Here is a 66129-nt window from a genome sequence, read left to right on the forward strand (position 1 = left end):
CGCAGCGGCGAGGCGGAGTTATATATCCCGTGGGTCGGCGCAGTGACGTCACGGCTTAGCTCCGTATCTGTGCAGCCGCGGTAACCACTGCGCACGGCGCAGTGACGTCATGGCTCACACAGTTGTGGCGAGGTTCGGCGCAGCTGGGGCGAAGCGTTGTTAGGCGACGCATGGTGATGCTATCGCCAGGCGGAGGTTTTGCGGCGTACACTCGACGGACCATCCTCGAGCTTAAACAGCTTCGCTAGTTCGCAGGGGTATGTGCCATTGCACTTGGACCCTTTCTGCACTACCTCCAGGATCGGCCCAAAGTTTTTGTTCGCACTACGCGGCCTAACCAAGACCTTAAACAGCTCCGCTGTTAATAAAAATTCTCTCAGCATGTTATAAGAAGTTTGCCCCGTACATTGCAGCCAGCGATAATAGCCACCACAGTGTTCCTCGAGTAAGCAAGAGACAAATGCGTAGTCGACCGTGTCTTGTACTTTAGACGGTAACACGCGACTCTAAAAAAAAAAAAAAAAAAAAAAAAGAACCCAGCTTACGCAACAATTTCTGAAGAATGCGAACCGACTCTACATGGTAAGCGTATTTCGCGCACTCTGCTTTGTGTGTTTAAAAAAGCGTTCGTGTCAGTCTTTCATATATTTAAGCACTTGTGTTTTTTAACACACTTTAAATGCGAAGCATTTCTTGGCGAACATTTGCTACTTTGACCGTATCTATCTATCTAGCCGCCTACGACTTTGTGCTCTCATGGTCATTTCGTTAACTTGGCATGTACCAAATCTGACATACTATGACAAGAGTATATGACGAACATAAATGATATGTCATGACATGAATATCATGACATGCGTGTCATGTAGGTCATGACATTGACCCATCGAAAAAGTTTAACACTCAAAGACCACTAAAATGGGTTCGGACGTGGGTACTAAGTGAAGGAAACACTACAGGATGCTGATAGAAGTAATAGTGATTAGCATGACTCAGCAAAAATGACAATGACTGAGCAAAAAATATAGCACTCAAAAAAACGCTGAAATGGGTTCGAACGTGGGTACTAAGGGAAGCAAACACTAAAGGATACTGGTAGAAGTCATAGTCATGAGCATGACTCAGCAAAATGACAATGACTCAGCGAAAAAAGATTAACACTCAAACACCACTGAAATGGGTTCGGACGTGGGTACAAAGTGAAGAAAACGCTAAAGGTTGATGGTCGTAGTCATAGTCATGAGCGTGACTAAGGCGTTCGCCTTAAGGTCTCTTAGGTCTAGCTAAAGGGACTCCAGAGGACTCATTACATGAATGTCATGGCATGCGTGTCATGTAGGTCGTAAAAGAGCCGCGTACGTCTTCGTGCTCGCATGTTCGTTTCGTTAACTTGGTCGGCTATCCGCCCTCTGCTTCCCTTAACATCGATTCCCACAGGGCGTGGGATCTGCCGGCTTTTTTTTTTCGATTAATCTCCATTCGGTACACAAAGTAGCGTGCATGAGAAAGTCGGATATTTCAGAGCCAACACATGAGACCAGCTTGTATGCGGTTAAGACTAACAGAGTTTTCTAGTCAATATGCTCGACTCTCTAAAACAAATACTGGCTGCAAAACCCAGCATTTCATTACAGTGGAATTTCAAGCGTAATGAACGAAGCTACAGAAGAAACCATGTTTCGTCACGTTATCTAAGTGGCAAAAAAAAAAAGAAACAATATTTTCTTTCTTTTCCTTATACCATTTTTTATCATTTATAATTATAGCTTGTATCATTTTCTTGCAGTTACACAAAGTTTACAGTTTGTCGCCGGTACTTCGGCTAGTCCAGAAAAGAACTGCACTACAACGAAATAGAGCATGTAACTGAAGCTGCACTTCCGTGTGAAAAGCAGACACGTGTGTTAAATATCCGCTTTGCTCTCCAGGAATGTTGTTTTCACTGTAAGGTCGTAGCGGTAGCGGCCGAAATGAAACAAGCGGAAACATACGGGAAAAAAATAATGGTGTGCAGTAGAGAGGAACATGCTATAGACTTGCAGCGAATGTGTATTTAGAGTTTCCTTTTAAAGGACATATATCTGCGCAGCGCGATTGAACAGCTGCAGCACTAGGTCCACTGAAGAACTCGATTGCACATTTATCGCTACACGTCGCTGTGCACCACTCACCACTTACGCTTCTGCTTCACATTCGCACCAATACTAAGCCTGCCTACTATTGCATACTATTGCGTACTATTGCGTACTATTAGCGTGTCTACTATGCGTACTATACTGACCAACCTAGGTGGTTCATAGTGGCTATGGCGTCGGGCTGCTATGTGTGAGGTCGGGGGTTCCATTTCCGGCCCCGGCGGCCAGATTTTGGTGGGGACAGAATGCGAAAAGCGCTCGTGTACCATGCATTGAATGCACGTTAAAGCACCCCAAGTGGGTCAAAATTAATCCAGAGTGCCCCACTACGGCGTGCCTTATAATCAGATGGTTGTTCGGGACGAAAAAAGAAACTCAGAATTAGATCTTTTACAGCGACGCTGTGTATGCCTAAAATCCAGGGTTTCATGGCGTCTGTGTGTAAATACTATCATCATCAGCAATAGCTCGAGCCGTCTTCTTCCACAGCTAGCTCGTTGGCGCCCCTCGGCGCGAACGCGCTCATGCCACTGCTCCCGCGTTCGTCATCGTCGTCTTCTTTCACAGATGGCTCCGTTGCCGCTCATCATTCCAGTGTAGAACTTTTCACTTCTGTCGTCGTAATGGGAAGGCCTCGTTTACGGGGGTATGATCCATTGCTCAAGGGGGTATGAGCCGTCAATTGTTTTACGTAACGGACGCATTTATTAACAGAGGCGATACGCGAATGTGTGTGCGTGCCTATCGTCACGATGACCACCGATCAGGACAATAAATATGCTCGTACCTTAGTTCAAAATTATGTGTCACCTCTGTGTCATGTGCTAGACAGCTTCGCTGATCATCCACCTGCACGGAGTGGAATGGCTCATGAACTTTTTTTTTGCTACCCAATGACGCGACTGCTCCAGTGGACAGTTTACTGGAATTTCTTCAGCTGCTTTTGTTCAGCTTTAGACAGGGCTACGCAGCTTTTTATCGGTGCGCGAGAGCACGTGACCTCTGGGGTGGAAGTGAGACTCCTTGGGGAAGCAACACCTCAGTCGTACTGATGGTACGGCGTGCATAGACGCAAAGCATGCGCTGACGTTCCCCCTCGAGCAAGTTTCTCATACGCCCTCACAAAAAAAAAAAGAGAGAAAAAAATTAAATTATGTGGTTTGTACGTCTCAAAACCACCCCGATATGATTATGAGGCACGCCGTAGTGGGGGACTCTGGATTAATTTCGACCGCTTGGGTCGTCTCACTAACGTGCTCCCAATGCAGGGGACACAGGCGTTTTTGCATTTCGCCCCCATCGAAATGCGCCCACCGCGACCGGGATTTGATCCCGCGACCTCGTACTTAGCAACGCAACACTATAGCCGCTAATCCACCGCGGCGGATGCTCTCACATTAGCCCAGAGGGGATCACAAGGTCTCCCAGGCTGGCTCAGCGAGTTCTTCTTGGAAAGGCGTATGTACGGTATACGCATACCGCGCGGCAGTTTACGTTTCATATAGAAAGTAAACACAGTCGCGAGCTCACGTGCGACGACCGCTAAGCAGGTGCTGTATTGACGTCAATCTAAAGGTTGCTATTTTGTTTTCAGTTGTCACCGTTTTCATGGAAGAGGTGGAAGCACTTCCGACAACGCATATTTCTGGCAACACAGATGTTCAACTGCTGGCTCTGGGGAAAGGTATGAGTAATGTAAACAGTTGAAAGGGATTTATCAGGGAACAAGGCCGGAGGTCGAAAGGCTCGTTCATAATTTTCTTGCTGTTTTCAGTTTCACCAGGATTCTGTCCGGTTGACAATATAAAATCGCGACCAAGCACCACCACTTCTGTACTCCCTGCTGCGCAATAGAGCGCAACGAGCATCGGGTGTTTTTGGCTTAAAACAGAAAAAAATGTCAAGAAAGGGGTGCCGAGTTTATTTCGATAGATTCTGTCTGAACCGAAGGACGTCCGTGTTTCAGAAGAATTTAACGCAACAGTAAAGAAAAAAGCATATAATTACGCGATTGTATGAACTTTACCTGTTAGAACGTGAGCACTTGTGCATCCTTTAAATGTATGCTTAATCCTTATAGTTTATGTTGATATTTCACTCTGATGATAGCAAGAAGATAACACTGACAATACGTATCGTAATAGATTGCTGCTTTCCGTTCACATAAACTTGTGTCTGCGCATACAGATTTTTTTTGCAGCCACTGAGAAATGGAATGCTTTGAAGGAGCCGCATATAGTAGCTGCGACCTAGTTGTCAGTTCACTTGCAATCAAATGTTGCTATACAGTTGTTATGACTTCCGTCGAGAATTTCCGCGCGTACTACAATCAAGGAGTGTACATTTATTTTATACACTTAACTCAGCTAAGCAACCAGAGATGCATAATATCACATTGAAAGCAATATTTTGTAATCGATAACATTCCTGACTTCATAGCCATAGTATAGCAGCACGTCAAAGGAGAAACTCTCAGCCTGTAATTCACAGCACTTACGATTATCCTGCAATTCAGCGTCACTACAGTATACATTCAAAGCCTAGAACAAAGCAACATAATGGATGTCAACGCAATCAGGGGCGCACTTACGTTCCACAATAGGTCAATGTGGTCTGGAGGCTATCTTACTATGGACAGACAGCGCCAGATGTCATGCGGCGCTTTAATGACAGGTCACTGCTTCCTCCAGAGCGTAAATTGCACCGTTTTGTAGCAAGGCAGTCATAAAGATTTCTGTACGTTGCACGCTGTCTTGTAATGTGTTTTTTTCCGTGCAGAAACCAGAGAAATGGTTAGCCATGCGGTGATCCTTTTCAATACATGAAACGAATGACCCATCAATGTGGGTCATGCGTAAGCGCAAGTCGTTGTTTTTCAAGGATCAGCGCTGTAGGTCACTACGCAAGTTCGAGGTTCAGGAAAAAAAAATAAAACACAGTTAAGATCAATTACGGCGAATACACCCCAGTAATTTTCGCAGGTAAGTTAGCAACAATTCTACGCGCAGTCTATACGACTCCCGTCGGCCAGACGGGGCCACAGGCAACACTCGTCTTTAACGAGTTCTCCAAGGCCTTACTGCAACGTGCAATTTGCGTCCGACTATTGTGCGATAGGCGGCAACGGTTACACAGACGACCTTTGTGGCCTGCGCCGAGAAACAGTTGTCGGCTGAAGTTGCCTTAAGCTATATACCAACGGATGCCACATGGAGCGGTTAAGAACACAAGCTGTTATTAGTTCTTGCGTCGCGTCGTTGTCCTGAAGCATGACCTCAAATGGGCGCGTACAGACCTCAGAACTATACGCAACAAGACGCCTTCACTGCTTGCTGTGTCGTCTTATAGTCGCCACTGAAGCAATTGTCTGCAGCCGTTGCATAAAGTAGCCGTTGAATAACTACCAAATGCCACCAAGACCAAAATTCCAAACTTAGCAGCACTAGGCGGACTACTATGGAAAACTTGCGTGCAAAGTTAAGTGGGCGTAGATCAAACATAAATTTTGCAGAAAAATTATTTAAGAAGTATTTCAAAATGTTACGCTGCCGTTATCATCTACGTTTCCCAATGCCCGGGAAGAACTCTGCGTTAAACAATCTTCACATTTAACAGAAATAAGGCGCATCTTATGTACAATATCTTTCGAAATTGTAACGTTACTGGCTTAATTAAGAGCCTTCTCTTTCCGTCTATTCCTCCTCTCTTCCTTCCTTACAAAAATTTCATGAAACTTCGCTTTTACGGTATTTTTATGCGTGATACGACGTTCGACCGTTGTCCTCGGTGAACTATAGCAGATACATTGTCTCTGCTTGGTGAAAATAAGGGTAAAGTGAAGGGTAACGGGTAGGCAATGTTAGAAGTGGGTGATTTTTTTGTGGCTTTTACAATAAATTACGTATGCCAGCACTCCGGAGCGTTATGAGAATTTTACGAGCGCACAGAATTTAGCCTGTTTTCCGGGCAGAACGAAAACCACCACCAAAATAAAATTAGGCGAAAATGAGGGAAATGCTATCGCAAATATTTGGGCCTAGTTCAATGCGTGTGAAATAAATACTACCTTCGCTAAATTTTTCAGCATGGTTTGAAAGTGTCACGTCACCGTTATCAGTTATGCTTTCCAATAATCCGCGATAACTCTATTTTACACCAAGGTTATGTTTATTGGAAACGGGGCTCGTATTCAGTGCAATGTGCGGCGAAACTTTAACTGGCCAGATTAGGAGCGTTGCAAATAATTACTGAACTGTCCTTTTTCCCGGCTTATTTCTCCAAAGGAGGTTCGTAGTAGGCTTCCGCAGTGCCCTCGATGAACTACAAGATGCACATTGTTTATATTTGTTGAAAAGTAGAGGTAGGTTATACAGAATGTGTAAACAAACTTGAGGTATAGCTGAAGAGGGCGCGCAGGGCGACAGAGCAGACGAAGACACAGCGCAAGACACAGCTCCTCTGTCGTCCTGCGTGCCCTTTTGCGTTATACTTCAAGTTATGCAGTACTAGTTAAATCACCAGTCGGTTCTTTTGTGTAAACAAAGTTCATATGTGTGGACGAATTACAGGCCTTGGCAGTAAATCACGTATGCAGGTTACCCGGACCTTCATAACTGCGCTTTAGGATGGGCTCAGAACTTAACATGCTGCCTGTGGGGACGCTGTAAAGTGCAACAAAGTGACATCTAATGAAAATGGGGAGCGGGGGGGGGGGGGGGGGTTATATTATGACCAATATTTTCACAAAGTAAAATGCGTGGGGATGAATTGTGCATTTGTAAAATTTCTTTACCAAGAGCCCGAATGGGTTATACGCTGACAGATTTCAACAGGACCAGTCATGCAGGGGCAGCGTGGTAAAGTGTGGGGTTTAATCACAGGCAACAGAAATTTTATCGCAACTTCTCGAAAGAAGCAGCTTTGCTAGAAATTGGGTTGTGATTATTCAGGGTCACATAGGTCTGCAGTTTTTTTAACGTGCACTCAATGCACGGTGCACAAGCATTTTCAGTTTTTTCTTCTTCTTTTTCTTTTTTTTATTCAGTCTCCAGCAGAGCACGGCCGCCGCAGCCGATATCGTGCCCTAGACCTCGAGCTCAGCCGCGCTATGCCACATAGCGACTGAGCTATAACCACAGCAGGTAAGGAAAGAACATAGTGTTCAAGCGTTTTTCAAGCGCTAATACTACCGTGATTCTTTCAATCAACCCGCCACTCGTACAGAAGCATTAGCTACGGGCAACTGCCAAAACACGCAGTCAATTTTCGTCTCTGATTGGCTGACGTGACATGCAGCTATGACTTCTAAGCGTGGTGCTGGCGCAACACAATGTATAGTAGTCATGTAGCCGCCACAGAAATCAGGCGGGGTGCTCAAGCGGTTCAAGAACTAGCTTCGACAATTTCCCCTTGAAGCCTCACAGTGGTGACACACGTACAAACCAGCACCTGCTTTGCCTCTGGTAAGCTGTGAGTGAAGCAATTGTGATTTTCGCTTGGTAGTGCTTCAAAAAGTATATTCGAAGCGTGCAGTTATGCAGGGCTGTGAGGTCCGCACATTGCTTCCGCGCGACGGGAGGTTGTAGAAACTGCAATAAATCATCCTGTGTAAGGGAAGGATACGAGGAACGCGGAAAATATCCGTGCCCTCGAAGCGTATGTCCAGCAGCCCGAACGCCGACTGCTGTGCTGCTCTCTCGAGCGTGGTACAAACCCCACGTGAGCGCAGTCGCAAGCCATATCTGCTCCAAGCGCAGCTGAAAACAGCGGGAGCACAACTGCTGGCGCGAGACGGAAACAACTATGCGTCCGTGTAGTGCGCAGCCTTGCTCGTTTTCTCTCGTGCCTGTGACCCGTTGCCATATGCAGCCGAGTCTTTTAAGCGAAGCTGTTATTATTATCATTATTATTGTTATTATCATAATACTACAAATTGCCCGAAGGCATTGCGGTAGGGGGGATGTTACAGAGGAAAAAAAAAAACGCGAATAATGGTTGCAAGGTGAACACACCAAGAGCGTAGTTTCTGCAAGTCAAGATAAGCGCTAGGCGCTATCACAAATGTGCCGTTTTAGCACATGCACAAAACGTCTGACATTTGTCGACACCGCAGCCTGAGGTAGTTTGTTCCATTCTTTAATGCTGCGGGGAATGAAAGACGACTGAAATACTTTTGTTCCGCAAGAAATCTCGCGTATTTTTTGGTTATGGTCACGTCCTTGTGATGCGTGGATAGGTGGTGTTATGAAAACCCCGCGGTTGAAGGCGGTATTATTCCGATCAATTTTATTTAATCGTGAACTAGATACGGTACGGCGGTTATCAAGCGTGTCACAATTGAGCTTCTAGTGAGAATAGAAGCTCTCGAAAACGTTATAGGCCTGTTTTCGCGGTGTCCTAACTAGCAAATTCACGGCGTTTATATTTAGAGGGAAGTGTGGTGCTTATTAAAGATGATGTGTATGAAAAACTCGAAATGCGTGAGTAATTGGGGCTAAATGAAAATGACTAAAGCCTAGTTTTAAAGGCTAGTTATATGAAACGCTTACAAAGTTTATCTGCTGCTCTATGAGAACCAAAGGTGATAGCAATTCTATATTTGCGAAAAAGGGGGGCCATGTTATGGGTGACGCGTACCGAAAGCTTGAAGCGTGTATGTTTAATTATAGCCGTTGTAGAAAATTACCTACACAAGCATTCCACTGCTTAACAAGCGTATTTTACGAACCACGCGAGAAGTTTGCCCAATAAAAAAGAACTCAACGTGCCAAAAAATTGTCATTTTCAGGGAATAGGGAACAACGTATGCGTGATACCTGAGCAGTGTTTCAAGAGCGTCAGATAATGACAGCCATTGCCAAAAATTCTTAAGCAACAGCTCGAAAGTGTCTGGTGTCAGCTATACTTCCCCAGTATCGCGAGAGAACTGTACGTCACATCGAGTTTAGGTTTGGTGAACATGTGGGACATGTTGTGGTAATGCGTGGCGAGACTTTGACGTTTCTGGCTTAATTAGGAGTTTTGAAAGTAATCGCTGAATTCTCGTTTTCTTCCTGTTTTCACGCTTTAATACGACGTTCGTAGTATACGCTTCCTCGGTGTCATCGTTGAACTAGACCAGTCACCTTGCTTATATTTGGTAAAAATAAAGGGCAGGTTAAGGGTGATGTGTAAACAAAGTCCGAAGTGTGAGAGTTAACTACAGCCATTGGTGTACATTGTGTATGCAAGTGGAGAATTTAGCTCAATGACCTGGCAGAAATACAATTCTACAGCGTCCCAGGAGTAAGGGTACTTGACACCGAACTCAAGTTCAGTGAAAACGACAGCCATGTTAGGGGTGATGCGTGGTGAATATTCAACGTTCGTGGGCTATTTATTATCGCTGCAAACATTTACTGAACCTTCGATTTTTTTCTTATATTCATGGATTATACGAGGCGCCCGCGGTGTCCTCGGCGAACTAAACGAGCCACCTTGTTTATATTTCATGGATAAGGACAGGTTATTAGAGATATTTTAGCAAATTTTGGTGTGTGTGGTTCAATTATGGCGCAAAATTTGCATAGCTGTCCTGGTAGAACTGTAGCAACGACCGAGATAAAATGAGATGGAAAGGAGGGGAACATTATCGCTGATATGCATGCGAAAGAAAAAAATGTGTGGGTTAACTGAGGCTTTTGCTAAAAGATTCCCTTATGATGTGCTCGAAAGCATTATATGCTGGTAACGTTATACGAACAGGCGAGCCATATGTGGGCCTGATTTTAGAGTGCGTGGTATGATTCCAAAGAACTAAAGTTACTAATGTAACTGCTCGAAAGGAAAAGCTTCGCAGCAAATTCGGCCGGGGATCCTACAAGGTCGCACAAGTCCGCGGCATTTTATGAGAATATACGAATGAGAACATCGCCTGAGTGCCCGTGCCGGGTTAATGCAGCTGTAGCTTGCACGAACATACGCGCTTCATTCCCGCCTTTGTTTGCACCGATTTACGGCTGATTCACAATAGGCCAACCCGACACAGATATTGGTCTGCCGACTGATGGCGACAGCGTTTTCCTTCCTTTAAACCGTTGGCCACAGCGTTTTCCGTCCTATAAACTGCTGTCGCCAACAGTCGGTAGACCAAAATCGGTGTCGTGTCGACCTAATGTGAATGAGCCTTTACCCACCATTTAGTATTCCGTGAAGTTTTCAGGACCTGTGAGGTTCTGAACGGACGTTGCTGTCAGTCACCAAAACAAATGACTTGTACCTTATGGGGGAAAAGAAAGAATGAAAGAAAGAAAGGCAGGCAGGAAGGAAAGAAGGACGGGGAAGGAAGGAATGAAGGCAGAAAGGAATCCGTAGTTGCTTCGGATACCTTCGTAAGAGCTGTTTGATTGTTTCTTTAACACTAACAAACCAAAATAGAATTGTTTATACGAGCTTACTTCTTTTAACCTTACATCGCCGTTATCACTCAACTGGGTTCAATGTTTGATTTTGGAATCACAGTCATCGCGGTAAACGCTATTCGCAAGAAGTACGCACGGGTCCCCTAAGGGTAACCTGCCCAGCGGAAAACTCCGAGGTGTTGGAACGAATATTTGTGACAACGATCTGGTTAATTGACTTTGAGATGGCATTCCCACCCCGCTTTAAAGTTTCCTGGTATAGGAAAACTTCTGCTTGAAGTGCAAGTGCTGTATCATATTTCACAAGCGCGTACAATTAAAAGAGCTTAGCTTAATATGTTTTTTTTGTATCCTTACCCGGGAATTGAAGTCATAAAGTCCATTAGATAACCATCATATCATCTCTACAGGGTTCTTATGCGCGCAGAATGTGTTCATGAAAAATTGCGTATGTTGTGTGGATTGACAAGTTTATTTCATAGCGCATTAAGCGCGGTTAGACGGTTATTTTCTTATCTACCACGTTTATTGTTTCATAAAGCAATGACTAGAGGCTCAGAGCACGTTAGAAAGCACTGGAGAACACAATTGGTATTGTGTGCTTTTGTACATCGAACAGCTGCTATTGCCGCATTGCGGACCAAAGCTCTCCAGCTGTGTCCCGTCCCCAACAAGAAATGATCGTCGTCACGACAACGTTAAAATGAAATATAGATGTTCGAGGAAAAGACTGCACCGAAGTGTGTATCAGACCTGGCCCGTTGCCTAATGAAAACTAACCTTCCAGCCTAATGCGCCATGACAGCTCACAAAACGCGACTGCTAAAGGCAACAGTGTGGTTCCCATCACAATGAACGAGCCAGTCTAATCCCTTTATTCTCAGACGATCCTCGACTCAAAGCTCTTCTTCCCCTCCACTGACTTGAGAACTGCGCCGCCTATCGACTAAAGATGTCGCTACGCTTCTTAAGAATTGCCGTGGAGGGTCAATGAAGTGCAGTGACCGCGTCTGTAGAGAAACGGCGCTGCCAACCACTTCCTTGAGTCGGGGTGGAGTGTTAGCGAAGGAAAGTTCTAGAATACAGGGGTAAGACTCATGTTCTGCAACGCACCTCGACTGAATGATGATGATGATTTATTGGCATCCCCTTCAAAGAAAGGCGGCGACAAATAATCACCTAACCTGCCGCTTGAGCTAATCGACTAATTCATACATGTTCATCAGTCTAGCATTTTGTCTGTCTCAAGCATTTCTCTTTTCCTTAAAATGCCTCCTGTAACGAATCAGGTCCTATCAATTTCTGCCCTGCTTTTTTTAAACCAATGCTCTAAACATCTCTTGCTTATCTCAACTGCTGATCGGTTAATGTTTCCATTCGCTTTATATTCCAGCGCTTCTGGAAGGTGAGCGTTTCCAACGGGTCTCGCTGGTTGAATACCTTCGCATTCCATTAGGATGTGGTGAGTTGTTCCCGGATTTTTGCTGCAGCACACACATGCCTCATCCTGCTGCGAATATGTGCTCCCGTATGTTTCACACAAAAGGCGCTGTCTTTTGTGTTATAGATTTCCCCTTCTAATTTCTTTTTTGCCATTCTTGCAAATCTCCATGGTCTTCTTTGTTTCCATCGTTTACATCAAATTTACTGTCTCTGTTTCTCTAACTTTCTTTTTGATGACTCCTGGTTGTCTATTCAACTTCCAATTACTCTGTACCTGGTAACCAACTTTCTTGACCTCTTCCTTCATTTTGTGTGCACGCTTTTGAGGTGCAGATATTTGCCCACTTTACCCACCCACTCATTTTCATCCATGTTCCTGAGTATTTCTTCAAAACTAATTTTGCTCTGCGCTCCTCAGACTTCAAACGAGGCCCAATGCATTTCTCCCTGCCCAGCCTCGTCTGTGGTTTTACCGTGTGCCCCTAAGGCCAACCGGTATACCGACCTTTGGTTAACTTCGAACCCGATGAGATGTCTGATTTTAAGCACAAAATGCATTTCCGGACGTTAACCTTGGCACCATTACTTCTTTCAAGATTTCTCGCACAATCTCATATTTTTTCCCTTCAAATAAAGTGGATGACAACGCTTCCCCACGACAGAAGTGGTCACTGCGCTTCAATGGCATTTCGCGGCAATTCTTGAGAAGCGTAGTGCCTTGTTTGGTCGAAGGATGGCGCTGTGCTCAACTTCATGGAGTGAAGGAAAAAGCTTCCAGTCCAGGATCGTTTGAAAATTTGATGACGTTTAAGCTTCGCCTTTAAGAGTGGAACGCGATAGCGTTATCGGGCCTCGTTCGCATCACATTTTTCCTTCAGTAGGCTTCACTCCAACACAAAACGTGGGAAAGCCAGCTTACAAAGACCAAGCTTACACCGAATCTCCTTAAAGTTGGCTTCACTGTTAAACAGAAATGCATTACTGGGAAGACGTTTTTAGGGGCAATATAAGTCGTCTTATATTAAAATGTACAGGTTCTAGCACCTTTTTGATTAATTTTTTCATTGTTTGCTATTGCCCCGACGCGCGCGCGTGTCCAAAACGCATTAGGCAGGCGAAGTCCTAATCTGACCCGCCGAGGATGCGAGCGCCATCTGGATATAAATTTCGCAACTAACCTATCCGAGCGCGCCGCTGTTGGTATGGTAAAAATGCTGGAAAAGCGGTTTGTGCTTGAGTTTCCTCGTAAGAGAATTATGTTTTCTCGTCCATTTAAATTACAATCCGATGCCACCATGTCTGTAGGTTGTGGTTAAGTCGTATTTACCATTTTTCTGACGGATTTCACTGTGAGAAATTCTAACACCTTGCGCCACGCGGAGAGCCTGCGCGGTCGCAGTGGTTCAGGCTGATTTTCTCCGCCGCGGACGCCGAGATCCACGCCGACACCGGCGCGGACGTTGAATTTTCTGCGACACGGGGCCCTTAACGCTATCGCGTTCAAATACGGGGAAGAGGCTAGCAACGAGGTGATAGCAAGCAAGTGAAACAGAAAATGCCGTATCACCGCAGTTGCTGTGGAAGAAGTGCCCGAAAGTGTCGGCCCAAGAAACTCCGCCTGCAGCCCCTCGCGATAAAAGTTACTAGCAATCTCTTCTGCCCAGAACTATTCAGCGTCGATGTAATCCCCAAAGTGTCATCAATGTGGCTTGTGGTATAAAAGCTGTTCGCTGTATGCGATGAGTAGCCAGTGAGAACTGCACAGATCTCCGCATTTTCATTTCACTTTGGCTCGGTAAACGCGCCTGAAAGAATATTTCCAGAGTATTGTTTTCACAAAATTGAGTGGTGAAGAGATTGAGTTTCCTTTCCTGCGAGTGCAACGACGACAATGCTACAAAAGGTTGTTCTTTCGTGGACACGTATGCAAAATAAAAGGCACTTGGTGCCTCGTTTTATGTGAATATTAAACATTCTAAATAACCGCTAAAAACTTTCTCACTGTACAAATCTTCTTTGGAAAAGTCCTTGGCTGACATGTTGACAAGATCTGTTCGATTTCTACGTCTAATAAAAGGCAAATAATGTGGTGTAAACATTCGTTCACTCCACATCCAGCCTTATGGCGAGGCAGTTCGTACCTTTAGAACGCGCGGAATTATCACATCACAAACACATGCAAAGTACGTAACGCATGCTGCTGTGGCCGACCACTACGACTCCGTCGGGCGACGCGCCTGGCCCGCATCCCACACGCAACAGTCGCAGCAGAACATGTAACGGAGAATGGCGTTCAGCCTTCGCACGTCGAACACACTGCACTTTCGGTCCGGATGAAACAGCGTATCGGAAGGCGGCACGGGTGACGGCTGTTGCGCCACCACGCGGGTTTCACCATTGCTAACACTGGTGCAAACAGTTGCAGGAGCGCTGTTCTGGAACGAAGACTTTGGACTTCCCGTTGCGTCGAAGCACGGATTGTCGTACGCGCGGCACCACACGGCGCCATTGTGGGTGTCGCGAGCATCGTTGCACAGCCTCCTCGGCCGCGTCACCTTCTCGCTCACAGACGCGCTGATTGTGGCCACGCTCACACGTGATCCTTCGTGGCTGACGGGCTGAGAGTAGGCGTGGTGTTGGTGTCCAAAAGGCAGCACCTCCCCGGACCCGGTCTCTTCTTGGGCGTAAAGCACCAACCGCTTCCGGTTGAAGCACTCGTCACCACCACCAGAAGACCAAGAGGCCCGCTGGCCCACGCCAGATGAGTGCGAAGGGGAGTAGGACAGCTGTTGCCGAGAGGAGAGTATCACGTCTAACGTCGAGTTGCTCTCTTGCCGAGGAAGGGCGCGGATGTTGTCCTGCGCCTCCTGGAAGAGGTCCAGGAAGCGGATTTCCGAGCTCGCGCTGCGTGTGGTGCTTAGCAGGTAGTAGAGGTACGTCTTGTATCGTTCCTCCTCGTCCTCATCGCTGATGCTCTGACCCGAAGGGCTCGTGCCGACGTAGAAGCGCACGCTGGGATTCGGCGTGCTCAGTGCCTGCGGCGACGGATTGACCACCTCGGGACAGCTGGCCCAGCGGTTCGGGTTCCAAGTGTCATCTTTGAGAGAAAAGTCGTGAGGAATTTAAAGTAAGGGTTCATTTCTTAAACAGTCACTTGCAGTGTAGCTATTAAAAAATGCCAGATGCAAATGGACATCGTCTCGGATTACAAAGCAGGCAACCGGTGAAGAGCAGAAGACGAGAACAAAAATGAAAAAAAAAAATGTGTTGAGCATGATCACGAAGGTGACTAGAAAGGTGCGAGGAAGAAAAAAGGCCGGAAGAGAAAGTGGAAAATACAGAAGAATAAAAGCGAACGAATAAGTTGCACAAAAAGAAGGAAACACCGGCCTATTTTGTAACTGTTTATCTAAGAGTGTGATGTGATTTAAAACGGCGCTTGACCTGTTCACAATGCGCTATGTTGATGTAAAGCCTCCCGCATTTTTTACTATATCGCGCGAGGACATTATAATATGGTCGTACGTCGTCCTGAAGGGAAGATCGCATTAGACGACTCTTGCACAGGAGAGTGCTTAGTGCACTTGAAAGTACTTCTGCCAGTCTAGCAGATTATCGCCGGTTAAAGGCGCTAATATGACGCGTGATGTACGCTCGCGCGATGTAGTTGAAATGGGAGAGGCTCAGCCTTCGCACGTTGAACACACTCAACAAATATATGAAGTAAAGTAGTAATCCTATGAGCCATTTACGTTGAACTTCTGCTGGGCAGTGCTGCCATTGCGGAATTGAATGACTGCTGCCGTTTTTTCTTACGCCTATGTCCTGCTAGACGCCGCATTGCACCTTTTGTTTAGTTCCTTTGAGTTCGTAGCGTTTATTCTTTTTTTTTGTTCGCTGCGAAATCCACAAAATTGGAGTAGTCAAAGTAGACAGCAGCTAAACCCCTCCACGGGAAGCAGCTAACAACAGAGCAAAGCAACTTTTCATAGTTACCTAAGCACACAGAATGCAACATTGTTGCACTGTGCTATACCTCAGCCGAACAGAAAGTCGAAAAGGAAGTCTGTGGTGGTATTGGCGAGGATGTCGTCCGTCTTATCTGAGTAATGCCATGGCGGTAGTGCTATTATAGTCACATTACTTAACACCCATTTAAGGTATTCTGCAGTGATATATTTACGTATTGTTGTGAAGCTGCGGAAATATTTATTAGTGAAAACGGTCGACAATTCCGTGCAACTCAAATTCTCGCGTTAAAATCAACAAGTCAAACATCTGCTTTGCATACACTTTGCATCACTTTGGTGTTTCGGTCACAGCTACGCAATAGTAATATTGTTGTAAAAATTAGAATGGCACCCATTTCAGTCGTCAATGTAACGACTAATAAAAATGAAGCGACCGAAGTTCTCTGGGGCATCATGCTCTTTGTTCACAGTGAATGCTCCCTCCCATTTGACTGCAAGCGTTCAGACTCACTTTAGATTACCTGTCACTCACATTCAAGTTGAGTCCGTCGAAAGCGCTTCAACCTCTTGTAGAACTCAGGCGCGTTCCTGCAAAGGGAAATCAATGTATCAGGAAAAAAAAATATTTCTGCCTTGCTTGCTTTAGCGTTCGTTCTTTTATCGCACAGTGAAATTTGGCATGCTCGCGTTTGGTATTACCGGAGTACGGCAGTAAATATTCAACAGGTTGATAAAAGGATACTAGTAATCCCAGAGTTAGAAGAGATACATTTTTCATGAGTTTTTTAAATATATTAACTGTATGATCCGAAATGGTGAGAAGTCATTTAACTACATCCCTTTATTCGCTGTGCTTTCGACGCGGTGCTTGCCACACGAAAGCAAACTGATGTCCTTGTATTAGAAGTAGGAACCGCTGCAAACACTAGTGCAGTTGACAGAGCTCTCTCGAGGAGAACGGTCCCTTGCAGGAACTTCTCTTATATACTGCTGAAGTATACATAGGTGATGGAGATTTAACTCGCAAGTGGTAACGCTCAACAGATATAATTTAGTGCACCGTACAGGGAAGGTGGGTTGGGTGAGCCGACGATGCATCGTACAGCTGAAGGTTCGTAAACTGCCAGCGTGTTGTTTCTTGCTGTTCCCGTCGACATGGCGGCGTGTCTCACGATGCGTGTCGAAATCACGATGTCCTCGAAAGCTTCCCAGTAGCTTTTGCTCTTACCATACTCATGTCAAAGGCGGCGCTCAAGCGGATAAATCGTCGACAAGTTCCTCAAGGCTATAGGTGCGGCTGAAGGCAATACTCTCACGTTCCTCCTCCTCCTAGTTTTAAGCGATAGCGTTCCGAGTCATTTGTTGCTCATAGACTATGCAAAATAGCAAATCCAAGAAAATTAGTGCCGACGCGCTATCACGAGTGGCCTAGTTTTCAGCTTACTTAGCGTGTCTTAAGGAAATTGCAGAGAAGCAAGCGCAAGTGAATACGAAATCGGTTCAAATAATACGACTAGAGTTCTTACCAGCTAAGATTGATGTTCTCCGTTGGTTCATCGATGGTGGAGATGACCTCGGACGTCTGCCTTTGAAACGCGGGCCTCTCGAAGGCAGGCGAGGCCGCTCCAACGCAGTCATCGAGATCGGCATCTTTTGTAATACCTGCAGTCGATCAGAGAACTCTCGATTACCCCCAGCCCTTCAGAGTGGGCGCGGTCGGCCACGCAGGTCACGAGTGGAGAAACCCGAAGAACGAGTCCTGCGCTAGCCGACAGTTCCTTCAATGAGACAATGAAGGCTTTGTGGCTGAAGAGCGGCAACTATCGTGATGTGAAGAAAGCCGATTGCATTCCCCGAGCGTTACATGAGACCGGCCGACTTCACATGCGCTGCAGTCTTTAGTCCGTTACATCATAACAAAAAGATGCAATTCAGCGGTAAAACGTTACACAATTTGTCTAGTTTTCTGCAGAAAAGCATACCAAAACGCGAGGAGGGCAGGCCCGCCCAGGATCTTGTGTTATGGGGATTGAATCGCTGTACGGTACCATTTATTGGTTTCTTTGCGAAGTCATCAAAGCTGATCGCAAACCCTTGGGCGGACTGTAGAGGACGATGGTAGGGCGGTGGTGGGCTCTGTTCTACTGCCACTCCAGCTGCCACAGACGCTATCGCGACATCCCTGGATATCCATAGGTGTTTGTGCTGCAATGGAGCTCTACCTAAGCTTACGGCTTGCAACTTTTCGGATACCGGTAAAGCATCTCCATAGAGAAAGATATGTTTAAACGTCTTGGGAAGGAAAAACACATAATTTTAATGAGATCAACCACATTTCTCGTAAAAGGGTTAGGTCGGAGGTGACAGGGTTCAACTGTCTGTCTGTTGTTTTATAGTGGAGCAGTGTGCGCCCACATACTGTTCGTGTTGTTTCATTGAGTACAATGAAATGCTTGGAGTAAATAACCACACTTGAGAAACATGCTACAACAAGCAATAGCTAACTTGGCGACACTGTTACTCCCCAGAAACAGTTAATGCGGTCGCCGCTGCCGGTTTTGTATCAGAGCGTCGGGTGCAAGCTACCACGCCACGACGTTTTGCGTGGCTGCTGATGTTGGGGTGGCATTTCATCGGCTATAAAGTGCCAGTGAAACCAAACAATAAATCACAACATAATACCCCCCTCCCATATAATGTCGGCTCATATGATTTTGTAAAGCAGGCAGACCTGCTAATGGAATAGCATGGGATATTCATCGGCTTCTTTGATTTTCCTATAGTTTTTGTATTTGGTCTCCCCATTTTTGGGCCATTGGATATCTGCGCGTTCTTCGCCATTCCTCCGGACGGGACGAAACGTGTATAGAATGCCTACATGTATTTCAATGTATGCCGCACTTATCTGTGCATACTGCTGCCATCACCATTATTTCTTAGATACGCATCATATATCGCCTTCGTCCTCATAATATCGCCGCATAGACGTCTCACATTGTGCGTCCACCTGATTTGGCATTTGTATTTCGACATAGTCAGTGAACGGTGTAGTGCATCAACTTAAACATTGCACGAGATTAAGGTGGTCACTTGTGTGGTGCAGAAACGTTACAGGCGATTACAGATTGCATAGGATGAATACAAACATAATTGTAAGCATCGCATTAAGTTGTATAGTATTTAATTATCATTTCGCTAAGCTTCGCTTCGCATAGATACCAACAAACGTGTTGGATCTGCAAATTTCTTCCTACTCTTTTTCTTTTTGCGCATTGTGCCTTTTATAGACGTGATAATTATTCACTTACGTAGCTTTTCTTCATTAGCGAATACAACCAAAAGAGCGCAGCCCGCGTTAAAAGTCACAGGTGTTGCAAGAACAACCTACCTCCTAGATTCCCTGGCGCGTGAGTCATAGATAAGCTTTCCTCTGCGGAAACGCGTGCTTGAATATGTCGCGATAACAGTGCACCGATATCGGGCACTTAAGGATACTGTCTGTACATGTCCCACATGCTGGAAATGTTCTAGAGCACGTAGCATTTTACACACCTCGCAGACGTCGGCGCAGTAGATAAAAGTCTCCCCGAAATGCTCAGAATCACCACACGAGTGAGAGCCAGTTTGCCACTGAGAACCGTCGCCTTTTTTTTTTTTTACGATGGTCCGACCTTTATTATAATAACAAAGACACCCCAAACTTAACAGACCGCAGGCGCTAACCCTACGCTTATTACAAACAGACACGTACCCAAACCCCGCCAAACTCCACGTTCTCTATCCTGACGCGTACCCCAGCGACATGTGCCCCTCGTGCGGATACACGGCGACACTCGCACACATGCTCTGGGAGTGTAGAAACGCTCATCCCGACTCTACCTCGGACAAGTGGGAGAAGTCCCTCAGAAGGTCGCTTCTCGCCGACCAGCAATGGGCCGTCCAGCAGGCCCACGAAACGGCCGCCAGGTATTCCCTGTCGGTGCCTACGTGGGAGACGCCCGCTACGCCCTAAGCGCGTCCTGCAGGACCTAAATAAAGTTTGTCCAGTCCATACCTAGTTGTCTTCCAGTTAAGCCGGGCCATTAGTTCAAAGTGCCCTTGTTATATAATGTCCAAGACGTCCCAAGTTTCTTGCTTAAAATTCGGTTTGAGGTAGATAGACGAGCCTCGGTTGTTCGTTCGAATAATAAATAAACTGCTGAATATATCACCTATAAAATTGAATCACTGCAGAATTATTGTGCACGTATGCAGGCGGCCACTAAATTCGATTCAAAACATACATATACGTAGGACCACATAGAGAGAAGAGAAGAATTATCCCAGCAAAAAGGAAATAAATATGTATTTACATTACAAGCGGAAATGAGGTTGGCCTCATTACAAAGTGGTGATACTATTTTAAAAGTGATCTCAATGCCAAGAAGTTTAGCAAAAAAATGCGTAGGGGAGAGGGCAAAAAAGAAAGAAAAACTGCTCATAAACAGTGCATACATTAGAATATGGATAGAAGAAGACGTGCAGAATTGCTGATCCCGTGCCCCACTCTATGCATTACGTCCGACTTCTATGCACAAAGAAGTGAGCGCAGCAAAGAGTACAGGGTCGACCACATGTAAGATGAACACCTCATTAGTATTAAAGACATCATAGAAGCTGATGTTCAGTACATAATTCGAAAAATCATTATTGTGTTTATCGACACCATGATTACACATCGTATAAAGAACATTTCACTCGTGAAGTAGAATAAACGCTGTAGTTTTACCGGCTTGAATACTAAGGAGGTGTTCACCTTAGATGTGGTCGACCCTGTACATAAAGATAAGTTGGGTTTGATCTTGTAAGCGCAGTCAAAAACTAAAAATCACTCGCTTGTCGGAACCTACGAGAGCTTGGTCTAGATCCTTCTGTTGCTGTGTTGTGTAAAGGTGGCAACAGCGGAGTGAAAGTCTTCCAAGCGGTGTGTGAAGAGTTCAGCGTATCGCTGGCATTGCTATCGTTTCTAGAGTGTCCACTCGACTTCGAGCTTCTCGATCACACTGTTCCGTAGAAGTAAGACCTGGAACGTTCTGCCGTCTCACATATTATGCCTGTTGTTGCCCGCTCTGGGACGATGTGATACAGCGCGTATGGGTATAAACACTTGTGATTCGGTATTTGTTCCGTATTAATGCCCTATTAAATAACGTTTACTTACATAACTTGGTTTGAGAGACCTAATCAGGAACTAATAGTAAGGGTGAGTAGCTATAGCAATAAGAAGGTGTTACTGCCCACAAAACAAATGTAGATGTAGCCCAACGCACGAGTCAGGCAGTTCGCTCTTCTATTTCTTTACCATGGTTAACGTCTTTCGACACGCACCCACAAGGCCAGCCTTGAACCTCGCCGCAAAGAGAAATGCCTGCTCGTGTAACCACTTGCCGAACGCTAGCTGCCTCCGCTTGCTCGATGATGCGAAGTAAACATGGTCGAATACAATTTCGGTTTTACGAACGACGAATACGCAAGAGAGACCGGAGATCTATCGGCACTCACCTTCCGAAATCCATTTTCTCTGCATTACTTCCGTCTGGACAGAGCACACACACACACGCACGGAACTATACCGCGGCAGGGGGCACTCTGATCAATCTAGACGCACGATATAGCGACAGCGGCGCAACCGCAACGCTGGCGAACATCACACCAACACGCTCCGATATTCAAATGACCGTTGCAGCGACGCCGAGCGCGACGGTTGGCAACCGTGCGATGACGTCTCGAAGCGTGTAGTATATACATGCAGCCTCACACGACGGGCCAACACCTTGTCTGCGCGTACTCGACGGCGCTCGCGCTGCCGGCCTGCCGTATTCACGCTATCAGTAGGGCCGCCGCCGCCACTTCAGTGCTCCTCTCATGCTTGACTTTTCGTCCACAATGCGAGATAATGGCGCAACTCGCTTTTCGTTGTTGGTCTCGTTCTTTCGCGCCTTCTTTTTTTTTCCCCAGTAGACGCTAGTTCCCAGCGCAGAGTGTACGCACAGTCGGGAATACACAGCGCGTTTGCCTACTGCCCGGTTCCACCGATGTGTATAAATCGCGCCAAGACGCCTCTGCTTTGACGCCGCCGCCGCCGCGCCAAGAGAAAGAAGGAGCGGGATAAGTTTCCGCTGTCTTGTGCAACGCCGTTATATGCGGACTCCGCAACCTCACCTTTCCGCGTGCATCTCCTCGGCCGTACCTTGCTTCCATTTTTTTTCTCCGCCTTATTTTCCTTTTTTTTTAGAGAAACTGACGCGCCAGAGTGTTTAGTCGGCTTCGGAACGTTCCAGGTGCGGTCTGTGTACACGAGCCGAGGGAAGCTTTCTTTGCCCGAGCCTTCCCTCGGAGCTCGCCTCGCATTGTCAGCCCTCCGCCCGTTCCCATGGCAGTGAAGGATAAGGTTCGAGCGCCGCGTACTAAAGTTTCTCCATTTTCCGGACGAACGCTCACACGCTCGTCCGGCCTGCCGTGCACAGAAGAGCAGAGACTTCCGATGTGAATCACGAGCACTGCCGCGGTTTCGATTTCGCAAACGGCGCAGCGAGCGCATCAAAGTCGATTGCGCCAGCACTAAGGTCCGTGTTGCGTGTTGTAATATTAAACTATGGGTCTATAAGTTCAGAATTACATATAAGCTAAACAAAGCTGCCCTATGCTGTCCTATTTGTATATAAACTAGAGATATTTGCGCTGCAAAGGTTTGTGAAAAACACGCAGAGACGAAGAAACAGAAGTACGTACAAGTGTGCCAACTATGTATACTTATCAATGATTCTTCCGTGTGAGGTGGAAACGTATGCACTATAGAAGACACGGAAGAAAAAAAAACCGATTGGACAATTAAGGTTTTGCAGGGCGGGAAATTTGCGGAATTATGCGTTTTTTGACATGCTTCATCTAGGCTCGGCAGGCACCATAACTGTGCCTCCGACAATGAGACAGAACGATGTCAGGAGATTATTACTATGGGTTGCGTGAGAGAATCGTAGCAAGGAATAGTTCATATCTGATTGTGAAAGCGTGGTTCCATAATATTGTTCGCTTTAGTTTTGGATATTGTTCCGTGTCGTTTTTGCGTAACGTATAACCTGGTGCCGCAGTTGTCACTTGTGCTTTTGCTACATTTACGTCGTCGAGTACGTCGGCAACAAAACAACGTTTGAAAAAGGAGAATAATCGTCTGCTCCGATCTGCGTTTAAAATTAGTTATGATGGGGTATAAAAAAAAAAGGAGCAGCTAATCAAAACAAAGCGTTATGAGTGGCAATTCCGCTTCTGCACGCACAGAAAGTAAAACACGTTGCCGCCCGCCGTGGCTCAGTTGGCTAAGGCGTTGCGCTGCTGAGCACGAGATCGCGGGATGGAATCCCGGCCGCGGCGGCCGCATTTCGATGGAGGCGAAATGCAAGAACGCCCTTGTGCTTGCGTTGTAGTGCACGTTAAAGAAACTCAGGTGGTCAAAATTAATCGGGAGCGCTCGGCTACGGCGTGCCTCATAATCAGAACTGGCTTTGGGACGTAAAACCCCAGAAAGAAGAAGTGAAACACGTTACAGAACTTTCTGCGCACTGTGGTTGACACTTCCCTTAAACGCTATCAAAGTGGCCGTAATGTCTTTTAGGCATGTCTTTCTACCGTAGCGTCATCAATCGCTGCAAGTGCTTTATTTAACTAATCTGAACGAATATCTCCTTTCATCACCAGCTTTACTGTTGTGAAAAGGGCGGCGACACATATCGTCGACATTTACAAAATACTGACAAATACGCAGCCACTCAGTGACTATAGTGGCCTCTCGACTTAGCTGTGACTAAAAGGCAGCGTTCTTTCTGTATTGCATCATTATTTTCAGGAGGAGGACCACTTCGTTGCATTGGGAAGCCAGACTTCAGGAATTCTTGTTGCTTTTCTAAGCCGATAAAGCAATTTCCAAAGGTTCGAGATTGTGTCTTTTTTTTCTGTGCTGACGTGATATAAGGATATGTTGGCGTACAAATACGGCGCCTGCAACACCTTGGCTCACGAATATGTGGTATATATACAGATTACAGTTACGTCATCATATACAAGTCAAAGTAACACCGCAGCATTACAAAGAGGCTCTCAAAGCAATAATGCGAACAACAACGTCACAGAAAATAATGACATTAGAAATAAACTCTCAAGCCACGACGCGAACCTCGCTAATATCATATGTACACAGCGACAGCGGAAATAACGAACACTCTTATAAGAAAAAAAGATATGCGATGATAACCCCCAACGATACCGCTGTCCGCGATAATTTTTTGAATGCTATTAAATCGCACTTTTACATGGCTCTTGTTGGCCTCGATACTGTGCTTAACGATATTTTGAATAATTGCCCTAGCCCAGACCAGTAGAGCTCACCGGAATGGGAGCGCCAGGCACGTAGAAGATAGATAACACACCAGTAACAAAGGCCACGCGTTTCTTAGTAACCAAGAATTTAAAACGAGGCCCTCTAAAATCACGAATTCCGCACGCACACGCGCGTCTTTCAAGGAGCTCGGAGTCGGGCACTTAATAGTAGCCAGCTAGGTCACCGCACGGGGTGCGACGAGCGACCTTGCAAACTTTTGGGGGCCGAAACAAGCGCGATTGTTAAAGATGCTCGTCAGGTATTCCAACGACGCACCCTCATAACAGGCTTTAGTGAGGGACTCGCTGCGCTTTCATTTCAGAGTCAAGGGTAAGGTAAGTCATCGCCTAGCGAGCCCACTATGGTCGCCGAGCCGCTGCCTAATCACCACTGGTCTCCCACACACCTTTCCGGTGGGCGTTCAGTGGCGGCTGAACCTCGGAAAACCTTGGAAGAGATTCACGAACCGGTGATACCGACGTATACGTTCCCACGCGGGTGGCTTTGAATCCGTTGAATTTCGGAGTCATTTACATGGTGGGCTGTTCTCGGAAAACCCGAGTTCAGCGCGTTGCGCGACGCCTAGGAATAGAAGCCGTACAGACACATTGGTCTGCCTTGCGAAACCGCGTGGGTATCGTACTTGACAAATTATGGCGGAGAGTTACTAGCCCTTTTCGACTGCCAGCGCGCGACTTCTCGGCTACGCTGTACTTTCGGCGCTAAGTTGGATGAGCCCCGGTGGAGAGCAGCGATTTACACAGTTCATATGACAAATACTCCCAGATTCATGCTTTTGAGAACGAGGAAAAATTAACTTTTTTTTTTTGTTTTCACATGGGCTGCAGTGCGCTTCTGCTCTAGCTTGTGCACTTCGATTGTGAACTTGTAGATTTTATGCGACGACTTGGGAACTACTCGCGGGAACCCGCTCTTCTTATTGCGATGGCTTTGTTATTCCAAGATTGTTCCTATTTTTATTGCACGTCGGAGCAGAACAGTAACCGACGTGTTTATGAGGTGCCATATCCTGGGATATTTATTAAAAAAAAGTTTTGTGAGACTCGTGTACATTGCGGCAGAAGTGCAATGTGGATACCTATATACGTAGGGGCTCAGGCTACAAGATATGTTGTGCTATATGGCTAAAAAGGATCGTTATAGAAATTGGGCCTCTTGCGCACAGGCTAGCTCGCCGAGATAGCTACTGGAAGCCGACGGCAGATCGTAAAGCTTGTAGGAGCTCTTCTCCCTCCATCCGCGAGCAGTATTCTTCGGTAATACCAGCGACATCACAAGGAAGAAGACGTAGAAGACCGGCGCAGTCCGAAAGTGCTAGCCGGGATTCAGATCCTTGACGTCTTGACAAGCTCAAAATGAAATGTGAGAAAAGGGAATTTCCCATGCCAGATGTCTGCAAGCCTATTTAGTGCAAGCGAGCTGACGATTGCACATGCACGAGCCAGCTCACATCGCACATCTCAGGAAATAAATCCGACAAACATACCAAATAAAAGATGAAAAGTTGTGAACGACGGTGCAAACCCAGGAATTCTTGTTTCGCTTTGCTAGCCTACTGTCCTCTCTTCCCGTGGTCACGACTCGTGCTTAACGCGAAACGTGTTTACTGTGGTTTTTAACGGTCACGTGTGGAAGCTAGATAGGACAATTCTAGTCTTTGAGCAGGATTACTTAAAGAGGCTGACACAATTTTCCCGAGAAATTTAAATGCATAAATGACTAATTACAAAAATTAGGAAGTTCTTAATCTAATTACGGCACATATTTCACTTTAAAAAAAGTTGCAGTGGCTTAGCTCGGCTATGCGAGGATATACGTAGCGTTAGCAAAGGTTCAGCTGATTATTCTTAGCTTTCCTGGTTGTCTAGATTGTCAAGGATTAGCTTGATTGTCATGCTTACTGCTGCTCCAATGACACACACGCGGTATACGTATTATGTGGCACATGTATTCATTCCTCCTACGCTCAACCGCTAATTGCCAGGCAACTACTTCGGGATCCGATGAGTCAAGCTTCTCCGTTCTTCTGCGCTGTTGAGCAGCATTTGCGCTCTCCTTCTCCATGGCTATACCACACTGGCAAACGCCAGTCAGAAGCGCAGCGGCTCCAGCGCAGTGTCAGACGGCGACTGCGCAGCGAGCGCGCGCCGGCGCCAGTGCGTCTACCACGGCTACGACGTCACTCCTCTGGAATGCGCAGACCGGCGGCGGTGAGTCGCGCGCGGCGGCGGCGGAGTGCGCGAGAGGTGCCGGCTCCGGTGGCTCCGGTGCGCAAGCCGTGTGACATCACTGATCCTTGCGCATGCGCAGCACGGCTCTTGATGTGCCGCGCGAAACGGGCTTGGCTAGGCCAGTGTAGCTAACGCTACAAAATTGTAGCCGGTGAGACTGTAAGGCATATCCACTTGGAAAGAATAGTGTGCATGACACCACCCTCGAGATATGCGCCATCAAACTTTCGGCAAAAATGCACTGCGGTTCCACAATATTTTACACCGAAACGCCGTTTTATGCATTCAAGCATAAAAGTAAATAAATCGTCAGTCAACCTGTGCATCTCTTTTCAAAGTTCAGGAATTAATATTTCGAAACTGGTGTCATTCTGAGACTTAATTCCAAGTGAATCCAGCTCGCGAAATCCGCGGCTACAATTTGTAAATTGAAATAGGCGCTGTAAGGGCTTTAGTTAAGTACGTAATCGTGAATTTTTGTAATTGGTCAGTTATGCATTTGGACCTAGTGCAAATAATGCCCGCCTTTTTGGGTAATCCAGCTAAAGGACAAGAAGTGTGCTATCGGCCACAGGTGACATAAAAAAATTACGTAGTCTTCGCCGAAACACCCAGAATATTCTGGGCGCAACAAGCAATTAAGACGCCCAAACGAGACACTAAACTTAATCCACTGCAACAAGCCACCTCTGTGCGAAATTTGAGCTCGAACAAGCCAATGGTGTAGCTGTAAGAGTCATAGTATGCCCGGTGATTCCATTTTTTTATTTCTCAAGAGATTGGCGCTGTGGCTTAGATGTTTACTTAAATGAAAGCGTGGAGACCCTCCTCATGTGGAGATTGCAGTAGCTCTTATATACGCAATGTTCGGTATCTGGAGTACGGTAAGGAAAGCGCATGCACGGTAGACTAGGATTTGCAGAAGATTATAGGTGGGGAAGCATGGGATACGACAAAGGCTGAGACGGGCTATAAAACAAGTAAAATTAAAAGAGTGCAAGAAAAGACACGGGCAAGAGTGAACATCACAAACGCTATCATGTTTGAGCGCATGTGTTGTGCAGTCTTGTCCTTGTCCTTTTCTATAGTTGGCATATGGTATACCATAAGCCAACTATAGCCCAGCAGCAAGCCTTATTATGTTATTATAAAACAAGTGTCTACACGAAAGCTGCCGAAAGTCACCACCCCTTGGACAAGAGAAGGACCAACAAAGTGACAACTTAGTTTCTGTTTTGGACGCACTCCAAGGCAAAGTTTTTGGTCTAGCTTGCACAACGATAAGTATCAAATGGAGCAAAAATAATAGAAGGCCAACTGGAAGGCGAATAGGAGTTGGCAGCTACAATGCAGGCTGCGGGGCTCAGTGTCGAGAACGCGAGTGATACGGCGTAGGGGTGACAGTTGGCACTGTTGCGGTAGCAATTATGTACTTAAGTGCTCTAAAGGGAAAAGCAGTGATTAACGACGGAAAAAAGCCAGCGAATGCAATGCAATGGAAGCGTGGCGCTCATTGAAAACAGCGGAGCCATTTTTTCGAGGTATTAGCGGGGACGAGGTGAAGCGGTAGAAGTTTGCCCGCTTGTTAAAAGAGGTATTCGCACCTACGCTTAACCAGAAAACGTTAGTGCTTGCGCGGTTTAAAAGCAGAGGCCATCTATAGGACGCTCAAAATATTCTAGGTGAGTGTTGCGTGCCTTGTTCTGCCTCGTCTCAGCGGCATGACGCGAAGGTTGCTCGCACGGCTTCCTTATGAAGACAAAGGAAGGATCACGCAATTATAAATGCTGCACCACTTATATGTTTCTCAACGCTCACACGGTCGTTTTGTAACATGACACTGTTGAAGGTTTAAGTTCCGCGACCTGATAGCACACCGACAAAGTCAGCAGGACATATGTGGAACGGGGGGGATTAACTACTAAGCAGGCTCGACGACCGCAGAAGGCAAAAATGGACTGATTGAACGGAACTATGCTTTGTTCATGTCTGTTTTCTGGCGACCACGTGTCCTTGCGCAATAGTTTTGACCTTCGTCCTTTTTGCTGTGCTTTACAGGCAGCGGGTAGATATGTCACAAGTGCTGGAACGCGAAAATTAAATGCGAAAGTTGGAGTAGCGGAGAGTGTGTTGCTTGTGCCACGAAACAAGCTTGGCACGGCTTCGAACTCTTTCGTCTCGTTAAGGAAATGGCGGCCTTGTACCTTCATGGCATTCGCGGTCGCCGCTCAAGCGCCGCTTTGTTGATGTGAGTAATTCTTTTTTTTTATACGCGTTTACAAGACAGAACAAAGCAAGGTCTTATTGGCGAGCAAGGAACACCTGCAGCGACGCTTCTTCACGCGTGAACAGAAACGCGAGAAAAGTTTAGAATGACTCATCGAAGCCGCCTGCAGTTGAAAACGACAGAACTCGGAACGCAGACGTGAAACAAGTGCGTGCGACCCGCGCACGACGGTACTCGGTTGCCGCGGTACTTTTTAATGGGATGAATATAACAAATTCTAACAGAAAGCTCGCCGAAACAGGTTACTAGGACGTCGTGCAATTAACAGCGTCTAGCGGGAAACGAGAAATCACGGTGTAAACACTAGGTGCCACTTACCCTATTCTATTAACTGGAGAGCGGACGCACGACGTGTTGCCGCAATAAAAAAAATATAAAAAAATTGAGAGAGAGAGAAAGAAAAAGGTAGAGCAATCTGGCGCTTAAGTAAACAAGAAAAGAAAAACAGCTGTTATTCAGCTGCAAACCTCCGTTCATTTCAGATCGTTCACCTCAAAAACGTATCGCCACGTGCAGAGCTAAGCGCTCATCGAAATCCCCCCCAAAACCACTTACCCTCGTTCTTCTTTCTTTTTCCTAAAGACAAACATAAAACGGGCAAAATCGTCGCAAAAAGCAGCGCACCATATGGCAGCGCGAGGAGTGGACCGCGTCCACCGAAAGACTTGTCTTCCGCGTCGCCGCATTGCGGAAACAAAAGTCGTTCACTGCGCCACAAGTAAGCGGGAGGGACAGCCCGCCCATATGCCTCTCCGTGCGCCGCGATAAAGACGTCGGCTGGTTGCGGCGGCAGCGACCATCGCAAAGAGCTGCGACCCCATTCTGCGAGCATTATGGTAGCCGCCGCCGCCGCCGCCGTCAAAGGACGGACAAACGGACAGACAGACAGACATCACGATCTGAGGGCAACGGGCCACGGCGGTTCCAGCTGACGTCAATGGACCGAATGCCACTCGCTAGCGGCCGGCACACACACACTTTTTTTTTTTTGCGACGCGTGGTCTGACCCGTCGAGCAGAACGACTTGCAGGAATGTGACATATCCGGCTTAGGAGGGATTGCGTAAGAGTGAGGAGACAAGGGCTCGTTGTCCACAACGGGGATTGCGAGCGAACTCGAGCGCCCATCGGCGCAGACGTCCATCGACTGCACAACCGGTGGAGAGGAAAGGAACCGCCGCGGACGGTCGCGAAGAAGGGAAGCACAATGATATTGAAGGTTGTAATCCGCGGAAAGAGGCCGGCTGCGGTTTTCTTCTTGCTATTGGGATCGCATCACGAGGACCTGTCCAGGTTAGCGAACGCGTTACATTTTCCGCGCTCGCCATCTCTCGGGGTATTATAGGGTGCGGCAGACCCTAGCAGTGCCTTGAAACTAGCGTGGTCCTACAAGGCTCGCTTCATAAGGCATAAAAATGCTAACGGCATTTTCGCTCTAATCTTTTTTTTTTTAGATCGCCGATTAACAACGCCCGCATAACTACATCAGCCTGGTGATCATGATGTAATAGTCAATGAAAACAGTGATAGCGAAAGGGTTCGAGGCCTGAAACAATCTTCGAGCCGTATAATCAGCTATGACGCAGTTCTGCATGCTTCTTAGAATATGCTTGCCCCCTATAGGATCCATCGGAAACCAAAACAGGGTGGCCAGGTGTGCCCTGGGCCGGTACAGAAGAAGGGCTAGTGTAACCGTGACGAAGCCAGATTTGAGTTGGGATCCACTGTCCTTGCGAAGAAAAAAATTAAGGTTCAAGCTGCTTTTCCAGACATTCAACAATAAAGTTAAAATTACAAAAGAAACATGCATAAAATAACAATTTGACAATTCCGAACAATTTGATCATACCAAGAATACCAGCCCAGGACGTGCCTGTTCACTGACTCTTTTTTTTTTTTCGAAGAGCATCGCGGAATGAAACAAGCTGCCTGAAGTGCAAGTGTATTGTGAAAATTGTAGACTTGTTTATATCCATGATGTCACTTCCTTGCTGCAACGCCTACGGGCCATGCGGGGCAATTTTCGGATAAAGAAAGAAAAGTTTTTAGGGGAACTGTTATGAAACGAATATCCTGTGGAAACACTTCCAAGGAAGTTCCAGATGGTTCCGATCAAAACAGCGAAACACGAAGAACCCCCCCCCCCCCCCCCCTCCTTGCACACAAACACACGTTATGTAAAATCATTGTCAACGTAAACGAAGCTAACGAGCGCACGGTACAAGCTGACTCCGCATGGCTCGAAAGCTATGGAGAAGGCGACCTCTCGTCCTCACCCTCTAACACATTTCCCTGCCCCATGTTTATCGGGCGTGGGATGATACAACGAGGTATCACTGACAGTCATGCTCTTCATGGATTGTGTCCTTTGACGAAGGCCACCAGCCGTGGTCGCTTAGTGGCTATGGTGTTGGGCTGCTAAGCACGAGGTCGTGGGACCAAATGCCGGCCACGGCCGCCGCATTTTGATGGGGGCGAAATGCAGAAATTACCCGTGTGCTTTGATTTAGCTGCACGTTAAAGAACCCCAGGTGGTCTAAATTATTCCGCAGTCCCCCACTACAGCGTGCCTTATAATCAGATCGTGATTCTGGCACCTAAAACCCCACAGTTTTTCTCTTTTTTTGACAAAGGCTGTACTGACAGCCCGAGTGAAAACAATTCCTGGGGTACCGAACAACTCAGGGATCGCCACGTCCTTGAAAGTGGCATCAAGACAGAGGTTGAACGGGCAAGTATGAATTTATATCATCACGTTACGCGGCTGAATAGTTTCTCTGGAAAGGGCGAACGACTATATGTCGAGGACGCTGACATATGGCCCTTTGTGTAAGGACAACCAGCAGGTTAGAAATGGGTCACGCAGTCACCTGGAGACAGTGCGAGGCAACTTCGACGGAAGAATGGAAGCCGACTCATTAGCATGGCAGACAGAGCGGCACGGCCGCGTCTGGCACTTAACCGCGGGTGGCTAAGGGCTGTATATTTGCACAGCCAATGTCTCTGCGAAAAAAAAAAAAACCAAAAGGACACAAATCCAATGGCACCGGACGTCTAATTAAACGGGCCGTGGCAAATCGAAATCGTCAGGCGTAAAACGACGCACGCAGCCAGACGTAACGCTTCGCGTCACCACTCCGCGCAGAAATAACGACAGATTGGTTCTCGCGGACGCCTGCTGCGACACCGTGGCGCGTTTTGAGAACTATAAGAACAAAGGCACCGCGGCGCTAACCGACGCCGGAAGCCCCGTGAGACGACATACGAGACGAACGATGCTTCCAGTCCCAGCCGAACCAGCTAGGAAACGCTACAGACGCCTGGCCATGGCAGCTGCTTTTCCTTTCGCTCGGGCGGCGCGCACCAAGGACGCCCAAGAGCGGCGGGCGCGTGCGTTGAGTGAAACCTGTTGCACAACAACAGCCGACGAAGCCACGGAGCAAGGGCTATCGAACCGAGAGAAGGACAAAGCAGAAACGACTCCGCCGTCGATGCAGTCGCGTGACTGTGGCAGCAGCCAAGAGCATAATCGCTCACTCGTCGCTCGTGCATGGGTTGTCTTGCGAACGGCGACACGCAAGCGCGCCGCAAGGCACATTAGCATCGTAACGATTGCGTTCTCGTGAAGTGCATAAGCTCGCCGGAGCGAGGTTTTTTCGGTGCTAAGCGCGGGGCGGGAGCGTTTTAGACGCAGTGTACGTGGGGCGCAAACATCTGCGGAGGGCATCTCGAACTCGGCGTGAGTTGGACGAATTATTCAGATAATATGGGAAATGCTGGTGACTGTTGTGTCACCGCCTTCTCCACAAACAATAGGTTGGCCAATGAGCAAAGGATGATAACATGAAGCAATATAAGAAGAACAAACAAACACGGCAGTTTTGAGTGACGCAACCGACGTCGCTGGTGAATAACAGGTGTGACACGAAAAATCACTTTTACCGGGACTTGCGAAATTCTGTAATGCTCTTTGTATACAACCGGAGGTATGAGCGCGCCCACTAAATGAAAAAAAAAGGCAGGCAACTTTTAACTGCTGCTTGCGAGAGCCCAGAAGACCGAAGATTCACATCGGTGGCATCGCGAGCGGAAGGGTTCAAGGCCTTAAACAATCCCCGAGCTGTATAATCTACTACGACGCAGTTTCGCATGCCTCTAGCCTTCTCAGTAACGGCGTGCGAAGCGAGTGGCAACTTTATCGCATGTTATGTATGCCTGCGCTACGTATTATTCAAATATATCACTTTCGAAAAATGTACATCGCGATTGGTGTCGCCTAAGGAAAAGGAAATGGAGAAGATACTAATCGTCTAGGTCGCAGTACACGCGTTCTCTATCCGCCTTCTTACAACACGTAGAGTTGCATCTTCATCAACAGTCTCCATCTGTCAACATGCAAAAAGCGAGGATACGCACAAATAAACAGTTTCGCCAGCAGGGAAAGAAGTCTTGCCTCGTTTGCTGTACCTATGATGTTCCTATATGATGGAGTGTATGCACCCAGTTTCTTTTTTATTCTGATACGAAAGCGTCATATGGCTCACTGAGCGAAAAAGCCGGCGTCTTTTGTCTGGACAAGCGAAAAACGGCACCTAAATTTTCATTGGCTGGCTGGGACGCCACGTCACGAGCGCGCCTCGACGGAGAAGAGCGCGCGAAAGGGAACACATGCTGCCTCGGTAGCGCGCCAGATGTTGCGTGAGGGGAGAGGGCATCGGCGCGACGCCACGTCACCTCGCTCTCGGAAGCCCGTGTTATCCGCGCGTTTCTTGTCTGCGCACACTCTCTCGTCTCCGTTCTAACTGCACCTTGGTAATCTCTATAAAGAAATATAAATTAATTTATAAAAGCAGAATAAATTGGAAAGGAAAAACGCTGGCTGTAGCGAGTTTCGAACCTACGACCGTAAGCTCAGATGCCGCTCGTTAGACACTGGGCTAAACCAGCGCCTCTTATATAGCAGGCCTGTGCACTCTGCTTTATGACGTCATGCTACTTGGACCGAACTTTCCATTGACAAGACCGTCGTGACGAAAGCGGTGACTTCATCAAAATTACCGCGGCTTACTAGGGAGCGTCCCCATTAGATTCTATGGCAGTCGGCAAGATAGCATGTTGTCACGGATCGAAGTGTACCGACCTAGTGGCCAAGTGTCTCAACACGCTCGCTTACCTGAGAGGAGTTCAAAACTCAAAGGACCGCTTAGATGCGTGCAATTGGACATTAATGTTTTCGAATTCACAGCTCATAAGAAGTGCTCAGGTGTCCTCGGATTGTTTAACTCAATGCATAGAAACCATGACCACAAGTTCAAAAAAAAAAAAAAGCACATCATTTAAAGTGATAGTAGTACTGAAGTGGCCTTCAAGTTGATACCATTATAAAAACAAAATATATCGTGGTATAGGTTTGTGAAGCTTGCGACCGTAGTTAAATCGGCGAATAAGCAACGTTCAAAGATACATGCTGAAACTCGATGTTTCTCCCACGATTGGCTACCAGGACGTTCTAGAGACGTGAAAATGCACACGAACTGGTTTAGAGCTATGGAGGAGGCACAACCAGGTTTCTTTGGGCTTTAAGACTGCGTAGTCATTGCAAGAGCGGCCAGCACCGGCTTGTGAAGTCCCGCTGTGTGTCTATATTCGGGAAGCCAAAGGCGGGAGAAATCTGGACAATACAAAAAAAAAAAAAAAAAAAACCACAGCTAATGCTGATATGAGACATTATAGACCATGTTCAATCATAACCAAAACAAGCTCTCTCGTTCCAAGCAAAACAGGGGAAAAAGGGAACAAAAGAAATAAAGTAAAATAAATAAATAAATAAATAAATAAATAAATAAATAAATAAATAAATAAATAAATAAATAAATAAATAAATAAATACATTGAAAGCTGATATGTTGCTGTTGGTACAGTCATATTTCTGAAAATTCCTGTCGTCTTCTCTCTTCGCGTTCGGAAGGTCCACCATTTTCGATATATCATGAAACCACTCTGGTTTCTTGCCCAGGACAATAAGATAAGTATACTGTTCTACGTCGGAGTACCCCCTCCGATTACAGAATTCATAACGTCACCGCTGTCGATGTCAACGGAGCTGCCTATGCAGAAAATGCGCTTGACAGCTACTGAACTTTTTTTATTCGACCACAAAATCATGACCGCAAACTGAAAGCCTTTGTCCTCGGTGTTAAGCTGCAGGACTTCGGTTCTAAAAGGAAATGTCAAATATTCTTCTACAAATCAAGAGAACACCCGCCGTTGTCAGTAAAGAAAAAAAAAAAAGAAAGAAAGGCAAGCATTCCGGCACGTCAGTCTATAGCTCGTCGCATTAAGACTGGTTGTCGACAGTCAAGTGCCAAGTTCGAAAGAAAGGAAGCAGTTTTCTTACAGACGTCTCCAGAAAGAGAGAGAGAGAGAGAGAGAGAGAGAGAAGCCCTCAGATATCTTGTCTTATTCTACGTGTAAGACACTGTCATTAACTCACGTAATTGATCGACACCTACCGCTTGGCATTTCAGTAACCTTCCTGCTTTCGAGGTTTTCGCAAGTCTTATACTTAGTCGGGAGTTTTGTGTTTACTGCCTTTTTTCCTAGCTTTGCGCCTGAATTGCTGCAAGTTGTAGCGCAGGAAAAAAAATGTACATCTCGCATTGGCAACACCCTTCGAAAGCGTCACTTGCATACAAATAAGCTCATACGAACAGAATAACAATTACCTTCTATGAAGCTGGCTCCCCTGACACATTGTAGCTTGTTGGCTTCATGTAATTGGGAGCTGTATGCTCCTTGTAACGATGCTTATTGCACGACGTGTATGGCAAGCTCCAAGCTACATTGCTTTGCTCATGTGTATGCGACATATAGATGCAGAATGGCTCGTTTAACGTGCACGTCCGATCTATACGGATCTTAATGCAGTACAGTTTTGCATGAGGTATTTAAACGATTCTGGATATTGCGGCCTAAAGGCGGCTTTTAAGCGTTATACGTTAGAGAAGAGGAGAACGAGCTAGCGTTCCTGTCCTCGTTCTAAGTGAGTAAGCCTCTCGACACTTTTTGTAAATGCAATAAAAACACACCGGTTCAATTTCCGTTGCAGGTACAGATGCGTATCGCTGCGAAATTCATTCCAGTTTCGTCGCTTCCGTCTTCATTTCTCCTTCTCATACGAGTCCTATAAAATCTGTTCCAGTCAACGATATTTGCACGTCCTCGGGCCGAACGGTGAGCCAGCTTATGACGGCGGCGGGCTTTCGCGCGTCATTGACAGCGATCAATATTAATAATCTACTAGCTAAGGTACATGGCAGACATATCTAGCAATTGTGGCGTGTATTTGTACTGAATCGTTTCAGCAAAAAAAAAAAAAAAAAGATTGGGGTTGAACCTTTGCAGTGACTGTGAAACGAGTGGTATGCCATGATGCACTTTCCCCATGCAATAAGCGCTACAACAGGGGGTATTCTGTAAGAGTTCACCTAGTGGACATGCCCATTTCGTCTGATGCTGAAGTTTTCATTGGTTAGGCTGGGGTACGCGTCAGGCGGAGACAGGCGCCCCCAGCCAATCAGCACTTCAGCAGCAGACGAAATGGACACTTAGAGATGAGAAGTCTATGTCTATGAGAAGTGTACAACAAAGCACGACATAGACAAAACCATCACCACAAACGCCAATATGACCGATCCCCGTTGGATGGTTAGTGTCCCAAGTTCAACCTTGGAATTTTTTTAGTCTCACAACGTGACTGCTCGAGGACCTGGAATTGATCCGCGCGACTGCAGAGTGGCGCCGAGATTCCCAGTTCAATGGGCCAATCGCTATAACGGAAACTGACCCGAAAGTGCACAACGAACGATGACTGACCCCGCACTCACCCGTCGCCGTAAGGATCATATCCGAGCCGCGCAGAATATTCCTCGGCGCATGCGCCAGCCGTCCAAGCGTGGTCTCGCTGGACGCGACTGTAGCCAACACACTGTTCGTGTTACCAGAGGCCCGCCAACTGTAGCGGCGGCGGGTGCGGCGACGGCGGCGTCGACATTGTGCGCTATACCTCCTGGCTCACGACTTCGCGAGCGCTTTCGCCGTTGCACGCGAGCGAACGAGCCAGCGGACCTGTGCTGGCGAGGCGCGGGACGACGTCGACGACGTGCGCGGCGAGGGAAGAATGGCGCCGCAGCCGCTACGAGAGGAGGTCACTCCTGATAGCCGGAAACGCAGCCGCCGCACCAAGAATCGTGACGACCGTTCTTTCTGTACACGCAGTGGGTTACGCCGCTCGCCATCCACGGCCCCTCCTCTCCGCTCCTTTGTGAGGAACGGGCTGCGCCGCCGACGCCTCTATTTCGTCAGTGCGGCTGACCGCGAGGGAGGGTTAAAAGAAAATTAAAGTGGGCGAGAGGATGATGCAGGTGTGCGCCGCGGCGCGTGCAGGCGTGCATCGTCTAGCGATGACGAGATACATAACGGAGAACGAGGAGACGCTCTTGTCAGCTGCCTCGAAAGACAAAAGAGTGGGGGAAAGGAAGAAGAAGAAGAAGAAAGAAGAGCCGCCATCTATGATTCGTAACCCCTTAGTAACTCGCACCGCGATGAAACGGCGCAAGACGGCGTACGCCGTTCAACAGAGGGAAGGAACGTGCTCGCGCCACTGTCATACCAACAAGCCCATCAGTCCAGCGTTTGCGGGCTTGCGGCTGTAGCTCTGGGCTATAGGTGACTAGGTTGGGCGTGTCGAAAGCCGCATAGGACTGGCTCTGTTACCAGGATGTTCAGCAGAATTGCCGTTTACTGGCGGAGTGCGCCTCACCAACGACGTACGCAGACGAGCTCCTGGCACTAACCGAGCACGGTCAGCACCCAACGTCATCTTTTGTCATATCGTTCGCAAATATGTCGACGTAAGTGGTTTGGAGAGCGGGCGTGCGACATACGAGGACGAAGAGACGTTGGAAAGCTTTAGCGGCGCTGAAAAAAAAATATTCCTCGCGGCCGCTGTGCCTGAATTTTTTGTTTTGTTTATTTCTATAACGGTTTGGAGTATCGACATCATCACGGGAAGGGGGGATGGGAGGAAGGGGGGGGGGGGGGGGGAGGGGCGCACGACTACGGTCACTGTTCTATTCCCTATACGGAAAGAGGTGTACGCTGTGGAAGGCTTCTTTAAGTACTTAAATTTCAGTAATGCACATGCTTCGTTTAATGTCTCCTATAGGATACCGGGACAAGGAAGAGACAGTGAGGTAAAATGTTAACTACAAAAGAAATGCATTTCACCGCAGGTATTGAGCATAACTAGTTCTTGAAAGCCGTGCTAGGCATATTATTTCTAACGAATAGATAATTATACTTTTTATGTTGGCCGGCTTCAATTCCGAAAAAAAAATGTTTTCGCAATTCGTGAATCTAAGCTAGTTAGCAAATCTTAGTTTATTATTTCATCAACCAATTAATATCATACAGGTATTCACGGCCACATTGCAAAAACACCATCTGGTATTCTAGGCTGTGCGGCGCTTAGCCATAACCTTGTCCTTTATGCATATGATAAGACTCTGCAACACGTCCTCCGTGACTGTCCTCGCTACAATTTACAGAGACGAACGCTCGCAATCGCAATAGCGCGCTTTGATAAACAAAAACTTTAGCGGAGGAAATAATTTTAGAATGCAGACATCACAAGCCATCGCAGCGGAGCCAGACGAGGGCACTGTTGCAGTTTTTAAGGGCAACAGACTTGAACAAGCGGCTGTAGCTTGAGCTGATGCTTATAGCCCTACAAGTGATACTGTGCTGTGCGGTGATAGTATGCGGTGACAGTGACCGGCCGGTATTGTGTGTCTGCGCTCGCTTTATTTCTCTCTCTATACTTTCCTGTCATTTCACCTCCCCTCTCTCCTCAGCGTAGGGTAGCAAACCGAATCTTCCCCTCTGGTTAACATGCCTGCCTTTCCCTTTTCCTCTGTCCCTCTCTTTACGCATATGATAGAGAAACTAACGAAATGCGGGGAAACTCATTTTATACATCACAGTGTTGGTTATATTCTAAAGTTTGAATGATAGTATATTTTTTAAACGATGTAACAGATACATTCGCTCGAAACTCGGCGTGGTTATACTACATCTATTTAATGCTTATTTTCCTGTAGCGCAGAACACAGGATAAAAAAACGAAACAAAAAACTAAAGAACGCCTGCGCTGAGACCATGCGCAGGTGAGCGCATGTTCTCTTCTTTTTTCCCGTTTCTTGTTCAGTGCTAAACAAAAGTCTGTATTACCAGCTCTATAACCAACCAGATTTGCCCGCTAGTCGTGGTAAAATGATGTTACTGTGCGATATGCGAAATGAGCAAACTTAAAGGGACGCTAAAGCGAAAAACCATTTGAGCTCCATTAGTAAACTACCCTTATGCAATCCCCCCCCCCCCCCCCCCCCACACACACACACACACACACAGAGAGAGAGAGAGAGAGAGAAAAAAAAGCCACTCTTACCGTTAGTAGACGCTTGGTAAGCCAGAAAAGAGGCATGAGCTAAAAACAGGTGGCGAGGCCACTAGCAAGGTTCCCACACCCGCTCGCTATGACGTCACGGATTTTGACGGCGTCTCCTCCGGCCTAGTTAATTTTTTATTGGTAAAAATTTACTACATTGTATGCTAAAAGAGCCGAAGACTGAACTCCAGCGAATTTTGACAACGTTCACTGAACCACAACGACCTAAAAAAAAAAAAAAAAAAAAAAAAAAAAAAAAAAAAAAAAAAAAAACTTACAAATCCGTGACGTCACACTGCCGCATATCGGCATTTAAGTTTCGACGCGAAAAAAAAAGAAAATGCAACCTTAAAATTCATTTCCTCTTCTATCATCAAACTATTGCAAGGAAATTAACGAGCAAAGAGTTTTGAAAGATTCTTCATTAGACTGAACAAATGCAGTGTTTCTCTTTAGTGCGCCTTTTAGGATTACCACGCCAAGTTGTCGATGGTTGTCATTACTTGCAATAGTAGTTTAACGCCAGTGAATTTGCATGCTGAGCGGCTCGCCGAACGAAAGAATGTAGGACACCAGATGACTTAAAGTGAAATTAATAAAGGAATAGTGGAGCTGTACCAAGGAAATTGGGCTTCTACAATACCCAAAAAAAGCGCCTCTTACCGCGACAGGAGGTTTGATAAGCCAGAAAAGGCGAATACACTATAAATATTTCCAGATAAATTTTCATCTGTAAAACTCGCCTACATTTTATTGTAAAAGAGCCAAAGACGCAATCTAATGAGTTTCAAGAACGTCTACTGCATCATAACAGCAGTATTATGAGAAAACACTTTGAAACATGTGACGTCACATAGACGCACCAGCGCTGGTATATCAGTAAATTGAAAAATTTTAAATAAATGTAAGTTTGATCTTCAGATGTTTTCTTCTAGTAATTAAAATTTTACCTCGACAGTAATAAAAATAGAGTGACTACTTACTATACCATATCAGTATCATATATTAATAATATAAAATAATATCACCATTTGTTTCTGATATCCCTCGCACATTATATTATACATTGCCTTCAGTACTTTTCAAAATTAATGCGGAAACGATCACGCAAAACACGCATCCCAGATATCAAGTCAGGTGCAGGAGTTGCTGTGTGGAAGTGGTTTAATCGTATTGTTATTGCTAGTTGTCGAGAAAATGGACAGTGATTTGATCTAAACCATTGTGTCGTCACAGACGACGGAAAAAATCCGTGAAGTGCGCTCGGAATACCACGTGAGGATGCGAAAATCTAGAATGTAACATCAACATGCCGCACTACATGATAGTTACATGTTCATGTTTGTGTTTATGCAAACAGAAAGACTTAATATCATAACAAACATGAACAGACGGCCAATTATTTTCCAACCACATTCAGATGCTGCTTTCTGCATCGAAGCGGAATACTCGAAGAAATGTTTTTTTTTTACGTTTATAATATACCAGTCAGTAATAAGAACCGTTTTGAAAACCGATTATATTCTTCAGCTGTCTTTGGTTCTCTGGAGGATGTAGTACTAATACCATATCTTTCTAAACTGAGCAAGTGTTTTGCTTAAGTGTCCTCTCCTTCAAATGCGGCGATTCTCGACCCTTACAGTGACTCCGCGGCGCGCAGAAGGCGGAACGTCTCTCGATGCTGTGTACACTTCCCGGTTTACTCACCGGATCTCATGATGCTCGCGCTCAAGCAAGGCTCTGCTGCAACGCTTGCTCCCTGCGGGGCTCAGGATGACAGATCTCGAGCGGCCGCGTCGTCGTAGTCTCTCGTGAAGCGGCCGCGCCTCGATCGCGGCTCGTGAATCAAGGAGGCGTGGCGGTTCACAGGTTGAGAAACGCGCGCGCGCATCTCGCGACGTCGCCGAGGCGTGATTGTGTGCCCTCTTTCGGCGAGACGGAACGGGATGCGGGCGCGTCACCCCAAGAAGAGGAAATCACATTTAGCTGGTCTGCCGCATGTGTCGGCACGGACATTGCGTCAGAGTTTTGTTCGATGGTATACGACCGATTGACTCGCTGCTTTACGCAAACGAGATAGATTGATGTAGATGGATCTATGTCTCATATGGAGACAGAGAGAGAGAGGACAGTGAAGAAAATGCGCACGAATGCTTCAGATGCTAATATATGCAGTGCATCATCGTCGATGCACATAATGTGGATTCCTTTCCATCCACCTATAGGGTGATCATATTAAAGTGTTATGGCATTTTTAAAACTAGCCTGTCGCAGACAATGTAATTCTAGTCCTTGAGCTGCATTATGCAGAGAGGCGGAAATTACTTGCACGAGAAATTGAAACACCATATTCAACTATTTAACAAAAATCCACTTCATGGCACATATTGCGATTTACGAATTGTAGCCAGTGAGCTTGCAAGGCGTATCCACTTGGAATGAACTCCCAGAATGACGCCAGTTTGGAGATATGCTCCATCAAACTTGCCGTAAAAATCCACTGTTGTTCCACTTACTTTTTTAGCAAAACGTTCTTTTATGCATTGAAGCTCAAAAGTATCTGGAGCGCCTATGTATTTCTTCCCACACTTTGGGAAATAACATCTTGAAGCTGGTGTAATCGTGGAAATTCATTTCAAGTGGATATGTCTTGCAAGCTCACCAGCTACAATTCGTAAATTGCAATATGTGCCGTAAAGTACTTAAGTAAGAAGTTAATTAGTAAATATTTGTTTCTTACTTGAATAAGTGTTTGGATTTCTTGTGCTAGTAATGTCCGCCTCTTCGAATAATTCAGCTCAAGAACAATATTTATGCCATCTGCCACCGGCGATATTTAAAAATTCCATAGAATCTAAATATGGTCACCCCGTATGTAAAAACAGGAGCGTACTGCGTTTAGCCGCAGCTAGCAATCGAACGTGTGACCTCCTACTCAGCAGCACAATGCCGTAGCTATAGTATCCGAAAGTTACCACAAACCAAATAGCCCCTCAAGATGCCCTGGTCAGTCTTAACTTACATTAGTCGTGACTTACTCGAGCGTCTCCGGCTAGTCACGATGCAATGCATCATAAAAAAGAAGTTATGTAAGAATGGCAGACAAATAACTCTCGCTATAACTGGCACAAGCCTGCATACGTGCATATCAGAAAAAGAAAACAAGTACAAACACAGCACCTTGTCGAGGTCTCGAAGCCGAGACATCGGCCTTGGCTCACTTGGGCAAGCATGAAAGATCGCGCCTTGCGTTTGCACGCGCACTCTCCGGCACCAGTGTACACGGGGGACTCACGCAATGTCGTTTTGCTGCCTGAGGACTCTTGATAACCTTGCGCCTTGCTTCACGTTGAGCTTGGAGGAAAACAACAACACAAACTGTACAAAGCTGTTCATCTCGTTCAGAGTTGTGCTGATCGTTTGCGTTTCGTCACCATTTAATTTAACATTGTGATGATAGTTACAGTGTGTAGTTGGTGTGATGAATGAATTAACGATAAAGCTTCGAAAGACACATTTTGGAAAATAGACCCTAATCTCGATCCGCCATAGCTGAAGACTCATCAGGTTGACTCTGATTTCTTTTGAATGCAATGTAATTCTTGTTTACTGATAAGCTATGAACTAGTTCCGAGCACACGTTGTCCAAATCTCATAACTTCGCACGAGGAGATAAAGAGAGTATTACACGACCGTGTTTCATTGTTCACTGCGCTCTGACTGTATTCGACTGGTCTTCTCTGAGCGCGCATGGTGGTCATGTAAAACAACAGTGAAACTGTATTGCGTGGAAAAAGAACGAACTTATACACTTCTCCCAGATTTGTTAACATTATAGTGCTTAACGTTGCGACGAAGCTTAATTGATTTTATGTTAAACGATATTTCGCAGGAATGCTCGAAATCGACCAGCGCAATGTGCTTCAATTCGGACATTCATGTTATTCCACAGATGTAATTTATAAATCCACCTTAACAGTGGCGTAGCCAGAAATTTTGTTCGGGGGGGGGGGGGGGGGGCTCAGGTTGCAGCGCGGCCTCCTCCTTATAGAATTTGTCGAGGGATCAAATGCATGAATAATAACTGCATTGCCAATTCCATTGTATAATATAGATGCTGCAAACGAATTATTGAACGCTATGCACTGTCCGTTAAAATATGGATGTTTTCATGAAAGAATATATTCGTATGCCCATAAAATTGTGGCAGAAATCACTGATATCAATGCTTCCGCATTTTTTGTACAATTAGTAAGTAAAGAAAACATCACATGAACTTCACAACTATTGACCCTTTTCGCGGAGCAGTTTGCTTTAGAGAAACGAGATGGCGCTCACGGCGGCGCGCCATACCTCTCCTCAGCGACCGCGCACGAATACGAACCCATTACCGCTTCTACCTTGCTTCTGTGCTATCAGCTGTCGGAAATGCAACTGAGTTTTCGCTAACACACTGTGCTCCAATAATGCTAGATTGAATAATGTGGATTGAAGACGTGTGCAGTAGTTGGCTGCAAAAATAGTGACTGGCATGTTAAGGAATAGAATGAATCTGTGTGGCGAAGTTCGCGGACCGCTGCTGCAACTGTCCGAACGTTTTACCGACCCTTCGTGATGTACGGATTTCCTCGAGGATACAGAAATTTGCTCATCCGCCAGCCTTGTATCGATAACCTTCAAAGAAAGGGCTTCATCTCCAGAACGTCGGCAAGAGTGAGTACCACTCGTTAAACAATGACAAAGGGAGTAGCGCCGCTTCCTGTCATAGTAAGTTTCGCGCACGTTATCTATACACATCTGTCCCAAATGGCAGGAAAACTTACGCCCACTGTATCGCCGACGTATCAAGAATAAGTGAATGGGCGCACACTTGAATATATGCGCACTGTATACGTAGAATAAATGACGGACTACACCTATGGCGCACCAATGGTCGAAGATGAATGTTTCGTGACGGTCCACAAGAGTAAGCAAGTTACTAGCTGTAATATATATTTGCTACAAGGTATTACGATGTACAAAAAAGCTACGTTTCAAGCCTTGTGCGCAGCAAGAACAAATCTATTGGATTCGGAACTGAGCACACCCGCGAGTGATTAGGCAGAAAGTAATCAGATAGTGGCCGCACCGAGGAACTTCACCGAGTCAGAAACTGACAAGCCACTGCTTCAAAATATTTGCCGAATAAAGAACAAAGAGCAAAACACACTAATGCTGACTGAATTCATAATCGGAAAGCTTGGAATGCATATTTAGCCCCGCTTTTAGAAGAAGCACCATATACACTGCTTGCGCCGTTTGGACATAGCTTAATCAGCTCCGAAAGCGCTTTTGCATGTTCTCTGAAGCTGTGATCAAAGCTTCGTGTCGTCCACCTAGTCACCGTCTACGATATCTCCGAAAACAGAGGTTTTCTAAGCCGCGCCGGCGTCATACACTTCCATTGTAAACAAAGAGGCAACGGGGGGAAGGGGGGGGGGCAGTTGAGGCAAGCAATGGACGCGTCACCACGTGATCAAATATGGCAGCGCCCACTGGATCGCCGCGAAAAGGGTCAATATGAGTTCGAAACCAGCAAAGCAGTGCATGCAGTTTATATGAAAAACGCAAAGGCCATGAAATGAATAAGTTGAGGACAAAAATATTTTGATGAATCTTTGTCATTCAATAACCTTGTTTACATTTTTCTACATATGTAACGGCCAGGAAGAAACCTCAATGACACTATCCCTCGTTGCAATCGATTGCGCAGGAGCAGCTGTAACCCGTCGTGTATTGTAATTACACCGAGATAATACTCGCAGCAGTGAGTACAAATAAAAAGTGGGAGTTCTGCAAAATATATATTAGAAATGCGAAGATAGAACGGAATATACAAATGCGAAGATACAACTCGCTAAAGGGCAAAAAAAAAGGGTCGCTGGTAACAAAGTTCACTGCTTGTATACACAAAACTTCGCAATAAGATATTTAAAGATACGTATGAGTCTCCAATAAATCTACGTATTTAAGCAAACGTCAGTGTATATAATGCGTCAAATAAGACAAATAAACATGTTGCTCAGTCACAGATAGTAACTTTGCGCACAGAAATACAGATGATCTAGGCAAGAACATAACTATGATCCCAGAAATCGTGTTATGTACTTGGGCCATGCAGCGGTCGCGACATCGCCATGTGGGTAGAATAATGGAGGAATAATGCATAAATCAGTACGAAAATGTGTAATTTAACTGCCTGCAAAACGTCAACAATTACTCTGCACCCAAAATTAAAGGAGGGTATTCCTTCGTTTCAAAAAAGAAATAAAAGCAGGTAGCTGAAAATGAAAGAAAAGGATAAACGAAGGCCACAGATGATGCGGTAAATTGAACTACCCACTATTCGAGTGTGTTTTTGGCGAACGCCGCGTGGGCCGGGCTTTAAATGAGCAAGGTCGATCAAAATTGGTTATTGGTATTCTCGTAATTTTTGTATTCGCGTGATAATTGTGACCATGATGCCAACTGCTAGAGTAAACGGCGAAAATTTCTGCGGTTTTAAAAGCTGATGAACGGTCATACGTTTCATAATTAAGAACTTATGAACCTGAAGGAACAGTGCTTTTTACTTGCATTGATTTTTGCTGCTTCGCTATCTAAAGGACAAACTTCTCTCGACGGGAAAGTTGAGCGAAGCGGTTGATGCCGACGTCTCTGTGGGTGTATAGAAGCGCCAGCCTAACCATGCGTTCCACAGAAATTGTAGAGCGCAAGTAGTTTTTAGTAAACTCTTGCTAAAAAAATATTCTCTCGGCGCTGGCAGTAGTCACTGGAAGGGTGACTAAAAGCTGCAGCAGTGTTTACACATTTACATAGAACCTGCTGTCGCAATGAGAGATGGGCATCTATTCCGGTGCTAAAACCTAAAACACTCCCTTGATGTCGTTCGCATACTTGTTTAGGTACCTTGCAGAAACAGTAGGCTGTTCGATTCCAGCGATGTCCGTCGTTTCGTCAGGAAGTATGGAGAAGCAGCCTGCTTTTGAATCTAGGCTTTCTTTGATAATGCCACCACAAATTTCTATTATTTGGTTTTGTGCGTCTGGGCTTAAATACGAGGCATTACTGGGGCAACTTTCCAAATGGTTCTTCAGATATGTATCTCCACAATCAGCTCGCATGCAAAGAAGCACTCTGAAAATGCCTGTATTTTCAGCAGGGGCATTGCTTAAATCCATAGGGCCCCTGTCCCTATGGCCACGGAGAGCCAGACCTTGTCGCCCGCAAAAAAAAAAAAAAAAAATTTCTCAATAATAGGCCGTTAGTTTCTTCTGTTTTCTCACATTCTACTTTGCCTGCCCTGGTCCAGCTGATCAATCACATTGGGCACGTTTCCTGAAAATGTTTGGAGAAAAGTATCAGCTGCTAGCTGACAGTCCCGGTTATATATAGTATTTTCGTGTGTGTGGAAGATTGCGAGGGCGTGCTTCCATTTCTGGAACGGCTTGGACAGGAGGGCTCCAGTGCGCGCATTTTGGCCCAAGTTTATAAGAACATTAACCCCATAAAGTTCTAGAATTGAAAATCTTTTAAAGCATGCCTTTGGAAATGTCAGCGCACCTTTCGCGTCAAAAGTTTATGAGAACTTTACACCCATAAAGTTTCGTAATTGAAATCCATGCGCTCCGTATATTCCGCGGCCGCTGCGAGATGCCGCAACGCGTCCCCGCTCGCTATCGAAAAGCCGTTGAAAGTTTGTGCTTGGATAGGGCTCCTTGCGTTACGTGACTCCAGGTGCAAGGGCATTGTCACAAAATCTAGCCCGAGTTCGCAATGTTCGTGCCGAAATGTCTTTTCGAGCGTGAAAAAGACATTGTAGACAAAATCCAGAATGATTGCCGGCGTCGGTGGTAGTTTTGGTCGGCGGTGCATGCCAGCACGAAAAAATTTCGGGGGGGGGGGGGCTGAAGCCCCATAAGCCCCCCCCTGGCTACGCGCCTGCACCTTAATGTACCGCTTCTCTTTAGTGTCCCTTTAACTTAAATCAGGAGTATGAAAGCATCTAGATTAGCACCCTAGCGTGCTTCAGAAGTAACGACTGAACCATTGTGTATAGATAGTGATGGAGCTTCGCATGTGAACCTTCCATAATGAGCTTTATACTTCACCAAATAGATGTCGAGGCATCATTTAAGTTTGTTATTCTTTCTCCTTCTTCTCAGAAGGAGTGATAATAGCGCGAAAAGAGGTAACGCCGCCTTCCGCTCGCATTGCATCGTGACTCCGAACCAAGTCATTTTGTCTTCCTCCAAAATGTGATGAGAAAGAGAAACTTCCGGTCCTGGGCGCCAGGGTAGTGCCACCTGAAGAGCGGTTATGACTGTGGCTTCGCCGAGCAATTTGGAAACGTTCCGGCGTTTTCACGTAAAGTATTAACAAATTATAATGATAAAGAGCTGCAGGCGACAGCTCAATGGTAAGCGCGTCAGACTGCCAGGTGCCTCTGAGTACTTATAGGCCAGATTTGCAAGCCGACTTCCCGTGGAAACACCTTTTAATCTGTTGTTTGATAAACAGTTAATTCGTGTTGGCCGTTCATGAACTTCCATTTCAGTGACTTTCTTTCGATTTTAAGCACCCGTCTGCGTGGCTTTCAAATGGCTTCTGTTGTACTACTGTGCATTCTTTCAAAACTGCCCACAATTGGGTAAATTATGATTCATGTTTAACAAAACGCTGGAGGCGTGCCGACGGGCTGCGAGTTTATAGAGCGAAAAGCGACAGCCGATGAGCATCGTCACCCGACGGCAAAGAAATACGTGCGAAAATCCAAAACCAGGTAATTTGTTCATTTTGTTACCTATTCGCGCATAAATGTAGTCCACAGCGTCATTACATTCGTGGTTGATGAAAACAAGCCTTCCACGAATACAACAACGTATTCGCCTCAATTCGAAAGAACATTTCCGAAAACAGCATTTCTACCGGGTACCTTTCAATGCGACAGTAACTTCCGCTAAGATTTATCAGGCTTCGCTTTACTTCCGCCTAGCCATTGAACTGAAGTTTGAAAAAGCCGACGCAAGATTTTGGGGAAAAACGCAAGTTTACTGCATGCTACAGTCACCCTCAGCGCAGGTTTGGTTCTCACGCACTGATCGTGTGTAGTTAAGTACTGCTTCTTCATCGGTTTTATTCCAGGTGATTTTAATGCGGCCTTCGTTTGGTGTCTTCATTGGTGACATTTTGACGATGTACTGTTCCAAGGCTTCGTATTCGATCGGGCCTGTGCAGTAACGAGATGAAAAGAAAGAGCGAGCGTGAACTCAACAACAACGACAACAACGGTGATGACAACAACAACAACGACGCCTACGACAACGACGACGACAACAACAATTGGCAACATCCGACCGTTCCAACAAACATTCAATCAAGAAGGCACGCAAGCGCACACACACATACACGCACGCACACACGCACACGCACACACACACACACACACACACACACACACACACACACACACACACACACACACACACACACACACACACACACACACACACACACACACACACACACGCACACGCACACGCACACACACACACACACACACACACACACACACACACACACACACACACACACACACACACACACACACACACACACACACGCAGAGACAGACAGACAGACAGACAGAGACAGACAGAGAGACCAGACAGAGAGACAGACAGACAGACAGACAGACAGACAGACAGACAGACAGACAGACAGACAGACAGACAGACAGACAGACAGACAGACAGACAGACAGACAGACAGACAGACAGACAGACAGACAGACAGACAGACAGACAGACAGACCAGACAGACCAGACCAGACCAGACCAGACCAGACCAGACCAGACCAGACCAGACCAGACCAGACCAGAACAGAACAGAACAGAACAGACAGCAAATTCCTATTACGGAGCTTCACTTACCAACATCGCTGACAATTGCAGAGTCACTAAGTTTGAAGCCATCCCCACCTTTCGCAACGTAGTCTGCAGCAACTATCTTGTAGGTCGCTCCACAATCAATTGGCTGGTACCCTGGGACACTGCAGTTAGCGCAAAGAATGCTGATAGAAGTGACCCGATCACCGCTGTCTTTCCTTAAGTCATACTCAACTCGGAAGCCTGCAGGACAGAGATAGAATTATAATATCGAGCAAATGTGCAAGTACCTGAGCGCAGTAATGTTTGTAGCTGTTCCATTTTGCACAAGAGCCCATCTCGGTATTTAGCAAAAGAAGTAAAATACACTAAAGTTATCATTGTCATCCAAAGTACCAAGTAGGGAACGCAATAGTTAGTGCTGTAAATTACACGTAATACAGGCAATATTCTGTGCAATACAGCCTAGGTAATTTCTCTTTTACTAAGTTTTCAGGCCGCTTCCGAAGACACTCCCTTTAATGAAAACTTGCTAAGTCCTGCTGCTGACTTGTTGCAAATTTTGTCTTATTGGTGATCTAATTGTTCGTAGACATGTTGCTTATTATTATTTTTAACTATTGCTTTATTATATTGCCTCTTGTGGTGGCGAGTCACGGTCCCAATGTGAAAAGGGAAAACAACACCTCATTCGCTAAAAAGGTATCAGATCTCAAGATTGTGCTTTGCCTGGAAAAACAACTTTGATACACCCAGATAGCTCGCTAAGAAACTATTCGGTATGCGTTTAGAAGCAGCGACAAACGGAGGCGCATATATATACTTCAGGTAAATTGGGTTGAAGCACTCCACTTAGCTAAATACCTTGAGTAATTTTGATAGGGCTGTTTATTCGCTTTTACAGCGTAAGCTGTTTGTTATGGGTTCATTCCAATAGCCGTTACGGGTCGCGATGATGCCGCCGTGGGCGGCTACCGCCGAGTAACCGCTATCGCCGGGAACGCGAAAAAAGTACCCGAATCCCGCCGGGATTAAACCCGCGCACGCTGCGTGAAAGCCGGATACTGTACCACTGAGCCACGCAAGCACTTTCTATCGCGCCGCAGAAAATATTCGTTTAATGCAAGCACGCAGGGGGAGACGACTTGAGCCTCCGCCAGTATGGTTGTGCCATCTAGGTAAGATTCCTGAAAATACGGCGTCCGCAGGCGCAGACGACGATATGCGATTCAGACGAGGCACGCAATCAACGTGCTCCCGAGCTGCCGAGCCTCCGTCAGTGTGGTTGCGCCATCTAGTTAAGGTGCCTGCAAACGTGGCGCACGAGGCGAACAGACTGCCGCGAAAACCCTGTTGTGCGTGGTGCCCAAATTGGAGCTACCCTTGAGCCGCTCCACCAGCTTACGCTGTGACTGTGCTGCGTGTGCCGCGCAGGCCTGTGACATTTTATTGCGATAGCAATTATATGGACACTTCAACCGGATTTCTGCCGTCGGCGTCGCCGTCGTCGTCGCCGTCGCCGTGAGGTTCCGCATAGATAAAATCTTCGCCGCGCGCCGTATGCCCCAGCGGAAGCGTGCGGGGACGCGCGCTATCACGGAGAGCGAACGCACTCAATCTCCCACGCGCAAGCAAGGAAGCGGAAAGCCAGCGCCGGAGGGAGCAGGGGGGGGGGGGGGGGGGGCGCAAAACAACCGCGCTCGTCGCTCAACTGCACCGCCTCTTATCTCCACACGGCTCTGACCTTTATGCACTGTGCATTCGCCACTCAGTTTCTGTTGAAGCGATAGACCGCACGTACCTTCGCCCGCAGCAGCGTATTAGCTTGCTGCCAGCGTTTTGACAGTCGTTGTCTGCAGTCATTCAGTGTGATCTATTCATGTTTGTTTGTGCGCGCTCACACCACGCTTGTTCATTCAGTTAGTAATAGTCGGGCCACATTTTCCAACGCACGCTACACATGTAATGCTGCCCGGATCGGCAGTGCAGCGCTACAAGTGTGTCCCTTCGCACGCGCTGCCCACGGGAAGCGCTTCTCATCAACACCACCGTTTCACACGCGCCTTCTCGTGGTCATCGAGTCTCTCTTCATGTCGGTCTACTTACGCCGCAGCACACCTGCTTACTTAATCAGCTCATGTTTACTACAATTTATATTGCTACCAATGCCGCTCACCTTACATCGTATGACATTGCTGTGTTGCTATCGCATTCATTGCTTCGCCCTTAGGGCGAAACTGTGACATTTTTTAAATCACTAAAAGTGATAAAAGAATTTAGAAACATCAAAGTTGTTAAAGTGACTAAAAACTTAAATTGACTAAAAACTTGTTAACTCAGCGACTTTGTCACTAGGTGACCAAAACTGATGCAATATCAAAGACAGTAAACATACCAAGCTGCACGCAAACACCTCACGAATCACTGTAATAAATTCAAGCTTCGTAAGTTTCCTTCCCGGCTATTACGACTCTGCTTTATCGATGATAAGTCTCGGCAGAGTACATGCAGAACGCAAGCGTATCGAGTCATACTGTTGCCCGAAGCTTACCTGACACTTGAAGAAAGCGCCCTTTTTGCTTATCCTTCACTGTGTTGTACTTGGCGACAGAATTCTCAAACATGTTCCATAGGTCAGTTCCGGTAAGTGTAATCGTTACGAGTGAATTTCCGTATGGTAGCGTATTCACTACGTCACCCCAAGTGACATTATCTATTTGGAGGAGCAAGAAAAAAAAATGTCACAGTTTCGCCCTAAGGGCGAAGCAATGAATGCGATAGCAACACAGCAATGTCATACGAAGTAAGGTGAGCGGCTTTGGTAGCAACAACACGCAGAACTGTTGTCGACGCCATCGGCGTTTTGCCCGCGTTAGCTCAAAATGCGTGCGGCGTTGGTGACTGTTGCTGGAGCCTCTGATATAAATAGGCACTTGGTGCCGCAGCTAAACGTCGCCTCCCTTCCCTCCCCCTCCCCCACGGCCTCTCGCGCGTCCGAAGAAGGCGCGTTTGCTCTACATATATGGTGATTGTAAAGGAGAAAAGAGACGCCTACTTCTGCAGCCCTTAAGCGAGCACGGCGCAGAACGCGCGTTTGTTCTCCGCCGTGCGTTCACTCCCCGTGAAAGACGCGCCCCTCGCGCCCTTTCACTCGCACATACAGCGTTCGGCGCGCGGCGACGATTTCATCCGGCCTGCAGAGGCCAGAAAGCGCCAGCCTTGGAGTCGCACTGCTGTCTACCCGGCTGACAGCGCTGCAGGACGCAGGCCACCCGGTGTCCCTGCACTGGATCCCCGCCCACGTAGGGATCCCGGGCAACGAGGCAGCCGACACCCTGGCGAAGGACGCCCACCACACCACTGTGCCCCTCAGTCGGGCCGTGACGGAGGGCGACTTCACAGGACTGAGGCTGCGGCGACACCTGGCGACCCACCACCCAGACAAACGGGTGGCACTGGGATGCCCCCCACGACCACTCCCCCAGCGAGGCCTGGCTCGCAGGGAGACCTCGCTCCTTCTCCGGCTCCGCATCGGCTGCAGCTGGACGGCAGCACGCAGCTACCGACTGGGACGAGCGACGTCCCCGGCCTGCAGCTCCTGCGGGGAGCCGGAGACGATCGAACATCTCCTGCTGGCCTGCCCGGCGTACCTCCAGCAGCGGGGCCCACTCCTGCAGGAGTTCCGCCGCCTGGGCCTCCCCTGTGGCAAGGAGGAAGATCTCCTCTTCCCCGGCCGACACCACCTTTCTGCACTTCGAGGCGTCGTGGAGTTCCTTGACTCGTCAGGGCTCTCCGCACGCCTCTAAGGACATTTCTACAAGCGGGAAGGCCTCACGGCCTCCCACTCCACCCCGGGCCTGACCGGCCTGGCACAACACCCCTGCAGACTCTGCAGCACGCCAAGGCCTTCCATCTCGGCCTGATACGTGCCGCCTATGCCTGCCGGTTTTGCTTCGCCCAGCCATGGCGTCTCCACTCTATCCCTTCTTTCGCTCCCACTTACCCCTCCCCGTTGGCGCTGAGCCGTGCTCCCTCAAGGGCTGCAGAAGATAGCGCCAACCTTTCCCTTTCCCTCAAGAACCACTTACCACTTACCACCGACGATTTCATCTCCAAATGACGTCATACGGAACCTCACGGCGACGGCGACGGCGACGGCAACGGCGACGCCGACGGCGACGGCGACGCCGACGGCAGAAATCTGCTTTTGAGTGTCCATATAATTGCTATCGCAATAAAAAAATGCAGAAAAATGGGTCAACCTTACTTTCTATACCTACAAATGCGACTGCAGTCTTACATTATGGTCGTTTGCGTGCCAACTTCAATAGCCGCGCTGGCTAGTAGAAATAGCATTGTTTTGACAGTTTGCATATTGCGTCATTTACGAGGTGTATTTATTTCCTTTTATTCTAAAAGGAATGAATACTGCCTTGTACTTACAGAAGCTAGGGAGCGCCGTTCTGATGCTGCCAGCGTTAACGACTGCACCGTTCAGGTCCGACCACATGGGAGGCTGCGCTATATCCTCGTTGAGGTAGTATTCATAGTACGCATCCGCAATCAGGTTGCCGAGGTTACACTCTTGCATTCTGCATATATCATGCTTGTGCTCCATCAGGACCCTAGTGCTGCCTAACACCTCCGTCATTCGATCAGTGAAGTTTTTCTTGAAAGGATCTAAAATATCTGTTATGCACTTATCTGGAAGAAAATAAAAAAGAGTTAGGACGTGAAAGGAGATTCTCCCACCCGATTTTACGAAGTCTCAGTTTTCACTTGAAGAAGGAAGCAACTTTGCTTCCCAACAATCGTCAGGTTTACCCGGGTCATGAGTTCACTCGCTGCAAGCGTGAAATCATGTAAAAAATTGCTGTTGTTTTGTTACAATGGATTGTGGGTGGAACTCGCACGAATCTTTGTTTGATGGAGGGGTTAGAACGAAAAAAACAACTCGTGGATTACTGCACCGCCACTATGCAAATTTTTTTTGCCTTGATGGCATGACAATATGTTTAAATAATGCCCTCGGCGATATGTATCCCCGAAACACTCAAATCGGGAAATTGCGACTGTGCTCTCGCTTCTGAACGAGACAGTAAGGGAACCGAGGGGCCTGATCTCTGTTAGTCACAGCCATATGAAGCCAACATATAACGAAACCAAGGAAAACACAGGGGAAGTATTTGTAGTTTTTAATTGAAAAGTAGAAATGACAAGCTAAAGGGAAATGAAAGTCGACAAAAAAGAGAAACTCGCTGCCGTAGGGAGCCGGACCTACAACCTCCGCATTACGCGAGCGTTGCACTACCAATTGTGCTATGGCAGTGGCTGATCCCACGTCCGCATTCTTGGGTATTTATGCATGCGTGTGCAGGACGAAGGCCTCTCCCTGCAGTCTCCAATTACCCCTGTCTTGCGCTAGATGATTCCAACTTGCACCTGCTAATTTCCTAACTTCATCACCCCACCTAGTTTTCTGCCGTCCTTGACAGCGCTTCCCTTCTCTCGGTATCCATTCTGTAACTCTAATGGTCCACCGGTTATTTACCCTACGCATCGCACAGCCTGCCCTGCTCCATCTTTTTCTCTTAATGTCAACTAGAATATCGGCTATTCACGTTTGCTCTCTGATTCACACCGATCTCTTCCTGTCTCTTAACGTTACGCCTAACATTTTTCGTTCCATCGCTCTTTGCGGAGTCCTTAACTTGTTCTCGACCTCCAAGTTTCTGCCGCATATATTAGCACCAGTACAATGCAATTATAGTAGAATTTTCTTTTCAACGACAGTGGTAAGCTCCCAGTCATGATTTGGTAATGCCTGCCATATGCATTCCAACCCATTTTTATTCTTCTGTAAGTTTCCTTCGAATGATCAGAGCCTCATGTGAGTATATGACCTGGATAAACGTACTCCTGTACAGACTCTAGAGGCTGACAGGTGATCCTGAATTCTTGTCCCCTTGCCAGGCTATTGAACATTATCTTTGTCTTCTGCATATCAATCTTCAATCTCACACTTACACTTTCTCGGTTAAGGTCCTCAATCATTTGTTGTAATTCATCCACAGTGTTGCTGAACAGGACAATGTCATCTGCAAACCGAAGGCTGCTCAGATAGACACCGCTGATCTTCGCTCCTAAGCCTTCCCAATCTAATAGCTTGAATACTTCTTCTAAGCATGCAGTGAATAGCACTGGAGAGGTTGTGTCTCCTTGCCTGACCACTTTCTGTGTAGGTAGCTTGCTACTTTTCTTGTGGAGAACCAAAGTAGCTCTGGAATCTTCGCAGATATTTTTGAAGGTATTCACGTATGCCTCCTGTACTCCTTGATTACGCAATGTCTCTATGACTGCTGGTATCTCTACTGAATGAAATGCCTTTTCATAATCTTTGAAAGCCGTGTAGAGAGGTTCATTTTACTCCGCAGATTTCTTGATTACTTGGTTGATGACATGGATGTGATCCATTGTAGAATATCCCTTCCTGTAGCCAGCCTGTTCTCTTGGTTAGCTGAAGTCAATTGTAGCCCTGATTCGATTGTAAAGAATCTTGGTGAATATTTACTACAATATTGAAACTAAGCTAATGGGCTTATTATTCTTTAATTATTTAACATCCCCCTTCTTATGGATTAGTATAATGTTGGAATTTTTCAGCTCTCTGGTACAATTGTTTCGTGAGACATTGCGTATAAATGACCGCAAGCTTTTCAAGCATATCTCCTCCATCTTTGATTAAATCGACTATTATTCCATCTTCTCCTGCCACTTTCCCCCTGGTCGTGTCTTGCAAGGCCCTTCTAACTTCATCGCTGGTTATAGAAGGAGCCTCTAGAACTCACTACTTCGAATGAAAGTAGCGTGACTGCTCTGGTTACTGTACAGGCCTGTATAGAATTATTCTGCGGCTTTTACTATACAATTGAAATTGCTGATGACATTACCCTGCTTATCTTCCAGTGGACACATCTTGCCTTGCCCTATGCCAAGTTTTCTTCTCCCTGATTTCATTACTTACGTCACTTACGCTTATACTAGCCCAATTCAATATTCTTACGATCGTAGTACTTCTTGTTATGTGGACACTCTGCTGCCCTACCAGTCTAGTGTTGCCGAGGCGATATCTGTGTCCGATGTGGCGTGATATGACGGCTGATATCACCCATTTGCTGGATTGCTTGCTCTACACTGGCGATTTCTCTCGGACTTCTAGTTTTGCTTTGAGCTTCAGCAACTGCTTTCTGACTGTCCATCGCATTGATGTCAAATTGCCATGGTCCCTCACATATATTTTTACTCAACATTCCCCATGGACTACGTGTATATATTGTGCCGATTTAGTTGACCTCTGACCACTGTTGTCGCGGGCATAAAACTGTACCTATTACATGGCTTAAAACCATGCTACGACCTTCCTGTGTTGTCTTTCCCCTATATGGTCATGATGCGTTTTTTTTTAATCCTAGAAGTGAGTGTCGAAAATAAGATCGGCAGTAGCAGGTGTTCATATCAATACATAAAGGTGCCAAGCTCAATATTGGTAAATGTGAGGCCAGGCGAAATTAATATGTCTATTCGCATGTATCATAGTCTTACCTTCCTCGACTGAAACATTCAGAAGGATAGGGTTTCCTCCCCACTCTACAATGTGACCAGTGCTGTTAAATGTCACGTCCAGTCTGCCGAGAAATTTTCCGAAGCAGTAGTCCTGCACCACGAGGGCTATGCTGCCGTCTGTTCGGTTGATAACGTATGGGTATAAACCTTCGGGCTTGTTCTCCTTCGGGTGATCGTTTCCTGTGTGTAGTACAATAACATCATAGAAAACGGCCAAACACATAGTTGCATTTTTAATCGGCGTCCTTACCGGTGTAAAGAAACGTGTTTGTGTGTCCACCAATCAGTATGTCTACGGCAGTAATGTTCTGGGCAATATCAATTTCCCGGAGAAAACCACTATGTGTGATAGCGATAATTATGTTCACGCCTTCCTTGACAAGTTTATCAGCTTCTGCTTGAAGGCTTTTTATTTCGTCATAAAATTGAATGTTTGGTCCTGGAAACAGGAATAGAAACAAGTTTAAACGAGTAAAGACAACCAGGCACCATATTGAAGATAATAGGGGTTGGAAGAGAAGCTTGTGAGTGTTTGAAGCCACCAAATGCCTTTCTATAGTTCCATGGCAGCGATGTTATCGTAAAGCAAGCAATTCTTGAGATAAAAAGGCATTTATGTATTCAATACTATTAAAATGGTATATGCCACGTTTGGTTTACTAAGAAATAATGCTATGGAATGATTGTATACCTGTACCATGAAGTAGGAGCGACGCGGTTCCTATTTATCACCACTTTGCATACCTTACACTGCGTCTCGTAGGTGATGGCTCCTATAAATGTGCGCTATATATAGCAGTGTAGGGATTTGGTTACGTTAACGAAACTACTCAGAGCGTGCCTTCAGGCACCCTGCTTAAAATATTGATACCATTCAGTTTATCCAACAGTTCCATCAAATACAGAAGAGTGTCTTCTGTCTCCGTCGAGGTTGCATGTCAGAATGCACATCACAATTGAGTCTGCCTTGTGCGCATTTCAAACGCAACGTTAAATGCTGGTGCACGAGTTTGGGCAATCACATAGGGGAAAGTGCGCTGGTCTGTCGGCGACACATGACCATCGTGACCAAGTTTCAAACATACCTGCCCCTGACCGCAGCTTCACCGACTCCAGGATCAGGGGGGGGGGGGGAGTCATGTGTTTCATGTGATTTTGTCTGGATTTCCTTTGGCTTCATTATGATTCCGATTGTCCGCTTCTGGGCCGGTATAATGTAAGGATTCATTTTGCTCTACGCAATTTTTCTCGCATCATCCACAGTTCACTGCCGCTGTTCATCAGATCAGCTAGCTGTTCACCTGTTATTGTGTCGAGCGGTGACAAGAATAGCGCGCATTCCTTCCACAACGTACCAACAGCTCTCGGTGATTATCGCGTATCAACACTCAATATCAAGGAAATGCACTGCCCTAGGCGGCAAGCCTGAGATGAATAGCTTGCTTTCCCACTGACACTTTTTGACGGCGCTGCTATTCCGTGCGCGGGTGAGCGCAGTCACATGATATTTTTCGTAGGCTTTCTCTATGCGCCGGAAAAAGTAAACACGTGATGTGTACCTTAATAGAAACACCCCTTTTTAACCTTTCTTACGATTTTCAAAACCCCTAATTTACATCTTGGGGATTATAATAATTAAAAGATAGGTAAGTACACTTAATTAACTAATTGGACGTCAAGAACTACAATATTACTGGTCATAAATACTCTAAACAACATGCACTTGGTCTTATTCGGGTAAAAAAGTCCGTCTGTAATAAAACTTTGTGCATGATGGCTGGGACACTCTGTATAAATAAGATTGCATAAATGAGAAGATGCCAATGAGATACTGAGCACGAGCAATATGATTCTTGTAAGAACAGGTGCCATAAAGTAGGCACAACCAATGGGTCTGTGGCAAGGATACTAGAAATATTACAGAGTATTACTGCCAAAATGCCCTAACCCTGCCTTATAAAATAGTTATCGCTATGTCATTTATAGTGTACTTCACGCTTATTTTGCGCTTCTAAGACGATTATAGACTATAGGCCTACGCAGACGACGAAGATAGCCCCCCCCCCCCCCCTTTCCCCCCCCTCCACCTCGAGAAAAAAAAAAAAAACGCTAAGCAGTTTAAAACCCGGCATTATTCCGCACCGCTGCTGCACTGACATACTGGCTTTCTCTCTGATATTACGGACGCATCCAAGGTTTCCTATTTTTGTATCACATCTTGTGTTGAAGGATCACTTATGAATTATTTCTTCCTTCACTAGCTTTTGTATTGGCGCTAACCGTTTTAACATAAGTAGATTACCAACCTCTGGAACCAGGGATCACCGCTCCGAGTATTCCAATTTTGGTGCCGTCAATTTGCTTTATTGCAGATTTCACGAGGTCGTACGGTGCGAGTGAGGGCTCTGTCGAAAAATTCGTGTTTGTTCCGACCATAGTTACGCCAGATTCGTTCATTTTCTTAAGAAAAGCCGCAAGATTCTCTGGTCCATCGTCGAATTCATGATTTCCCAGACACTGAAATAATTTAACAGTGAGTCAGTTGCAGGTACATTTAGCGGAATCGAATAGTTCTTAACACTCGCGATTTGTATTCTTTACCAGAGAGAATGAAAAAAGAACCAGGAGTGCTACGCGGGAAAGCCCGAGTTTGGCAAAATTTGGGACCTCCGTGAGCTCTGGCGACGCCCTCAGATGAATGACCTATATGGTATCGATACATAAAATTCAACCTTCGGCACACCTTCTGTTTCACTGCCTTATTTAGATTCATTCTATGCTTATCATCACTTGGGCGTCACCTCATGGGCAGCCGACAAAGAAACAGCCACGTAGTCAAATGGTTGGTGCCGTCTTTCATTTGTTTATCGTTCCACCCAGGGCATTACCTGTAAGTAAGTTACAGAAAAAAATCGGGGAAGCTTTCACTAGTGGCGCAAGGCTAAAGACACAGCGGAGTTGATCGGTTCCTAGCTGGTCTTAAGTAATGCCAAGTGATGCTAAGTTATACGAAGTGTATATAAGCATTTCTTCTTGGTCCGTGGCATCAGGGAACGCCTCGCGAAGTACTTGCAGTCCGAGCACACGTAGGGGAAGTGGGGCGAAAGCTATGCACATTGTACGGGTGGCGCACAGCATACGACACGCCGGGATGACGTCACGGCGCCTGCGCAGTAGCACGCCGTGACGTCTCATAGGGAGCTCGGCCGAGCCGCCGCCAGAGGCGCTTGCTGCAGTCACGGACACAGCGAGCGTTCGGCGCTAACGCGGGGAAGCGGAGAAGCGCGGATGGCGTCGGCAGCACTTCTGCGTGTTGCCTTGTTGGTGCTGCTACAATTTGTTTCTCTCACTCTCTCGCTCTCATTTTCTCTTTCTCTCACCCGAGCATAGCGCGCGACAGTCCACGAGGTGGTTGCTAGGCAACGCAGTGGCAGGCGCACACAATACGGCTGGCCTAAACAGCTCCGCTGTTAAAAATCTTTGAGGTGATTTATTACGCACTTTACGGTAGTTTATAAGCATTTCAATATGTGCAAGATGTGCACGGAACTTACTTTAAAATAGTTTGCAACTTAATACATTTTGCGTTGTACCACGAGGGAACGGTGGATAGACAGAAAAAAGTTGTCGCAGTTTCACCTGAAAGGCGAAGCATCAATTGCGATAGCAAACTTGTAGAGAGCTATACGGAGTAATGATATTAGCTTTATCAGCTGTATAAACTTGGACATGCAGCAGCATCGACAACACGCAAAACTGTTGTCGACGCCATCGGCGTTTTGCCCGCGTTCGCTCAAAATGCGTGCGGCGTTGGTGACTGTTGCTGGAGCCTCTGATATAAATAGGCACTGCGTGCCGCAGCTAAACGTCGCCTCCCTTCCCTCCCCCTCCCCCACTGCCTCTCGCTCGTCGGAAGAAGGCGCGTTTGCTCTACATACATGGTGATTGTGAAGGAGAACAGAGACGCCTACTTCTGCAGCCCTTAAGCGAGCACGGCGCAGAACGCGCGTTTGTTCTCCGCCGTGCGTTCACTCCCCGTGAAAGACGCGCCCCTCGCGCCCTTTCACTCGCACATACAGCGTTCGGCGCGCGGCGACGATTTCTTCTCCAAATGACGTCATACGGAACCTCACGGCGACGGCGACGGCGACGGCGACGCCGACGCCGACGGCAGAAATCTGCTTTTGAGTGTCCATATAATTGCTATCGCAATAAAATGTCCGAGAAGACAGACGTACCCGTGACGCATTCCAGAAACGCGTTGGCAAGCGGCTTGCGCCGAATGGACAAGGTCGATCCAAATGGTCGCGAAGCTTCGGGCGAAAAGCAGTTCAGAACGAATTGTCACCGACATCAGCAAGGGTGGTTATGGGAGCAGCGATTGAAGCGCGACTATGTTTGGAGGGAACAAACATTGCGAAATAAAAAAGCGTTTTTTAATTAAAGCGATACACAATTAGATTTACTCAACGAAAATAAAATTCCCAGTCAATTTTATATACGCATGGCGAGAAAAGAACAACTCTATTTTACTTGATCATTATCAATAAATACATTTTTTTAGCGCCCACCGTAAGAGCGCCCACCGATAGCGCTAAGCGTTGACGCCGCTATCACTTGCAATGCAATGCAGCTCTTGAAGTGGGCAGAAAGGGGCACTCGTAAAGTTCATCTGTTACAATCCGCCCCCCTCACATGTTGTGTTGCTTTGCTTGTAGACGTTTGTCTGAATTTAGTGACCCGTGTAGTTTCATTCTTTCTTAACCTGTTCAGTCAAAAGTAGTGAGTTGCGACCACCAGTTAATTGTTCACTTTTGGTTGTTTTCGTGGGACAGCGCTGGCCAACGGGCTTGGCGTCCAACGAAAGGAAGAGCACTCTATGCCCAAACCGTTCGTCGGTCTCCAATCTTCTTCTTTTTGTAGCGTTAGCTACACTGGCCTAGCCAAGCCCGTTTCGCGCGGCACATCAAGAGCCGTGCTGCGCATGCGCAAGGATCAGTGATGTCACACGGCTTGCGCACCGGAGCCACCGGAGCCGGCACCTCTCGCGCACTCCGCCGCCGCCGCGCGCGACTCACCGCCGCCGGTCTGCGCATTCCAGAGGAGTGACGTCGTAGCCGTGGTAGACGCACTGGCGCCGGCGCGCGCTCGCTGTGCAGTCGCCGTCTGACACTGCGCTGGAGCCGCTGCGCTTCTGACTGGCGTTTGCCAGTGTGGTATAGCCATGGAGAAGGAGAGCGCAAATGCTGCTCAACAGCGCAGAAGAACGGAGAAGCTTGACTCTTCGGATCCCGAAGTAGTTGCCTGGCAATTAGCGGTTGAGCGTAGGAGGAATGAACAGAAGAAGGCTAAACGTGCTGCGGAGACACTGGAGCAAAGGTTCGTCTAGCAAAGCGGCGTCGCCAGGAGGCTGAGCGACGTGCCCGACCACCCCTGCAGCAAAACAAAACGCCGTCGATGACGTGAATGCTCGCCGATCGACTGAATATACTGTGAAACTCAGCGAAAGCGCCAGTGTGACTCGGACCTTCAGCTGAACCTTTGTTAACGCTACGTATATCCTGGCATAGCCGAGCTAAGCCACTGCAACAATTTTTTTTCTGGAGTTTTACGTGCCAAAACCAGTTCTGATTATGAGGCACGCCGTAGTAGTGGAGGGCTCCGGAATAGCTTTGACCACCTGGGGTTCTTTAACGTGCACTACAACGCAAACACATGGGTGTTTTTGCATTTCGCCTCCATTGAAATGCGGCCGCCGGGGCCGGGATTCAATCCCGCGATCTCGTGCTCAGCAGCGCAACGCCTTAGCTGACTGAGCCACCCCGGTGGGTCCGTCGGCCTTCAAAAAAAGTATGTTTTGCGCAAGGGTGCGGTTTCGACACTCGTATGGCTAAACTTGCATCGGTTTCCGCACTGAAAGCTCGAAACGCCCATCACGTCGAATGGCGGGGCATTTGAATATAGACAGGCCCCCGAAAACAAATTTCGCGCCTTTGGGAACAAAATGACGTCACGTCTGTTTTTAACGGATATGGCGTCACATTATTTTTTCTTCCGCCGGAAGTATTCCCTCCTCACCGAGATGGCGCTAAGCCCCATAAACCGCCGAATGAACCGCCATGTTATGGTGGCTAGCCACCATAGCCATGTTTTGAACGTATGGGCTTCTATTGAAGCTTCGCTACAGGTGTAGATGGCGCTAAGCCCCATGAACCACCGATTAACCACGATTAACCGCGAGTGCGCCGCCTTGGGAATACGCGCTGCGTAAAAGTAATTTTCAAGGAGGATTGTACACCATCCCACGTTAAAGTCGGACATTTCCGACATCCGGTTCGACCATTCATCCAGAAGCCACTTGAATGCCATCAGTGTTTCAGGTTAGGACACGTCAAGGGCGTGTGTCCCGACTCGCTACTGTGTCCCCGTTGCGCTGAACCTCATGCAGAAGAGACCAGCGGTGCCACGGTTCTGAAGGGCGCCAACTGTAGCGGCCCTCACACTGCCTCGTCGAAAGACTGTCCGCGCATCAAGAAGGAGCATGCGGTTCTCAAGCAAATGGCCAGAGACAATTCGACCCACAGGGAGGCAGCCGAAGTAGTCCGGCGTCGTCGTCGACGTCGGCATCATCGTACCTCTTCAAAGAAGGCGCATGCTCGAAGTGATAGTGCCCATTCCACTGCGGCACCGCTTAGTCGCGGCGCGAAAGGGCCCACCACTTCCACGAAGGAAGCGGATAACAATCTTTCTTTAGAGGAACGGCCTACAGTGCCGAGCCGCTCCCTTGCCAAGGAACCTCAGAAGGGTGCGGCCCCACCGGAGCCTTCTCCAGCTGGATTATTCACCTAAAACAGATCGTGAAGTCATTTCAGTGCTGCGTTCCCTCATGGAAGCCATCCGAGCGCTTTTGGTGGACGTGGGAGCAACGTCTGCTCGAAGCGCACAGTGCTGGACGCCTTAAGCCCAGTGCTTGAATCCCTCAACTAGAAAGATGGCTTCCCTTACCCCATCCTTCCGAAAAGAAGTCAAGGCAGCGTCTGTCATCCAGTGGAACGCTAGAGGGCTAAAATAACGCCTTTCAGATTTTCGTCAGTTTGTGTATACCAATGTGTTTCCACTCAACGTCATTTGTGAGTTCAACTTGTCGAAACCAATCAGACTGTCAGGGTACGAAGTTATGTCTTCAACAAATGGTGCATGCAGGAAAATCTCATCGCTTTTGTTCGTCATGAACTTACCTATGTTCTGCAACCAATTGCGCCCCACGACGACAATCAATATATATGCATCACAGTTAAAAAGAACAAACTCTTGTTTACTCTCATAGGCGTGCATATATAGCCCTCAAGCAATTTTGATACAAAAAGATTAGCGGATATTTTGAGTGTTTGTCCTGCCCCATGGGACATCAAAGGAGATTTCAATGCGCACCATCCGGCATAGGGAACTAAAGGGACAAATGCAAGAGGACGAAGATTAGCAAGCATCGCCTACAACTATGGCCTTACGCTCCTGAACGATGGTAGCCCCACTTTTCTTCGAGGCGTGAAATACGGCAGCTGCCTCGACCTTGCTTTCATCTCCAACTCTCTCGCCAGATGTGTTAAGTGGTTTCCAGATATCGTGACACATGGGAGTGATCACATTCCCACTTATCTTAACATCAAAGGCTTGTCGTCTTGATATGGTCAACGGAAGACCATTCGGACGATTCAATGGGCCACCTTCAAATCTGATATGGAAGATGCTTGCCGCGAGAGCCAACCCTCTGGGTTAGAGCAAACAATTAAAAGTACCATGCAAAACACCACTCGCATGATGACGATCTCTTCCACGCGAAACGACTTTGACATAGAATTAGAGCGATTACGAGCACTTCGTCGCCGGGCGGAACGTCGATATCGGCGTACAAAATCAATCCATGACCTTAGGGCTGCCAGGAAGATGCAAAAGAAGATTCAGCGTCGCATGGATAGATTAGCGTCGGAACGTTGGGCAACGTTTTGCCAGACACTAGACCCCCGCAAGTCACTGTCGCACATTTGGAAAACAGTGCAAGGTCTGCGTTGCCTTCCGGAACAGCGTTTTCCATTCAAGGCGTTCGCGCTCTTCCAAGGGCGGCAAGACATCGATGTCGCAGAAGACTTTTGTGCGAGGATCGCCGACCAAGCGACTCGTACAGATCCTACAGCCCGAGGTGACGTCCCCCATTCCCTTGATTGCCACATGGTCCCTCCTTTTACAATGTAGGAGCTCGAGGCGGCACTAGCTCTCTGCAGGCGCTCTTCATCTCTGGGTCCGGATGGTATATCATACCAAGCCTTCTGCTATCTTGGAGAATCCGCACGGAGAGAATTGTTGAGTCTTTACAACTCCTCATGGCAGGAGGGAAACGTTCCTGACGAATGGAAAGTAAGCCGCCTGGTGCCACTCTTGAAGCAGGGCAAATCCCCACTCGAGCTCACCTCTTACGGCCCAATAGCGCTGGCCAGCTGTGTAGGAAAGATAATGGAACGGATGATCCTTGGTCACCTGGAATGGAACCTTGAACATTAAAATATTTATCCGAATTTCATGGCTGGTTTCCGACGTCACCGCTCTTCCATCGACAATGTAGTTCATCTCGTTTAGTATATGTTCAGCACGAAAGGTCCCGTAAGCATTTATCTTCAGCTTTATTCTTAGATGTGAAGGGCGCATACAATAACGTATTACAGGAGGCCATTCTAGATGCTCTTGCGAAGGTTGGCCTAGGTGGTCGAGTCTTTCTGTGGATTGCAAGCGACCTGGCTGCAAGATTATTCTTTGTGTTAACTGACGATGGCCCAACTACACTACGCTATGCAAGCAGGGGCGTTCCTCAAGGTGGTGCTCTCAGCCCAGCGCTATTCAACCTCGCCCTTGTTGGTCTTGCTGAATACTTGCCAACTACTATCAAGATTTCAATATACGCAGACGACATCTGTGTCTGGACTTCGGCAGTCACACGTCTTCAGATACGTGCGCGGCTTCAAAGAGCAGCAACTTTGAGAGCGAGCTACTTGTGTAAACAAGGTCTCAGCATGTCACGAGAAAAATGCGCACTAGTGGCATTTACTGGCAAACCAATGACGCCTTATGTCATCTCAATCAATGAACGGACCATTTACTATGTCCGATCCCACAGGCTTCTTT

The 66129-nt window shown here is 46.9% G+C and overlaps 1 protein-coding gene across 2 annotated transcripts; it reads right to left on the reverse strand.

The window, feature by feature from the left end:
* Positions 1-13880: 13880 nt before the first annotated feature.
* On the reverse strand, positions 13881-37238 carry LOC119442447 (uncharacterized). 2 transcript variants are annotated; one of them, XM_037707337.2, is made up of 4 exons: positions 36786-37238; positions 17475-17610; positions 16481-16536; positions 13881-15074 (listed from the first exon to the last, which is right to left on the reverse strand). In XM_037707337.2, the coding sequence occupies exons 1-4, from the start codon at positions 36802-36804 to the stop codon at positions 14191-14193; spliced, it is 1095 nt and encodes a 364-aa protein (XP_037563265.1). In that variant the 5' UTR covers positions 36805-37238; the 3' UTR covers positions 13881-14190. The 2 variants fall into 2 exon arrangements, with proteins under 2 accessions (XP_037563265.1, XP_037563264.1); XM_037707336.2 differs by lacking the exon at positions 36786-37238 and adding an exon at positions 21490-22505.
* Positions 37239-66129: the final 28891 nt, after the last annotated feature.

This window comes from Dermacentor silvarum, chromosome 2, assembly GCF_013339745.2.
Source record: "Dermacentor silvarum isolate Dsil-2018 chromosome 2, BIME_Dsil_1.4, whole genome shotgun sequence".
Lineage (NCBI taxonomy): Eukaryota > Metazoa > Arthropoda > Arachnida > Ixodida > Ixodidae > Dermacentor > Dermacentor silvarum.

Excerpts from the sequence above, each read along its gene's own strand:
- LOC119442447 (XM_037707336.2), bottom strand. The coding sequence starts at position 21,514 with ATGCAGAGAAAATGGATTTCGGAAG. Across the intron at positions 17,611-21,489 it reads GAGAAAATGGATTTCGGAAG|GTATTACAAAAGATGCCGAT; the intron begins GTGAGTGCCGAT and ends GATCGACTGCAG. Across the intron at positions 16,537-17,474 it reads GAGAACATCAATCTTAGCTG|GAACGCGCCTGAGTTCTACA; the intron begins GTAAGAACTCTA and ends TTCCCTTTGCAG.